We start from the raw sequence: 72,089 nt of genomic DNA, 5'->3' as shown, positions 1-72,089 counted from the left end.
TATTTTGATCGGTACAATGTGTAGATTAACAATATGACATCCATTATTCATACAAGTAAATGATACATAATTATCTTTTCACAATCTTCTTGCCCTTCTTTCTCGCGGTTGAATAATTTAGCCCCGGAACTCCTAGACTTCTTCTCTTGAATGGACGGCCTTTAGGTAGGGTGGTCCCGCTTCTTCTTGTTGTGTATGGTTCTTCATCATCGTCGTCGTCATCTTCCATCTTCGGATCGCCGTATCTGGTCAAAGTCTAGCTCGTTGGCGGCTCCATCCATTCCGATGATGCTCCTTTTGCCTCTCCTCACGACAACACGGCTGGGCTTTTGCGGGTCGGTAATGAAGAAGCATTGGTCCACTTGGGAAGCTAGTACCCATGGCTCATATTTCGCGGTGACCTTTGCGCCCGCTGTCTTGGATTTGGCTTCGGGTATAACCATGGTGGTGAAATGCCGGTCTTCTTTTATGACGTTCTTGGCCCACCTGACATGGAACATCGCCACATTCTCTCCGGCGTAGCTCAGCTCCCGCATCTCCTCGATCTTTCCGTAGTATCTCTCGCTTGACGTCACCGGTGTAGGACTCCATCGTTACCCCGGAGTTCCGATAATCGCTCTTCATGTCCTTTTCCTCGGTGTAGAATGTGTAGCCGTTGATATCGTACGCCCGAAATGTCATCAGGTTGTGTTCGGCGCCCGTGACAAGGCGAATATGAGTTTTTCTTCCGCGAAGAATCCTCGTCTATAGGGTACGTCAGCATCTTGTCCTTGAACCACCGCGTGAAGGTTGAGTTGTGCTCTTTGATTATATCTCCGTCCGTCCTCCGTTGGCCCCGATCACCGTACGTCTTTGCGATGAAGGTTTTGTGCTCTACCACCCAAGGATCGACCACGTCTATGTGTTGTAGCGCGACTAGGTTTGCTCTTTCAAAGTCGGCGATTCGACCCTTGAAGTCGACATGCATTTCGCGGCTACCGTCGCGGTGACCCCATCCAGCCGAGCTTCCCGAGATGCCCGTTTACTGGCAGAGCCAACGGGGTTCTCGATTTCTAGATAACTCGTGCAGTAAGGAGATGCACTCTTCGGTCGAAAGCCCTTGGCTATGCTTCCGTCTGGACGTGCCCTGTTGCGAACGTACCCTTTGATGACACCATTCATCCTTTCGAACGGCATCATGTCCGTGCAGGGAACGTCGGCCCTGGCTTGGATGATATCCTCCACGATATGTACCGACAGATGCACCATAACGTCGAAGAAAGCGGGCGGGAAGTACATCTCAAGCTCGCACGAGCATCACCACGATCTCTTCCTCGTAGCCTTCTAAGTTGCCTCACGCCAACGGACTTCCGAGAGATGACGTCGAAAAAGTTGCATAGGCCAAAAGCGTTTCACGGACGTGCGCGTCCATGATCCCACGGATTGCAACCGAAGTATCTGCGTCATCAGCACGTGACGCCGTGAGACTTCATCCCGCTGAACCTCTCGCTTCGCTTTGTCTAGGTACCTCGCTTATCTTCCCCGCGTAACCGTAGGGAAGTTTTACTCCTAGGAGACAACGAAAAACTGCTCGATCTCCTTCTCGACTTAGAGTGAAGCACGCGGGGGGCAGTAATATTCAATCTTTTTGGCATTTTTTCCCTTGCGACGACTTTGCGTGTCCTCCGCCTCATCATCGTCATCGTCATCATCATCATTAGGGCGTCCCGCGTGAAGCTCCTCCCCGATCCCAATTGATTGCAAGTCGTACCTTGCTTTCGGCCCATCTTTGGTCTTCTCGGCATGTTCAGGAGGGGACCAAGCAGACTCTCGCACACGTTCTTCGTGATGTGCATGACATCAAGGCTGTGAGGCACACGGAGGATCTTCCAAGACGGCAAGTCCCGCAAAACAGACCTCGTCTTCCATACCTTAAGCAGCGGCCCGGCACCTTTCGCTTCTTTCCCGGCGGTGGGCACTCTTTCCAATTTTTCAATAGCTCGTCTATTTGCTCGCCGCTTCCGTACGTGGCCGTCTTCGGGGTTCGTCTTCACCATCGAACGGATCCTTGCGTTTCCTCCATGGGTCGTCCTCTCGAAGCCACCTTCGATGTCCCATGAACACCGTTTTCGAGGACCCGGGATCTCTATCTAGCCAGGCGGTACGTTGTGTCGTCCATGCACCTTACGCATGCATTGAATCCGTGGACCACCTGCCCCGCGACATATCCGTAACCGAGAAAGTCGTGCACCGTCGTGAGCAAGTGCGGCTCTCATAGGGAAATATTCTTCCGCGGCGGCGTCCCACGTATTGGCAGTGCGTGTCCCATAGCGTGGCTAGCTCCTCTTTCGAAGCCCCATATACGCATTGATGTCGTTCCTCGGTTGTTTCGGCCCTTCAATTAGCATACTCATTTGAATGTACTTCCTCTTCATGCACAACCAGGGGGAGGTTGTACATCCACACAAACACGGGCCGGTGCTATGCGTGCTGCTCGGCTACCAAACGGATTGACTCCATCGGTGCTCACGCCCAGCCTTATGTTCCTAGGATCGTCCCCAAATTCTGGGTACTCGAGGTCCAACGCATTCCACCGGCTAGCATCCGAAGGGTGTCTCAACATCCCGTCCTTTTTCTTTTTCTTCGGATCATCTCGCGTCATCTTCTCCCTTCCTCATCTCCGCGTGCCGCCGCATTAGCTTTGCTTGCTTAGGATCCGCGAAATACCGCCGCGTACGAGGAGTGATTGGAAAGTACCACACCACCTTCCGAGGAGCTTTCTTCCCCTTCTTGTACCGACCGACGCCGCACTCCGGACATATGGTACACTCTGCGTGCTCGTTCCGATAAATGATGCAATCGTTCAAGCACACATGGTATTTCACATGCGGTAAATCCAGAGGACACACGATTTTCTTGGCCTCCTCGATACTAGTCGGACACGTGTTACCTTTGGGAAGACGTTCCTCGCCGTAATGACATGTTGTCGTTGAAGGATGTGTCGGTCATTTTGTGCTTTACCTTCATCTCCGTAGCCATGAGCGTTACTTTCAGGCGGGTATCCTCCGGCCCGCATCCTTCATACAATGGAGTAACAAGCGTCTACCTCCAGCTTGATCCATCTTGGCTTTCCTCAGGCGGCGCTTCTTAGCATTACTCGTCCGCTTGAGAAGCAGCTCTTGAAGATAAGGGTCCTGCACCCACTCCATCGACGATGGTCCATCGTCTTCATCTTCATGATCGTCATGATGACCTCCATCTTGATCTTCCTCATCATCAGGTCCAGGATCTCCTACATTGTGGTCATCATCATCTCCGGGATCTTCTACATCCTGATCATGCCCGAGATCTTCTACATCCCGATCACCTCGGCCTTCCTTACTTCTTGTTGAATTCCCATGGACAAATTCATAATCATCTTCGTCGCCTTCCCACCGATAGCCATCCATGAAACCACGCATGAGAAGGTGGTCCCGCACCATATCGGCTTTAGGGTCCATAAGGCTCGTTAGCTTGCATCTTCGACACGGACATCTTATCTCCTTTTGGTTATTTCTAATCATCTCGGCTGTCGCGGCTTTCAAAAACCTAGCCACAACGCCTTCGCTCATCATGCGGACCATGGTCGCCTCGCGGATATAGAGAAAATGGATATCTTAGCATACCAAAAGAAAATTTTGGCATGACCTTCCCTAAAAATAGGACATGTATATGCGTAGTATGCCCAACATTCGCCGAAACGGAAATGAATCAACGTTTCGGCAAAATATTGGCAACTCCATCGCATTTCAAATCCCCGCAAACAAAAACACATGCAACACATGTGTGGAGGCTTCGCATATACAACACACATGTGGATCCGGAGGCTTCGCATACAACACACATGCACGTGACGCTTTTCGCGCATGCGCACGTACACATGATATCATCGAGCTTCGCACATAACATATGTGCATGACGTGTGTGCAAGACGATCGGAACCGTTCACACACAAAGCATAAAACCAACAAAGTTACCGATACGGCGAGACCTAGAGTGTTGGATGAGGTAAAAAGTTGAGATTGAGTAGGTATTGAGCTAAGAAAGCTTCACCATTAGTTACCTATGAAGAAAATTAAGTTTACCAACTTAATTTTGGTGAATGAAGAGGTGAAAATGAGGTGGGAAGGAGGGGCAACACGACCAGATCCAGATTTGGTGGGAGGTGGTGGTGGAAGAGTGTTTGGGGAAAGTGGGTGGCACATGTGAGTGGAGGGTGAAAAGCAGTGAAATGGTCCCGAGGTTAGCAGTGGCGCACCACCTAGCCGTGCGCCACCGCTAGGTGACATAGCAATGGCGCATCGCTAAGTGGTGCGCCACCGCTCACCTGTTACCTGTAAACCCACGCCCTGCCCAACTTAGCAATGGCGCACCATGTCGGCGGTGCGCCATAGCAGTAGTGGCGCACCAGCGATGGCGCCATTGCTAAAGCCCTCATCTCTAAAGGGCCCCGGCCACCTCCTAGCAAGTGGCGCACCACAAAGACATGCGCTATAAGTAAGCCATGTAGCGGTGGCGCACCATGGAGACGTGCGCCACTATTAGTTTTGGGTGGGAGCCGGCCTCCGCCAGGAATTAGTAATGGCGCACCACAAACAAGGTGCGCCACTACTACATTTGTAACAGTGGCCCACCATTTTGTGGTGCGCCACTGCTAAGTAGTAGTGGCGCACGGCCATCATGGTGCGCCACTGAAGTCAACCTTACGGCTAGGCCTTTTCCTAGTAGTGCGATGCCCAGGAAAGCCTCACATAAGGTGATAAAAATAGCAAGATAAAGGATCGAGTTGGGAATTAACTGCCACAATTGGATCTCATACACATGAAGGAGACGCCGGAGGAATTCATGAGCACGAAGAGAAAGTCTGCGATATAGGAAAGACAAGAACATCATAGTAAAACCGGCAGGAGGATTGGGGCGTGAAGCCGCACCTGGGAGAATACGTTTCCTTCGTCGGTTGAAATTATGCCAAGGCTCCGATCTCTCTTCTCGTCGCGCTTGGTTATTGTGGAAGCTGGCCAATAACCAGGTGCAGGTCCAGCCACGGAAACCTCCGCGCGGGCGGCGCGGGAGCAGGAGCAGAAATCCCTGATGCGCTCTTTTTCGGCGCACTGGATGTAGCCTTAGCAACGGCGTCGCTGGTCCCAGCGCTGGCTGCGAGGGTGAGGTTCCTCTTCTTCACCATTGTCGAAGAAATCGGAGAAGAGATCTGAAGAACAGCAACGTCGGCGCAATAGTTTTGAGGAAGAAGGAGAGGCGAGGAAGAAGAATCATGAAAAGAGAGAATGGAAGGGATAAATTTTGTCCTCTGCTGTTATAAATTAAAGGAGACTTGGAATTAAGCAACCATGTGTCATTATCTCTATTTTACCAAGGAATCTTTTTCACCACTATGCGCGGAAATCAAGGAGGCATCTTGGTTACTGCACAAGCGTTGGTCATTTCCCAAACTGACCGTGCAGAAGTAGGGTGGGCCCGTCAGGTCATGTCCTATCAGTAATATCGGCTCTGCATCGATGATGTCATAAGTAATATTGGCTCTGCATAGAGAACCCGAAGGAAATTGAAAACATTCGAGTGGTATGATCTGAGTCTACGCACGATTGCAAGCATCCGCGCCTAGACTCGGGGGCTACTCCCATCGGGAGCGCTGAACGTGCACCCGATAAAAGTTATGGACTCGAAGATTTTGCGCGGCCCAGAATCATGACCGGGGACTTAATTCTGAGTAGGTTAACATTGTTTTGCCATCGGCAATTAACCAGCATCAATTTATCGAGTAAAGCTGAGCACGTTATCCAATATCCTTTACGTTCTACCAACAAGCATAACCTTATTTGAAGGAATTGAAGACCTGATACAGGAGGATGTATCGGATGACCATGAAGGTTTGCAGAGAACATTGGCAGAAGAAAAACATTCGAGTAGTACAACTTGAGTCTACACACGGTTGCAAGGATTCATGCCTAGACTCGGGGGTTACTTCCATCGGAAGCGCTGAACGCGCACCCTATATAGAAGGCCTTGCAGTTACAAAGGAGTCAAGACTTTTCGGGTGTCGAAAACATTCGACGGAAGATAGTTTTAGTTCCTGCCCGAAGTTTCTTCGGCCAGTCACTCGGGGGCTACTGATGTGGGCATTACCCTTCGGGTAACTAGTCTTGTGCTACCTCTTACGGCCCGACCAGAGGCCCATGAAGGATATCCATCGAGCAAGGTGGGCTGATACATTAATTCCAAGAAAGGAGTCTTGGAGAGCAAGGCAAGAAGACGAAGAAAACAAGAAAAGATTAGACATAGGACTCTTTGTAACCTAGTCGTACTCAAACAGGCCTCTCGAGACATGGCTCCCAATATAAGGGCCAGGAGAGGGCCTGTCGAGGGACATAAGTATAGTAGCCATAACCACCGTAAGTCTAGAGCTAGGACATCGCAGAATAGCCTCTCGACGAGATCACAGCCGAAACCTTCGGCACCCCATTGTAACCCGATATTTTCAGTAATCAAGATCAGACAGGCAGGACGTAAGGGTTTTACCTCATCGAGGGCCCCGAACCTGGGTAAATCGCCCTCCCCGCTTGTTTGATAACCGATGTCTCGTGTCAGCCTACAGTATTCCATCTACCCTAAGTCCCAAACGGAGGGCATTGCCAGGAAGTACCCTCGACATCCGATGAAAGGATCTACAGGAAAAAGTGGGACGCTGATTGCGATGATTCCCGCTCATTTTCATCAGTAAACGCACTATAGAGTACATGAAATAGACCACCGATGATCCGTTTTAAAATATTATATGACGACTTTGCGCTGTACCGGCCACTGTAGTGTACAAATGAGCACATAAAGTGATTAATTTGAATGGTTCGATGCTCGTGCGACCGCACTTATTTGCATGTGGTAATAGTGGATAAACGGTGCTGGTTTCGATGATGCACTGTGAGAGATGCTTGAGTCTCTTCTTTATAAGTGCAACATGTGTTGTTAATGTACGCAGTCTCTTCTTTATAAGGATGAGTGTGTTTCGTTTGCGCGTACTCATTCACTCAATCTCTCACGCTCAGATCTCTCGCTCTCAACTCACTCGTTCTCAACTCACTCACATCTTATTTAGTGTATGATGCAGAAGCTGATGTAGTTGTAGAGAAGATAGATCAAGATAAGTGTAGCATGTATATTGTACTTTAGTTATTTATAATTGTTGTAATTAGATCTGGAATGTCATTAACGCTTGTTCTCTCTCATTTGTACATTTGACATGAGTAGTTTATTAGAGAACATTCTAGAGCAGTATATTATGGTCATATATTTGATTTTGAGTTAGACAGATTGTACGTCAAAAAATTATATTTTGTCGATGTAACTTTTCTCAGCAGATTGATAGTAGGTTGTATTGCATGTGCTTCTAGATAAGTAGTTGTACAAATTTGTACCAATATGTCAGAAATAATTAGGGACACATGCAAATATTTCTAAATATATTTGTTGAATGTGCATTTTAGGCGTAATAGAAGTGGAGCGCTTCTGCTGTTGATGATTGGCATTACTTGGGAATTTTGTGGCGCATAATTATAAATGATGTCGTTTTATATTTGGTGTTAGAATATTTATCTGATGGATGGAATTTTTTCTCCAGAGTTATTGTATAATTTGTAGATATCGTATTCGTAAAAAAAGTTCTTATGGAATTAATAATTGTAAATTCTTAAGTGCATGTTATAATTGATATAATAAATTATGAAAATAGTAATATGAGTTAAGCTGCGACTTTACTAATATTATTTTAAAAATATGGTTGTGGGTAGGTACGATGGAAACTGTGTTAGTGTTTTATGAAGATGTCGTATGCGACGAATTTTCCGGTGTCGATGTGTCGCAGTGGGACTCGATGAAACTTGTAGTGACAGACATAGTGGATAGAGGATTTGTGGATGTTAGAAAATGCATCCGAGCAAAGTTTGATCCTGACATGTGTGGGAAGAAGATGATCGGCGTGTAGGGCGGCATGGCCCGCCATAGCTAACGGTCCCGAACGGCGCTGGTCGATGACAAACATGCAGCCAGAGCACGGGACGGCAAGCCCCTGCCACCGCTGCCTATGGTGGCATGCCCCACGTGTCGCCTAGGCGCTGCCGCCACTCAGAAGGTGGTCTTTTTTAATTCGATTCGCAGATGGTCCTTTTAGAGTAATATACACAGGAGGTACCACAACTTGCACACTAGGTGCAGTTTAGTCCCAGAACTTGAAAAGTGGGAAGCCGGGGTACCATGGTGGTTTGTGAGCCCAATTAATCCGAATTGAGCCACCGTGGCATGGTCATGAGTTGCTTTTTTTGCATCTAGGTCCTTCTGAGAAGCAAATGGCCATCGTGATCCTTCCGCATATTTGGGAAAGCAATATTGACAGAATTATTCCCAGGGTCTCACCAAATCAGATTGATTCCCTTGCCTTTCTTCGTCTCGTCCACCTCGAGCACGCGCAGAGGGCGGTTTCTGTTTTCCTCGACCACGCCGCCGATCACCTCGAGCTCGTCCGTGAAGTCGATTACAGGATGGCACCAGACTTGCACTACCGGGACTGGAAGGAAGATCCACCGGACTATGGTAAGCCCAAACTTTTCTCCCCTGCCCTTCTCCATCCACCACTTTCGCCGTCCCTCTAGGCTCCAGTGAGCGATTGTTCACACATCACTGCGGTCCCCTTCCGTCCATTGCGCTCCTCTTGGGGCCATTTTCCAATAATCTTGTATCAGCTTGTCCCATTGCATTGTACGCAAGGAATCAGACCAAGTTGTACACTTCAGATGCATGTTCTGTCATCATCTAATCTAAAAGAAGAAAATGAGATCATCAGATAACCGGCAGCATTAGGAGGTTACTAGCATTGTGGCATCATAAAGTGGGAAAATTATATGTGGAATATCTTAGGTGAGTAAATACATGTATAGGCTTTGTTTCACTCGTAAGTAATATCTGGAACTATGCTCTATTTATAGAAGAACACACCATTTACTATTGGTTGCAATTCACATCTACCTTTCTCTGGTGCTACAATGTGTCTCCCTAAAATCTGTCTTTTGGTCATAGCAACTAATCCTGAATTTTTGCATGTTCATCTCCAAAAATTTGCCCCATCTATGCAACTAATTTATCTGACTAAATATTTGCTACAGTGCTCAATGCAGGTGAGAATTGTGATCTTTTCTCGGTTGAAGTGTGCCACAATGGGTTTTTTTGCGGATTAAGACGGAATCTGGAATATGTTTGTGCATCTACTGCATTTTTTGACAATTGTTGTGCTCAAACTTGGTCTACTGAATGTATTGATGAGATTCTAAGATATCTGGGTTGTGAGAGGGATGGGAAAGTTCATGTATACTGGTGTTTGCCCGAGAAAGACATTGTTGACGGCTTGGTTCCAATTGATAGCAATGCACGCTTTGCTGAAATGGTTACAGCTAGCAAGACACATAAGACCCTTGTCTTATTCATAGATCATACTAACTTTCTTGGCACATTGAGAGCTGATGTGATCGTCAATGAAGGGCCTAGCTTGCCTCCTGTCATCGGTCCTAGAAAAATTCCAGCAGCATATAAATCAGATACAACAGAAGCTTCTAGTTCTGCTATTGTGGAAGCACGAGAGAAGGAATGTGACGAGTTTGTTTCAGAACTAGTGCAGTCAGATGATAGTGACATTGACTTTGATTGTGATATCTATGATAGTGACTGCAATGCTGAAGATGGGGATGATGATCTATTTGCTGACAATGTAGACACCGAAGTAAATGATCACAATTCTAAAGAAATTATAGAGGAACATGAAGATGAGGACGCACTTGAGGATGAAGATCTGAATCTTATTGGAGGACAAAGAGACAAGCTGAAGCACATGTTTAGAGCATTCAATCCGGAAGTAGACATGGATAATCCGGTTTTCAAGGTAGGGATGGTGTTTAGTGATGTTGAGGAGGCAAGGAAAGCTTTGGCATCATATACTATCAGAAACAGAGTAAAGATCGTAAAGACAAAGAATGATAGGAGAAGATTGGAAGCTCGTTTGTGATACTCGGATGTCCTTGGTTATTCAAATCATCAAAGCATAGTAGGTATGGTGGATTTGCAATCACTGCATATGAAGGAAAACACATATGTGAGAAAGGGTTTGAACCGAGAGCAATCACTGCGAAAATTTTGACCGGGAAATTTATGCATGAATTTAGAGATAATCAAAAGCTTAGTCTGCAAGGTTTTGCTGCAAAGGTGACAAGAGAATTCAATATGTGCCCAGATAGGTGGAAGTTGAGCAGAGCAAGGAAATCAGCATTATTGCAAATACATGGAGACGAGGGGGAGCAGTTCAGGCAGCTTCTAGATTATGGGCAAGAGCTCAGGAGGAGTAATCCTGGCTCTAAGTTCTTCTTGTCAAAAAATTCTGTCAATGATCCGGGAAGTGCAGAACATAAGGAACATTTGGCTACTGTGTACTGGAGTTATGATGCTTGCAAAAGAGGCTTTTTAGCAAGTTGCAGGCCAATCATATGTATTGATGGTTGCCACATTAAAACTAGGTACAAAGGATGCCTACTAACAGCTGTTGGGATTGACCCGAATGATTGCATTTATCCCATTGCGTTCGGTTTAGTTGAAGTGGAATGTACAAGCTCATGGGAGTGGTTCCTCTCTAATCTTAAGGATGATTTGAACGTTGATACGCGTGAAGCACACGTCCGTTGGGAACCCCAAGAGGAAGGTGTGATGCGTACATCAGCAAGTTTTCCCTCAGTAAGAAACCAAGGTTATCGAACCAGTAGGAGTCAAGGAACACGTGAAGGTTGTTGGTGGCGGAGTGTGTAGTGCGGCGCAACACCAGGGATTCCGGCGCCAACGTGGAACCTGCACAACACAATCAAAGTACTTTGCCCCAACGTAATGCAGTGAGATTGTCAATCTCACCGGCTTGCCGTAAACAAAGGATTAAATGTATAGTGTGGAAGATGATGTTTGTTTGCTAAGAACAGTAAAGAACAATGTTTGCAGTAGATTGTATTCAGATGTAAAGAATGGAACGGGGTCCACAGTTCACTAGTGGTGTCTCTCCAATAAGAAATAGCATGTTGGGTGAACAAATTACAGTTGGGCAATTGACAAATAGAGAGGGCATAACAATGCACATACATATTACGATGACTATTATGAGATTTAATCAGGGCATTACGACAAAGTACATAGACCGCTATCCAGCATGCATCTATGCCTAAAAAGTCCACCTTCAGAGTTATCGTCCGAACCCCTTCCAGCATTAAGTTGCAAACAACAGACAATTGCATTAAGTATGGTGCGTAATGTAATCAACACAAATATCCTTAGACAAAGCATTGATGTTTTATCCCTAGTGGCAACAAAGACATCCACAACCTTAGAACTTTTTGTCACTGTCCCAGATTTAATGGAGGCATGAAACCCACTATCGAGCATAAATACTCCCTCTTGGAGTCACAAGTATCAACTTGGCCAGAGCCTCTACTAGCAACAGAGAGCATGCAAGAACATAAACAACACATATATGATAGATTGATAATCAACTTGACATAGTATTCCATATTCATCGGATCCCAACAAACACAACATGTAGCATTACAAATAGATGATCTTGATCATGATAGGCAGCTCACAAGATCTAACATGATAGCACAATGAGGAGAAGACAACCATCTAGCTACCGCTATGGACCCATAGTCCAGGGGTGAACTACTCACACATCAATCCGGAGGCGATCATGGTGATGAAGAGTCCTCCGGGAGATGATTCCCCTCTCCGGCAGGGTGCCGGAGGCGATCTCCCGAATCCCCCGAGATGGGATTGGCGGCGGCGGCGTCTCTGGAAGTTTTTCCGTATCGTGGCTCTCGGTACAGGGGTTTTCGCGACGAAGACTATAAGTAGGCGGAAGGGCAGAGTCGGAGGGCTGACGAGGGGCCCACACCATAGGGCGGCGCGGGCCCCACCTAGGCCGCGTGGCCCTGTGGTGTCGGCGCCTCGTCGCCCCACTTCGTAACCCCTTCGGTCTTCTGGAAGCTTCGTGGAAAAATAAGACCCTGGGCGTTGATTTCGTCCAATTCCGAGAATATTTCCTTTGTAGGATTTCTGAAACCAAAAACAGCAGAAAACAAAGAATCGGCTCTTCGGCATCTCGTCAATAGGTTAGTGCCGGAAAATGCATAATAATAACATAAAGTGTGTATAAAACATGTGAGTATTATCATAAAAGTAGCATGGAACATAAGAAATTATAGATACGTTTGAGACGTATCAAGCATCCCCAAGCTTAGTTCCTACTCGCCCTCGAGTAGGTAAACGATAACAAGGATAATTTCTGAAGTGACATGCTATCATAATCTTGATCAATACTATTGTAAAGCATATGAGATGAATGCAAGTGATTCGAAGCAATGGTAAAGACAATGAATAAACAACCGAATCATATAGCAAAGACTTTTCATGAATAGTACTTTCAAGACAAGCATCAATAAGACTTGCATAAGAGTTAAATCATAAAGCAATAGATTCTTAGTAGAAAGCTTTGAAGCAACACAAAGGAAGATATAAGTTTCAGCAGTTGCTTTCAACTTCAACATGTTTATCTCATGGATATATCTCATGGATAATTGTCAATACAAAGTAATATAACAAGTGCAATAGGTAAACATGTAAGAATCAATGCACACAGTTCACACAAGTGTTTGCTTCTAAGATAGAAAGAAGTAGGTAAACTGACTCAACATAAAGTAGAAGAATGGCCCTTCGCAGAGGGAAGCATGGATTACTATTTTTGTGCTAGAGCTTTTCATTTAGAAAACATAGAAACAATTTTGTCGACGGTAGTAATAAATCATATGTGTTATGCATAAGACATCTTATAAGTTGCAAGCCTCATGCATAGATTACCAATAGTGCTCGCACCTTGTCCTAATTAGCTTGGATTTACATGGATTATCATTGCATAACATATGTTTCAACCAAGTGTCACAAAGGGGTACCTCTATGTCGCCCTGTACAAAGGTCCAAGGAGATAGATCGCATTTGATTTCTCGTTTTTGATAGATCTCAACTTAGACATCCATACCGGGACAACGATAGACAACAGGTAATGGACTCCTCTTTAATGCATAAGCATTCAACAACAGATAATATTCTCATAAGAGATTGAGGATTGATGTCCAAACTGAAACTTCCACCATGGATCATGGCTTTAGTTTTTTTGAAAGGAATACGGTAGGGGAAACCCCTACAGTGATTTTGTTTTTTAAATAATAAGAACCCAAATTCGCGTCCCTGGGGACTTGAACCTGTGTGGTTGGGTTGTACATCCACTTCCCTAACCAAATGAGGTAGGCTCACTTCTTGATCATGGCTTTAGTTAGCGGTCCAATGTTCTTCTCTAACAATATGCATACTCAAACCGTTTGATCATCATAAATCACCCTTACTTCAGACAAGACGAACATGCATAGCAACTCACATGATATTCAACAAAGGTGTAATAATTGGTGGCGTCCCTAGAAACATGGTTACCGCTCAACAAGCAACTTATAATAAATAAGACACATAAGCTACATATTCTTTACCACAATAGTTTTTAAGGCTATTTTCCCATGAGCTATATATTGCAAAGACAAATAATGGAATTTTAAAGGTAGCACTCAAGTAATTTACTTTGGAGTGGCAGAGAAATACCATGTAGTAGGTAGGTATGGTGAACACAAATGGCATAGTTTTTGGCTCAAGGATTTGGATGCACGAGAAGAATTCCTCTCAATACAAGGCTTAGGCTAGCAAGGTTGTTTGAAGCAAACTCAATTATAAACCGGTACAGCGAAACTTACATAAGAACATATTGCAAGCACTATAAGACTCTACACTGTCTTCCTTGCTGTTCAAACACCTTCACCAGAAAATATCTAGACTCTAGAGAGACCAGTCATGCAAACCAAATTTTAACAAGCTCTATGTAGTTCTTCATTAATAGGTACAAAGTACATGATGCAAGAGCTTAAACATGATCTATATGAGCACAACAATTGCCAAGTATCAAATTATTCAAGATATTATACCAATTACCACATGAAGCATTTTCTGTTTCCAACCATATAACAATGAACGAAGCAGTTTCAACCTTCGCCATGAACATTAAAAGTAAAGCTAAGAACACATGTGTTCATATGCAACAGCGGAGCGTGTCTCTCTCCCAAACAAGGAATGCTAGGATCCAATTTTATTCAAATAAAAACAAAAATAAAAGCATATAGACGTTCCAAGTAAAGCACATAAGATGTGACGGAATAAAAATATAGTTTCACTAGAGGTGACCTGATAAGTTGTCGATGAAGAAGGGATGCCTTGGGAATCCCCAAGCTTAGATGCTTGAGTCTTCTTAAAATATGCAGGGATGAACCACGGGGGCATCCCCAAGCTTAGACTTTTCACTCTTCTTGATCATATTGTATCATCCTCCTCTCTTGATCCTTGAAAACTTCCTCCACACCAAACTCAAAACAAACTCATTAGAGGGTTAGTGCATAATTGAAAATTCACTTATTCAGAGGTGACATAATCATTCTTAACACTTCTGGACATTGCACAAAGCTACTGAAAGTTAATGGAACAACGAAATCCATCAAACATAGCAAAACAGGCAATGCGAAATAAAAGGCAGAACCGTCAAAACAGTAACAATCCGTAAAGACGAATTTTTCCGGGACACTTAACTTGCTCGGATTGCTCAAATTGAATGAAAGTTGCGTACATATCCGAGGATCACGAATGTAAATTGGCAGATTTTTCTCGGGTTACCTACGTACGGGGCTGCTCAATTTCGTGACAAGAAGAAATCTGTTTCTCGCGAGAATCCAAATCTAGTATCATCTTTACTATCAAAGGCTTTACTTGGCACAACAATGCAATAAAATAAAGATAAGGAGATGTTGCTACAGTAGTAACAACTTCCAAGACTCAAATATAAAACAAAGTGCAGAAGTAAAATAATGGGTTGTCTCCCATAAGCGCTTTTCTTTAACGCCTTTCAGCTAGGCGCAGAAATTATGAATCAAGTATTATCGAGAGATGAAGCATCAACATCATTAGGTATCTTAGATGCTCCATTATCTATATTTCCCATAGTGGTGCTAAGAGTTTTATCAATTTTATGCTTATAATAATTCTTTGGCTTAGGCACCTTAGAGACATACATGAACTTTTGCTCCTTACCCACATAAGCTTTCTCCTTAAACTTAAGAGAAGAAAAAGTTGAACCCAAGGTTCCCATAGCTTCTTCAAGTTCACTAATCCTATGGGTTCGATTATCAAGAGTAGCACAAGTTTCTAAAACGGCAATTCTCTCATTGATTCCACTTAGAGTTTTATCAAGTTTATCAGTGTTATTAAGTAATATTCCCAATTTAGTCTCAACACTTGGAAGATTTTTCTCTATGGCTTCCAACTTTTTCATGAGATCTTCAGGAGAGATTTCAATTTTAGCTTCATTAACAGGTGGTATTCCAACTAGACTCTCAATGATGCAACTAGCTTCTAAAGCAGGAGTGCCTAGGAAATTACCTCCCACAAGAGTATCAAGAACATACCTATTCCAGCTAGAGATACCAACATAAAAGTTTCTAAGTAATATAATAGTGGAGTGTTTCTTAGTGCACCTATGATGAGCATCACTAATTCTATACCAAGCATCTTTAAAACTTTCTCCCCCTTGTTGCTTAAACGAACGGAATTCAACTTCAGGATTACTCATTTTTAGCAGTAGTAAATAAAGAAAACTAAATAAAGTAAATGCAAGTAACTATTTTTTTGTGTTTTAATATGGAGAACGCAAACAAGACAGTAAATAAAGTAAAACTAGTAACTAATTTTTTTGTATTTTTGATATAGAGAACAAACAAAGCAGTAAATAAAATAAAGTAAAGCAAGACAAAAACAAAGTAAAGAGATTGGATGTGGGAGACTCCCTTGCAACAGCGTGTCTTGATCTCCCGAGCAACGGCGCCGTAAAAAGAGCCGCCGGCGTGCGCTGACGTGGGAGTTAGAAATCTCGGTGGTGTAATTTTCCTTCACGTCCCCGGCAACGGCGCCAGAAAATATGCTTGATACGCGTGAAGCACACGTCCGTTGGGAACCCCAAGAGGAAGGTGTGATGCGTACAGCAGCAAGTTTTTCCTCAGTAAGAAACCAAGGTTATCGAACCAGTAGGAGTCAAGGAACACGTGAAGGTTGTTGGTGGCAGAGTGTAGTGCGGCGCAACACCAGGGATTCCGACGCCAACGTGGAATCTGCACAACACAATCAAAGTACTTTGCCCCGACGTAACGAAGTGAGGTTGTTAATCTCACCGGCTTGCCGTAAACAAAGGATTAAATGTATAGTGTGGAAGATGATGTTTGTTTGCTAAGAACAAGAAAGAACAATGTTTGCGTAGATTGTATTCGGATGTAAAGAATGGACCGGGGTCCACAGTTCACTAGTGGTGTCTCTCCAATAAGAAATAGCATGTTGGGTGAACAAATTACAGTTGGGCAATTGACAAATAGAGAGGGCATAACAATGCACATACATATCACGATGACTATTATGAGATTTAATCAGGGCATTACGACAAAGTACATAGACCGCTATCCAGCATGCATCTATGTCTAAAAAGTCCACCTTCAGGTTATCGTCCGAACCCCTTCCAGTATTAAGTTGCAAACAACAGACAATTGCATTAAGTATGGTGTGTAATGTAATCAACACAAATATCATTGATGTTTTATCCCTAGTGGCAACAGCACATCCACAACCTTATAACTTTCTGTCACTGACCCAGATTTAATGGAGGCATGAAACACACTATCGAGCATAAATACTCCCTCTTGGAGTCACAAGTATCAACTTGGCCAGAGCCTCTACTAGCAACGGAGAGCATGCAAGAACATAAACAACACATATATGATAGATTGATAATCAACTTGACATAGTATTCCATATTCATCGGATCCCAACAAACACAACATGTAGCATTACAAATAGATGATCTTGATCATGATAGGCAGCTCACAAGATCTAACATGATAGCACAATGAGGAGAAGACAACCATCTAGCTACCGCTATGGACCCATAGTCCAGGGGTGAACTACTCACACATCAATCCGGAGGCGATCATGGTGATGAAGAGTCCTCCGGGAGATGATTCCCCTCTCCGGCAGGGTGCCGGAGGCGATCTCCTGAATCCCCCGAGATGGGATTGGCGGCGGCGGTGTCTCTGGAAGTTTTTCCGTATCGTGGCTCTTGGTACAGGGGTTTTCGCGATGAAGACTATAAGTAGGCGGAAGGACAGAGTCGGAGGGCTGACGAGGGGCCCACACCATAGGGAGGCACGGGCCCCACCCAGGCCGCGCGGCCCTGTGGTGTCGGCGCCTCGTCGCCCCACTATAATGAGCGACAAACAGAAGGTATGCCTTGTACATATTCTAAAAATTAGTACAACAATTAGTTATAGCTTTTCCACGATCTGTAGTGCACATAAAAATCAGTAGCACAATTTTTTACCTGCAACTTTTGCATGAATGCAGTGACTCATAAATGCTGTTACGAAAGTGTGGCCAGATGCAGCACATAGATTTTGTGTGAGGCATTTGCTCCAGAACTTCCAAAAGGCTGGGCATAAAGGTGAAACTTTAAAGAATGACTTGTGGGCCATTTCTAGGTCGACAAGTATTCCAAAGTGGGAGAAAAACATGGAAAAAAAATTGACCGTCCTGAAGCTTATGAGTGGATTGAGAAGTTGGTGCCTAACACATGGATAAAGGCCTTTTTCCAAGAATTTCCCAAGTGCGACATGTTGCTGAATAATCATTCGGAGGTGTTTAATAGGTACTTCTTTATTCTTACCCATTCTTATTATTTCGTGCATTTAGCTATTTAGCAGTTTCACACAACATGATTTGTTTGTGCCACAGCTACATCAATGAAGCCAGGGAGCTACCGTTCTTGTCTATGCTAGAAATACTCTTTTATAAGATTCTGCAAAGAATGCACAGAAAAGAGAAAGATGCAAAGAAATGGACAGGAAGGATTTGTCCTAAAATTAAGAAAAAATTGGACAAATTCATTGAGTGGAGTAATGAATGCCAAGTCATATCTGCAGGTAACTACCTATATGCTGTCAGCTCACATGAGTTTGAGAAACATTACAGTGTGGACTTCAAAACTAAAACATGTGATTGTAAGAGGTGGCAACTTACTGGGATTCCATGCCATCATGCAATAGCCTGCTGTAAGAATGATAGAATCAACCCAGAATCCCTAGTCCATAGCTGCTACACTATTGATACATACATGAAAGCTTATCAGTATAAGTTGGCTCCGCTGAGAGGTAGAGCATTTTGGAAAAAAAATGAATGGAGTGGTCATTCATCCACCTTTGTTCACCAAAGTCATGGGTAGGCCAAAGAAAAATCGAAAAAAAGCACCCGAGGAGAAAATCAAGAAAGGTGTGACAGTGCTTACTAAAGCTAGAGTGACAATGCATTGTTCAATGTGTGGGAAACCAGATCACAACAAAAAGGCCACCAAAAATATGTTGAAAGACAGCTACAGGAGCAGAGAGAGAATATTTTACATGAAGATGAAGAAGTAGATATCCCTTATATACTTGAGGTAACTTTCCTCTGGATGTGCTTCTGTTTGTTGCCTTTCTTGTGATATTATTTGATTACATTGCTCTTGTATTTAATACTATGTGTAGCATGTCATCCCACACACTCCAAACCCTAGTATGGATCCTACACATCTTGAGGAAAGCATGGTCTACAGGATGGGACAAGAGGTTACAAACTCTTTCCTATTGCGCATAATTTCCCACTATTTTAGCACAAATTAATGATTTTGTAATATTGTTGCAGGAGAGAGACAATGTCCAACTAAATAGGGCACTTGGCCCTTTGCCAGAAAATGCCTTTGTGGCAGCTGCTAGAGATATAATTCCCGAGGCAAGTGTGAGGGTCACAACAACATCAGCCAGAGGAAATTTGAGGGGGAGAGGCAGAGGAAGAGGTGCAGCAACTAGGGAAAAAACAAGAGGTAGAGCACCAGCACAGGAACAAAGCAATAGTAGAGGCAGAGGAAAGGGGAGGAAGAGAGTTGATACTAGTGCAAGTGCAGAAGCTGCAGATGCTACTCATACCGAGGAAGTTGAGGCTGCTGATAGTGCAAGAGCAGCAAAAAGAGGCTTTAACACAGGCCATGGGAGTATTTACTACATGTTGTTTGGTGATGAACAATGGACAAGTGAAATCCCAGATTTGAATGCTGAAGTATTTCCTGGTCTCAATGTGCAAGAATTTCCTATCAGTCAGAATGCACCAAGTGCTGATGATACCTAAGTGTCATTTTGGTTAAAATTTGTTGTGTACTGAAGAACTTGCTATCTTTCCTTTTGTGCACGTACTGAAGATTAATGCTCTTATGTAAACTCAGTTTCTACCTTTTGGTCATGTACTGAAGAACATGCTCTTATGTCAAACTTATATGCACTCAGTTTCTTCCTTTTATTCATGTATAATGTCAGTGAGATTCTGTGAGTTAAGTTGCTCACTAGAGCTATATAAATTTAGTTGGTCTTTCGAAGTAACCGTAAATTGATTTCTGATTATTTCAGTTGCACAAGTTATGTGCTGATTAATTCAGCTTATTTACATTTTGCTTGTGATTTAATTCAGTTGCACAAGTAAACTGTGAGTTAAAAGTGTGTATATATGCGAATATATTCAAGTTCTATAGAAGTAAATTGTTATTTAATTCAGTTGCACAAGTTAACTGTGAGTTCAAAGTGTCTATTATAAGTTCCTTTACAAGTTGACTGTGAATAAATTCAGTTGCACTCTGAATATTGTTCTCGGATAGAAGCTCATTTCTTTGTCAAATTATTGTACTGCGACATCAGTTCACCAAGCCCAAGCTATCATGCAATTCACAGTAGAGCATTTGACAAGGAACACAACCGAGAAATAGTATTAAATGCTAGAGAAGAGATAGAAGAGCAAGAAGCTAGCTTGGTTGGTGGTTGCCGCTCGCACCTGTACAGGCGTATAGTCTGAAGCAGCCATCTCCGGCTGTACGTCCTCGTCGTCAGGATACAACCCGGCACCGATGCCGGTGCATGCTGCTGCTTCTTGGACTAGGAGATCTCCAGCTCGAGCTTGAGCTTTTCCTCTTCCTCCACCTCCCCGTCGTCAGCGCTGCCGTTTCCGCTGCTCACGACATCTGCGAGCTCGCAGTGCTGGCCATCGAATCTGCGAATCGAACCCATCTTGCTCTGCCGCGCTCGCCCCCAATCTCCTCACTCGCCGGACACCGTCAATCTTGCCGCTCACAGTCGCCTCCGCTCGTGTGGATTTCAGGTTGGGGAACCGGAACTCGATTTTGCTTGTACGGTTGACCAGTGACCTCTATAATCAACATTAGTAGAAATAGGGGGTTTTTTGCGAAATATAGAGGCACCAGCGTGTGTCAACTGCCACCACGGCGGACACGTGTCCGCGCTGCAGCCCATGTCAACCTAAACCAACCCGATATGCAAGTTATGGTACCCGGCTTCCCACTTTTCAAGTTCTGGGACTAAACTGCACGTAGCGTGTAAGTTGTGGTACCACCGGTGTATATAGCTCTTTTATCAATGAATTGGGCATCATGGTCTCTTTTGCCATAAAGTCCAGCTCACGGGCATCATGTACTCATAAGTAGCAGTAAAGAGCCATATGAACAGCTTACCTTTCTCATTTTGCTACTGTTCTTTGACAGCCGGCGATTTTTCGTTTCATCAAAATTCCTTTTTCTCTTTGCCTCTACGCCCTACGCTGTGAGCACCCATTGTGATTTGTGAACACCCATTACGACTGAAACAAAAGTTGAGTTACAAGTTACAACGCATTCAAAATCAGTTGACTGCCAAATCGACCCTTTACCTTTTTGTTCCTCTCGTTATTTCACATATCCAAATGGACTAAATTTAGGTCAACCCGCCTTAAATACTGTCTGCGGAGTGTGTGCTGGGTTGCAAGCTTCCATACTTGCTTGGTTTGTTTTTACATGGCTGCATGTATGGTTGATACTGTATCACCTGGGCGTGTTGCATGCACAAGTTGAGAAATACTAACCATGTCATTATTACAACCTGCTAGTAACACATATACTTGTATTGGTTATAGCAGCGTCGATCTTAGGGTGTAGAACTTACGATTCACTCAAAATACACTAGCACTTAAATAGACAGTAAAAATATGAGCATAGAAGAAGGTTGTTGCATGCTAGTAATTCCTTCGACAATAATTTCACAATTTATTTTTGCAAAACATAGTACATAACCCTTTTAAAATACATACATACACTTACTAATGTGACCACACCTTATCTAGTACTCATCATTGCCATACCAGGTTCTATCCAACCCGAGACCCATGAAGCCTAAGGAAGAAAGCATCATACGCAAGGAGCATGAAGCCCAAGTGTTGGATGTATCGACCAAGGAAAGTTCAAAGATGGAATAGACTAATCTGTATACGACTCGAACAATGTGGTACCGAGACCTGATTTCCTATATAAAGGCCAGGAGAGGCCTTTGAAAAAGGATAAGCAATCCAGAAACTCATACACATCATTCACCAAACCCTAGCCACGCTAGGCCATAGCCATCTTGACAACTTTGTAATCTCAAAACATCAAGACAAACAAAAAGAAGCACACAGGGTTTCTCCTTTGAAAGCCTAAAGCTGGGTAAAACCTCCTTGTCCCCTATGTCTTGCACTTGTACACCGCCGAAATCAACATCATGCCTCTCAATTCCATCACGTATGGGCATTGTCGTGGTCACCCCACGTCAATTACCCCTTTAAATGTACACATGCACATTCTATCCTTATAAGCACCTTTGAGATACCGAGTCTAAGAAATTAATCCAGCGAATCTTTATATTGATGAAGTTACCATAGGTGTCTCGTTTATCGACAAAAACATCGTCTCCAGCTAAAAATATTCCGCATTCATGACACACCAAATCAGCAAGTGGATACGTGCACGATCTTACTAAAGAAGGCTACCAATTGATCATACCGTAGGCCTAGAATATTTTTATTTTCAGAACAAAAAATATAGCACGTCAAGAAGGAAGCTCTTAGACATAGTTACTTCAGTCATTAGGTTATCTCCAACAGCCCCGTATTTTGAATCACCAAACTGTCCATTTAATCTGGGCCAGTGGCCTACATCCGTGGGCCAGCCCCAGCAGTGCACCATATTTTGTGGGGCCAGCTGTACGCGTTGCAGCATAAACAACGGCTAATATATGCCGCTGCTGCTTAAAAGAGGTTAATGACGGTGCCACCGCTTCCTGCCGAGCACTCCCATGTGTGCGCCGTTTCCTGCCCCATGCCCCATTTCATCGTTGTTTCCTGCAGTGTTCTCCCATTCGGCCACACATCTTCCCACACATACCACAGTGCGTATAAATTGTGGCAGTTGAGGACTCATCCATGCCACGCAACTGTAGCCATGTCTGACCGTCCACCTACCTCTTGGGCCCAAATTAGCGAGGCCGCGCTGGAGAGTTATCCTCCTAGCCCAACGGCGAGCGGCGAGGATGTCTAGGGAGACGATGCTGATGGCAAGGATGACTCGCACACCGACCACCGCGGAGTAGCGTGTCCTCCTCGAGTCCTTCCAGAGCGCGTGACAGCGAGTGTTGGAAGCCTCGTCTAACTCCATCGAATTGAGCATCGTCGAGTTATCCCACTAGATAGCCACCTTGGAGGAGCGTGGCTGCTAGTTCATGGCGACAATATGCCATGCCTTGGCACAGCTGGACTCCCACCGGGCGGAGGAAGAGATCGCCGAGCGAGCGGCGCTAGAGGCCACACGCCAGCAAGGCGCCCTCCTCGCCACGATGGAGGCGAAAGAGGCGGCCCACAGGCAAGCTACCTTTGTCGCCATGCAAGTGGCGTCGGTGTGGCTCCGAGAGGATACAACGGCGGAGCAGCACTGTGAGGGCCGCCGGAATTGAGGTGACGTGGAAGCGGTGGTGATCACGGCCGCTCACGAGGCAGCGCTGCTGCGCCGCGCCAACGAAGCCATGCGCCCTTGAAGCAACCAAGGGGCGACGGGGCCAGGAAGCTCCGGTGGTGAGGCCGGAGGAGCGGCGTCTAGCAAGCGACAAGGGAGGGAGGGGCAGGCGAGCTAAGCCGATGCTGGACAGGGCTCAATGTAGATTAATTTACTTTAATTATGTTCAAATGTAATGGAAACATGTAGCCACTCAAAAAAAAATGGCAACTGTTTCCGCTGACATGCGGGCCACGGGAGGATTCGCGACCCATCCGCGCGACCATAAACCCACCCCCAAATTTGGATCGGAAAGCGGCAGAACGAGGTTCTCTGCGGGGCGTGGTTAGTTTGCAGGACACCATTGGACCTTGCTTTCGGTCCTCGCGGACAGCGACGGACATAATATGTTCGTTTGCGGTGGCCATTGGAGGTGGCCTTAGACATACTTGTAGCCATTAGATGGAGTTGTTCTCACTCCCTGCATTTGCACATACCTGATAGCTCAGTGCTTAGATCAGATGATTCTTAGCATTACTCGAAACGGTTGTTTCGCCTAGAAAACAGTAAAACCATCGAATCGACTTGCACATCGTAGAAGTGCCGTCTCTTCGCGTTATTGTAACGTGCGTATTACACATCGTAGGAGTAGAATAGACTTCCAAGCTTCAAGAAAGGATCAAGTATAATTTTCGTAGAGGCAAAGGATATCTAGACTTTGGAGTGATTCGCATTCTCGAAGCTGCGCTTACGAAAAGAAACTCTTCTTTAATTTATTCTAATCCAGCGTCGCCATCCAGTATTGAAGATGTGAGGTATACGCTCTAGTTTCACCTGCACCGCTACATGGAATACAAATCTGCATCCCGGCCGCGCGCGCCATCGAATCGACGCCGCAGCTTTCGTCAGGCCAGAGTGCCAGACGAAAACGATGACCAGCTCGCCGCCACCCCCAGCGAAGGAGGAGGTGTTTCGAGACTGGGCAGGTCGCACACAGGTTGCTGTCAATCGAGCTCTTTCATTGAGGACATGAATATGCCTGGGATTTCAGTTCTGATACTCCCGCGTTTGTTTATCTATTTTACAACGGAATTAAGAGAGGGTCTCTCCTGGCTTCTGCCCCCCTCGAAGCATCAATCGATGCACACACGATTTTGGGAACCCATTTTTATCACTGGATTAGAATCGACAGATAAATAACTCGGCGATTTTGGATCAACTCTAAACCCTAATGTTCCGCCGGGCCAGAAGGCCGTGTTTATTGAGCAAACCGTAATGCTTACACTTTAACCAAACGTTGCTCTGAAAATAGAGCACTGCATTTGGATTCTGTTCGCGACATCGATTCTTATCTGAAAGCGATCCGCTATATATATACGTCTTATTTTTCCCACTTCATGTAAATCTGTAGACTGCAGTTATGGAATAGTTAATTCTGGTATCAATGAGACATGCGCTAATTTGCGTCAAAAAAAAAAGACATGCGCTAATGCTAATGCATGTGCACACTCCACACATGTCTAGGCCTAGCTAGCTTTCCACCTCGCCTTTCTCCAGCAGAACAGGGCGAGCTTTGCAGCTGGAATTGCATTTGGAGGACACACCGGAAAGCTTAAGATGGAATCGAAGATTCGAAGCCTTTCCCAACTAGAGTCGTCCAGAGATTTTCTCCTAGATTGATGCCTACGCAGCCACAACAAAGACAGTAGCTTTAAGGCATTGATTAATGATTACACAGAATATGACCAAACTATGGAGAAGAGAAAGGAAAAGATGCTTAAAATGTATGGCCTAACATGATCTGTGTTGAGAATCGTCAACAAACGCGTATGTACATTTGCTACATTCCATGAGCGTGTTTTCGATCAGAGCGAGAGCATGCTGTGCGTTCTAGTTTCGCTGAAAAAAGCAACCAATAAACCTTACATGTTAAGAAATCATCGAGTCTGAAATTCTCATCTGTGGATAGTTCGAATTAACAAGCCTCTTCAAGACATATATTGGCCATGGTGACCTAGTGATGACCAATACAAGCAGATCACAAAACATTTCACAGTGAAGTACTACAGCGAAGGCACATAAGACAACCTCAGCTGCTACCAGCGCACAGAAAATTGCACAACATATATTTAATTCGTCGAAGCCTGGACTCTGAAAAAAGGTTCCACTCACAAGTAAATTAAAAGGATACTGATCAACTAGGATGATGGTTTCATTGGAATTTGGAGGAGGGGAAGTGGCAAAGGCACCCACTCCATAGGACAATCTGCCTGCCATAAGCAAAGTATGTTATCAAGATAACCACGGCGTGACGAGTTACAAAGATAGTCGGCCAAAAGTTCAATACCCTGTTATGATGCTGATGCAACAGAGGTCGCTGTTATGTTCGCAAACAGTTTTTATGTGTTGGTGTTGGCTAATGTTACGTCGTTACCTTAGTCTTATCTAGACATATACATCCGAATGAGACGAGACAACTTCTAGAAAGGGTGGGAGGCCACTACCAGGAGAAAGTAATTTTCATCTTCGTCACGGAGTATCCACGAGGAAATTTCAAATTCGGATCGTTCGACAACTATTATATGACTAATCCAAAGTAGTTTCTTTGTCAATTCTTGACGTCGCTAACTCACTATCGAAGATTTGACTTCCTTACTTGTGTAAGTAGCTTTTAGGGTGGAAAAGCAATTTCTTGTTCCATCAAAAAATTAAGTCAACAGAAGTTACAGAAAAAACACGAGTGTGCTGACATTATTAAGACGGTACGACAAAAAATGCCGACCGCTAACCTAGATTGCCTCGAAAAATGCTTTCTCATATATTTCATACTTATTTGGTATGCATCATATTGCCTCTCGTTGCGAGAGTGGACTTTCAGAGCAGGTGCTTGGTGAGCACCCGTATCCACACCGTCTGTGCTGCATCAAGATTCGTACAAATTCATTTTATTCCCCTCTCAAACAATTTCTTATTTTTGTATCTCTCACACCACACATTGTTTGAACTAAAAAAATTGCAGATCACTTAAACATAACAATTGGAATGTGGGAAAAATATTTTGGATTTTTTATGTCATTATCTATATACGTATTTCAATAATTTATTTTGAATTTTAAATAATTTAAATTTGCATGAAAAAAATCCGAACTATTTTTCGTCCATTCTATTTGTTATTTTCGAGTGACTTGCAAAAAAAATATAATCAAAATATTATACTCCCTCCGTTCCTTTCTGTAGTGCCTATAGATTTTTAGCATTTGTTTCACAATATAAGGCTGTAGCTTGGCTTTTTTTAATTACCCCCTCCACCGGTCAACACCCACACGACATGCATGAAAAAAAATTCATACAAAATAGAAAACAATTAATTAAGATTCCTAATGCATGGCCCAAGGATTGCTTAGATTTAGGAAGCAATCTTTTTCTTTCCTTAATTAAACCTGGCTGCACATATATGGAGAGTTAACCAGACAGATTTGTGGGATTTGTTACGGTAAGTTTGGAAGTTATCGATTTCCCTAATTTTAGTCTGATCCCAAATCGTTCAGCCAAGGCGTCTTGTGTAAAAAATACTCTTACGCTAATTTCCGTGCCAAAAATCTATAGGCACTATAGAAAGGAACGGAGGGAGTATAATTTAAGAGATAAAAAAAGAAAAAGTCAAAAATTGAGAAGGTGCGTGGAGCGCACCTGCTCCACCACACTTTTCCCATTGCCTCTCCGCTGCAACATAGAACTATCCATTGCATCGCGTGATTTAGAGCTCCACATTGCTAACTGTCATCGGGCCCCTAAGAGCAAGTACAATAGAGTCCAGTCAGCTGACTATAAGACATTAAATAATATATTTTAGATGAGTTGGAGGAGAGAGAAGAGGAGAGAGAAGGGAGGTGTGCTACTATGCAATAGCCAGCTCTTGCACGTGCTCCTAGGCACCTTGTGAGAGTGAAAGGTGGGCCATATATTAGTAAAGTAGTACTACATTCTTATAGCCAACTATTGTACATGTTAGCTATATGATGACTACAAATGATATGATATCTTGTTATAGCCAACAGTTGGCTATACTATTGGAATTGCTCTAAGCTGCAACCACATCACGACTAGCTTTATGTGTGTGAGAGAGGAAGGGTAATCCCAGGAAATGTGCATAACAGTTGAAGAAGAAGGTTACTACATCCACTTAAAAATACATGCATTTAGGGCTCCACGTTGCTAACTATAAATAGGGCATTCAGGGCCCCTAAGCTGCAACCACATCACTGACAAGTAATTTTAGCATGTTATATACCTACAGACAATAGTAATAAGGCTGTGAGATATCTTCACTATAATGCATTTTTTTTCCTTTGTCCAATTTTTTTAGGGATGATCTGTGAGATATCTTCACTATGATGTACGAAACTGTCTCAGTTGGTGAGATCTTGTGAACTTCCCAAGCACTTCAAGCATTTTTGAAGAGGTCAAATGACTAAATGTAGCCAGTTCTTCAATGCAGTCGAAATCGCAGTCAGTGGTCAGGATGTTTGATGCCACTGGCCAACTTATCTGAATTCTCATGCTCTTTTTTTTTTTTTTTTTTTTTGAGAAACACAGTACAAACGCAGACGCTCACATACACGCGCATACACTCACCCCTATGAACGCACACACGCACACCCTACCCCTATGAGCACCTCCGGAAGACTGGGCCGGCAGATTGGATCTTGAAATTGACGAAGTCACCACAGGCGCCTCGCTGTCGACGGGAACGTCGCTCCCACCGAATGAATATTCCGCCTTTATGAGACACGCGGATGTCAAACGCAGGGTTTGAACTCCAGTGGTACGTGACAATCCACGCCTCCTAACCACCCAACCTCAGATTGGTTCTCCATGCTCTTTTTCTTTGGTACTGGAGATAATTTGTTCTCATACTTACTGCAGCCTGAATATTTCTGTACTCACATCCCTCTCGTGGAGTACTACTAGGGTATTGTAAAAATCCTCCGTTTTTATCGGGTTCTTTGGATTTTTCAGTTTTGCAGACCAACGTTTTGCTACTTCCGTATTCCCTGGCAAAAGGGATTGGGAAACAAATGACGCTGGGCTCCTCTGGGAGGCAAGTACTTCAGTGCGAATCAAACGAATTCTTTTTCTTTTTTTGTTGAAAATTCAAACTCTACTAAAAGCAGACGAAAGTACAGAGGTACACCAAGCTCGAAATTCAGGCCCGATTTCGGCGATCCAATTAAGGTAAATACAAGAACAAACTACACAGGTATTAAGATAGCAAGAAAATCTGATAAACTAACCAAAAATATCCCTCGGTGGTACCGAGACGAAGAGGTGAACTGGCGAGCATTCTAACACGAGATGTGACGATCACTGCATATGATGTGTTTGACATCGCCATAGATTATGAGAACGTCGTTTGTCATTTGACTGGCACATTTTACGTTTGATTTTTTATAGTACTTCCTTCGTCTCGTAAAACTTATCTGAAATTTATTTAAAGTTAGATGCACATATGTACTACATGGTGTCTACGTACATCTAAACTTCTATAGATCTAAGAAAATTCTCATGAGACGGAGAGCGTGGAGTTTTACAACTGCAGACTAGACTGTTACTAGACTGTTTTCTCGCGGAGCTGCAAACTGATTTTTTATTTCTTTACGGCCAAGCAGGCGAAACCCTAGGTCTGCCGCCGCCGCTCCTCCCTCCGCCCCCACCCTCCTCGTCGCTCCCAGCGACGCCACCGGCCAAGCTCGCGGCGCTGGTGAAGGGGGCGGCGGGGATCTGAGCTCTCGGCTCCCCGCGTGGTGTCTAGATGGAGGACCTTCGCGCCAGGCTCGCCGCGGCCGAGTTTGCTCCTCCAAGGGATCCCTGCTCCGATGGCTGGCCTCTGCTCAGCCTTAGGAAAGGGTGGCCTCCTCTGGTAGTCCCTCAATGGGGGCTCTTCCGAGCGACAAGGCAGCGGCCTCGTACGGTGAGGCGATGTTGACGGCACGGCCGGTGACGCTCGCAGTTGCTGCTGACCGGTGCTCTGGTCGTGCTGACGGCGGGGCAACGGCGGGTGCGAGCTGTGCGTGGGTGGCTTCATATGCTCGTGTCAGATCTCGAAGGTCAGATCTCCTCCTTCCTTTGGCTCTCTCCTCCCCGCGGATCTTGGCTATCAGCGGTTCCGGTGCCGACGCAGATGCTGGCTGGGGAGCCGGTGGGGTGCACAGGGGCCGGGAGAAATCCTTGGTCGTGGACCACAGTGGTGGCGACGCCGTGGGCGCAGTTAACCTTCCTAGAGGCGCCTCTGAGGCCCTACCTCCCCACCCCTACCCCCGTCTCGGGTGGAAGCTCAAAATCCGTCCGATTGGACGGCAGCGGCGCCATGGCGTCGTACCCTCCCTGGAGGCGTCGTCTGGGTCAGTGGTAGCTGGTGAGTGTTGCCTTGCTTGGAGGGATCTGTGGGCTGTTGCTGTAGCTGGTAGGGCTGCTGGGTCGGGGGCGCCTACCGTCCTCGCTCGGCTCCCCTGCATCTTCGTGGTCTGTGGCTGCCCCCAAGCTTTCTCTTTTCGTCTAGGGTATCCCTGTTAAAGTTGGTAGCTGCAGTTGTGTGCTCGTCGCTGCGAGAAGGGGTACGGGATCGTGCCTCATGTGATTGTCTCTTGGTCATCAACTCTCCTTGTTCAAGGGTGAACAACTTCTCATCTGACGGTGCGGCACCCTTAGATCCAGGGCGAGAGGGCAGGGGGCCTCTTCAGCGAGGGAGGAGACTGATGCTTTGCCGAAGTATCCCTGGTGCTGATCTTGTGGTGTTGTGATCAAGATCGACTGGCTGGTCTACTGCTGATGTTTGTCTCCATCTAGGCATCGAGCGAGACGGCCTTCGTCTGTTTCAAGCTGGGATTGTTTCATATTTGTTTACGCTTGTGACGTGTGTGGTGTTGAAAGTTGTTATCAACATCCTTGTATATGTGGCCGTATAGCTTTATTAATTTAAAGCTATGCATTTATGCCTTCTGTTTAAAAAAATGCATTGGACATTAGTCATCGGTCAAAGGTCATCGGTCAAAGGTCATCGGTAAAAAAAAATGCAGAGCTTGGTGTCTGTCAAATTCTCTGAATCGATGAGCAGCATGGCAGCATCTAGGATTCTAGTGGTGGTATGGTTTTAAATAGCCGGCTATAGCCTAGCTATAGCCCGGCTATAGCCTTTCAGGAGACCTGCCGCTGCGGCTATGCCCCTTGTAGGCTAAATGAGAAAAAACCGCCAATAGCTGGCTAGCCTCATTTAGCCCCTATTTAGCCTCTAATTTAGCCGCTAAACCTCCTGTATTTTGAATTTACCTTTTCTTTAATTTTTTATTTCTTGTTTTCCGAATTTGCATTCAGTATAATTAGATAAAACTTGTGAGTTGAATATCTGAATACTTGTTTGACTTGAATAGTTAAATAAGTTGTATCATAAATCGTATTTGAGTCATAGTTTTCCTCTTCTTTTGGTAAGATATGACAAAAATATTTCAATTTAAAAAAAAAAACTAAATGGAATAGCCCGCTATAATCCGGCTATAGCCTTTTATAGCCTCTAAAAAAATCCGGCTAAATAAGATAGCCCGCTATTTTAAACTATGAGTGATGCTGCTGTGATGCCACCGCACACTTTTCGTGATGCTCTCGTGGCAGCGCAGCTTTTCATCGTCAGGACCGTGCCCTACCATGGGTGACGATGATCGATGGACACAGGTGCACGGCGGATCATGCCGTTGGGATTTGGGAGGTGAATGTGCCGCTGCAGAAGCCCAGACGCGCCATGACCTGACGCGTCATGGATGCTGCACACACGACACGAGCAGCAGTCTGATGCCGCTGCGTCCTGCGTGCGTAGCATCTCCCTGTGAAACTATGAAAGCCACACACACACACATACATGGGACGTATGTGCGATTTTTGACAATCGGGGCCACAAACAAAGAAATAACTGCCTAGTGAACCTACAAAATAACTAAACGTCTTATAAAATTGTACAGAGGGAGGCTGGCTTGCAGGCCATGAATTGAGCTGAAAGAGGCCACATCCTAGGCTCGCGCAAACTTTGAAGCCGTTTCCATTAGGACAGGCCACGTCATGTGCAAAGAGAGGAACGGCATGCACTGGAAGATAGTGGGAGGCGAAAGCGGTTTGGTACAAAATGTAGCAACAACTCCTTTTAGTTGGTCACCACCAGCGAAAGAATAAATTCATTCTCATTTCTCCTCTAGAACGGTGGCGACAGCGGCTGCTCCGACTTTGTAGATCTCTAGTGCCGATTTTGTTCCTCTCTTCTTTTAGATCTGTGGCACATGCTTGTCCTCTTTGTCTCCGTCACCTCTTGTCCCCATTGTCTCTAGCTCCAGCAGGTCATCGTCATCATCAACAATGCATGCAAGCACCTATAACCCCCCCCCCCCACCACACACACACACACACCACCACCTCCCGCAACCACCGTTAGCTCATTAATTTCAGCTTATGGTTGACATTGATTTAATTTAATTAGGACAAACATATGGAGCTTATCATTCGCGCAGCTTCCCTTGTAGCTGTGATTCGGGCCTAGACGCTTTTGATCCACCAAAGAGCTCGTCGCAATTGTAGGCCCACGGTCACATACGCTCCATAATTGAACACGAGAGAGTGATAAATCTGAACTACATCTACAACAACAAAAACGATGTAGAGGCCATCAACATGCTTCGGGTGAGAAGAGCCCCTTTTAGCTACCATGTGAACTTATTTAGGGTTAGTTGGTTGCTTTAAGATAGCATACACACCTATATCAAATATCAAGTAGAAATGTTACTTCATGTTGTTGGACATGACGAGAGATTTCGAGTGATTCACAACACATGGAAGACATGTATGTTACTAGAGAGCTCAGATGAGAGATGAGCAAGTCACCATCTACTCAAACTCCTACAAAGATACAATAAAGCTACCTACGGTTTCCATATTTAAAGGTGAGAAGGTCTATCTTGTAGTTCATGCCATGATTGTATTGCACTCAAGCCTACAAGGTCGAGATGTATTGGGAAAATTTATGGTACTCATGTGACCGCTAGAGTGCCCGGAATCCAGGATCATGCATACATGGGGAGAAAGTACTACACCAACCAAAATGTGGTTGTCATTGTTGATTTTGATCTGAAGTTCATATATGTGTTAGCTAGATGGGAAGGATCGGACCATGATGCAAGCAATATTTCTAACAACTTGGCTCCACCTAATGGGCTCAAAATCCCGGAAGGTAGGTTCTACCTAGGAGATGTTGAATTTGCTTGCCACCCTTGTATTCTTACACCCATCAGGTCAACAAGCTATCATCTCAATAGTTCTCTGCAACAAGGAACTATCTAGGGGTATCCAAGAACTTTTCAATATCAGACACTCTTGCCTTTTATAGTCGTGATTGAGAGGGCAATGTTGTTCCGAGGAATAGATTTAAGGTCATTTATCATAACCCATTGCATTCACCCTCTAACCAAATTAAGTTTGTTATGGACTCCATAACCGGATCTTAGGCTATGGCGTTGATGAGTTTTTCCCATAGGAGAGTGAGGTGACACCTAACGACATTGATGTTGGCCATGGTGTGCCTCTACATAATAATCTTGCTTGGAAGAACAAGATGCGACGGTGGGATGACAAAATATGGGCTAACAGAGGACATACCAGGAACAAAGAAGAAGATCGTGATGCCATCTTCTTCTATGAACTACCCTTATTTCCGTCTATGACTGTTTTTTATTAGTAGCTATGTAATATCTTGGTGAACTATTATTTGCTAGTAGCTAGGTAACATCGGGATGAACTGCTATTTGCTAGTAGCTAGAGCTAAAACGACTTTAATTTGTTGTTGCACGTTGGTTTAATATGTTGCTTGTTAGTTTCATATGATGTATGTTAGCTCGGAGTAGTCAGTGGTAAGGTCACCACTCGTGAGAAGAGGTGACCACAACAAGCTGAATTTGTATCCTCTCAACGTAATCCACTTTGTTGGCAACCAAATAAAGTGCACAAATAAGCGTTCGAACCAAACAAAATGCAGAACATGACTCTAAACTTGGCCAGTAAATCAGTGTTGTGTGGAACTAATCTCTCTAGATGCCTAAAAAAGTTGCGAGCAACCAAACACGCCCATTGTGTTTGTGTGGGAAGTTGGCTTGTAATCGGCAACAATTCCTCGCGAATAAAGTATTCAATGTAATATTTGTAATTATTTTTACAAGTTTTTTTGGCAATTGTGTAACCAAAGTGTTGATAATCATCCACATTGATCCATGGATTTTTAGATTACCCGAAGGGAAGAGGTTTCATCCTGCGTCTTCATGTTTCAATTGGACCATTTCATTAATTTCTTGTATTTTTTGAAAATCAAGGATTTGCAATATTATGTATGGTAGAAACTTAGATGTTTCCAACTATTATGTAGTTTATATGAAGTTTAGCAAAAAAAAATGATATAATCACAAAGAAAGAAGGACACATGAACATCATCGCCAAGTTAAGCATCCATTCCTTATCACCCATACAAATTATGCAAACATCTTCCTTGTACTCGTGATTTTTTAAGAGAAATCTGCTAGAGGGAGTGTTAATCCTGGAAAAGGCCTCCGAGGACAAAACCACGAGTATGGCGACCAGCTGATACTGCCGTCCTCCTCCCGAGGCCGAGGGTACGAGATCTCCTCCACAATGTCCGTCTTCAGATCGTATACCAACCCCATCACAGTGTCATCAAGGCAGTGTGCGCCATGTAGTAGATGCGATTCCCCTTGATCGCGGGGAGCCCCTTGGCGGGTAGCGCGAAGACGTCGCCGTGGCCGAGGAAGAGCGACCAGCCAGCGAGGTCCGTCACCCTGTCGCCGATCTCGAACAGCTCTCGGGGCTTCCTAAACGGCCTATAGAGCTCAATGCGACTCAATGCGAGATGGGCGGCGGCTGCCGAAGCCGAAGACGAGCACGATCAGGATCTGTCCGCCGCAGGCCACGACGCGCACGGAGTGGATCAGCTTGTCGAAAGCCGAGGACCCGAACACCCCCAACGACACGTGTGAGCTCTGGACGAACGCAGGACCGGACGTCGTGCCGAGCTTTAGGTCGTAGATGACGACGTTGGACGCCTCGGTGATGCAGTACATGCACCCCGCGTAGAACTCCACGCTGTGGATTGCAGAGGTAAGTACCAGCGTCACCGGTCCGGCATCCCTGTGGATGCCGTGCTTGCTCAGCTCGCCCCAGGCAGCGTCGCCGGGCCGCCAGAAGAGAACGTACGTGTCCGCGCCTCTGGGCTGGCTCGCGACGGCCATCCAGTGCGGCTACGCGAGCGGGTCGCCGGAGAGGAAGACCTGGGTGACGGGGCACAGGCGCGGGAGCGGGATCTCGGCGCCCGAGAGGGGCTCCCACAACACGAGCCGCGTGGGGGACCCGAGATCATCCGATAGGATGAGCCAGCCACGGACCGCGCCGCGGCAGTAGGGGAGACCAGGCGGCGGGGCGGCGGCCATGTCAACGCGGCGGGCGCCGGGAAGGAGGCGGAGGGAGTACTCGGCGAGCGGGTCCCATCCGTAGGCCTCCCGGCGGCCTGCGAGGATCCCGGCGGCCGGCGGTAGGTTGACAGACGAGCAGTGGAGGCTCGCCAGTGGGCGCATACCTGGCGGACGTGGAGGTGGTCAGCGTCGTAAGCCAGGCGAGCCGATACCTCTTTCAGAAGATCGGCGGGGAGGGAGGACCAGCCGCCGGCCATCGCGAGGGGAAGTTTCTTTTCGTTTGGATTTGGGCAAGGTGATCGCTTCTGACGAGTTCTTCTTCTTAATTTCGGCTGATGGGCTTTTATCTGAGAGCTTCCAACATTTCGCTGTACATGGCAAGCCCATAACCGTAGGCCTAAATAGGCCGTGCCAACTAGATACGAGCCCACCATGCCACTCCTGCAGCGCGGCGGTGGTCGGACCTGACCTGCGGGTCTTCGCCTCCCCTGACGCTCCCCGCGCGCCATGGACGGACAGCAAGGGCGGCAGCGGCCGGAGTCCGGCAAGAACCTCATAAAGATCCCGTCCTACCAAGAGGTCTTCGGTACTACCTCCTCCTCCTCCTCCTCCTCGGCGCCTACCTCCTACAACCCTCCACTCCCCGCCACCGCCGGCGCCGCCGCCTCTTCGTCGTCCTTTTCCGAGGCCTTCTCCTTCCTCAAGTCCTCCGAGTTCTACTCCCCGCCCGCGCCGCCGCCGCCGCAACCCTCCACCGCCCCGAGGTACCATCTCCCTCGCCCTCTTCTCGGATTCTCCCAGTCTCAGCGACGCCCCCCTCACCTCTCTCACTGAGGTTCGCTTTCTTTCAACAGGCCGCCTGTGGCTGGTCCCTCCGCGGCGGCGGCCCAGAGCAAGAATGCCATTCTCGTGAGCAATAGGCAGGTAATTGATATTTTTCTTCTTATTACTGATGTTTCCCCACTTCCTTTCTGAGCCTTTGTTCGTTTCTTGCTTGGCAGAAAGGGAACCCATTACTGAAGCACATCAGGAACGCGAGGTGGACGTTTGCTGACATCGTACCGGACTACGTGATCGGGCAGTCTTCGTGCGCACTGTACATAAGGTTCCAGCTCTTACCATTCTATCTGGTGGTTTCAAACTTTCAATGGGCCAATGATTACAGATACATTTTCTTGTGAGATGTAATAATTAAACGCTCAATTTCAAACCATAATTCATTTTTTTGCACTAGTTTGATCTTTCGATTTGCGGGTGATGAAAGGATTTGAACTAGAGTCTATACTTGCTGCCAATTTTCACGGCTTCATATTGGAACCACTTCTTTTAGCACCCTGGCATTTTGTCTAGTGCACTACTTGTACTACCAGTCTATTAGACAACATGTTCGTACTGTGATCTTAGTGTTTTCCGTCGTCTGTTGTTACTAATTTTATCGTCTTGTGTGTACTGTGAGGTAGCTGCATGATTCTTACCTTGTAATTTTGGTGGATGCAGTCTCCGGTACCATCTTCTTCACCCCGACTACTTGTACTATCGGATAAGAGAGCTCCAAAAGAATTTCAAACTCCGTGTCATCCTGTGCCACATAGATATTGTGAGTTTGAATCGTTTGACTCGCATATTTTGCGTTCCCTGGAAAATGAAGTTCAAGATGTCTCGAGGGGTAATTTGGTAATCCGTGTTCATGTACTTGCTGATCAGGAAGATGTAGTAAAACCTTTACACGAAGTTACAAGGACATCACTGCTACATGACTGCACCCTTCTGTGTGGCTGGAGGTATTATTTCATAACACTCTAATGTGCTGGTATTATGTAATACCCATGTTTCATTCTGTCTCATTTGTTCAGCATGTTTCTAGTTCTGCGCTATTATTGCATTGGTTCTCTGCAAGCATAATTGTTGTAATTATAACATGATCTTGTTTATGTTCCGTTGCCTATGAATAGAACTGGGACTAGTAGAGTGTGACTCCCATCATTACATTTGCTAATGTGTGTTGAGCATTTTGCATACGAAAATTAGATTGGCAGAAATGCTAATGGCTCTCCATCATGCAAACTGGGATTTTTTCAGTAATAACATGATACTGATTTGGTAGCAAAGGTTTACAAATAGAGTGTATTACAAATATGTTCTCTGACCAAACTATTTTCTCTTGTAGTCTGGAGGAATGTGGCCGGTACTTGGAGACTATTAAAGTGTTTGAAAACAAGCCAGCTGACAGCATTCGTGAGCACACGGATAATGACTATTTGTCTCGGGTATGCACCCTTACAAGTACAACATGGTTTGATCTGTCTATATGATTGGCTGCTCTAGGACAAGTAATACATTGAGTAATTGTGATTTACGAGTAAAAAGTTCCGCAAATTTATCAACTGCATTGATATTCATTGGCTTGTTCCAAGCATTGCAAGTGGTTTCAATAGAAAAGTTTTATCGTCCTTTTTGGTTGCCTATTAGAAATTCAGTCATTTCTTCATGTTCCAAGTATCCATTGTGTTAATAGCGCTCGTTGGTTGGTATACTACTCATCCATACTTTGGTTGTGGTTTTGGCAGTTCACTCATGCTCTTACATCCATCCGGCGTGTTAACAAAACAGACGTTATCACACTTGGTTCATCTTTTGGAGTAAGTTGAAATAAGAACTGGGATTATTACAATGTCTTCCATAATGTACTGGATACTTGTTTCATAGCGAATTCTGTTTTCTTACTGTAAAAAGTAGTACCATTTCACATGATGGGTTCATCCATCAAAGAATGCACAATCTAACTAAATGCATGGGTCTGAAATTTGCAGTCACTTTCTCGAATAATGGATGCTTCCATGGAAGAACTAGCTCGTTGTCCAGGAATTGGTGAGCGGAAGGTACTAAGTTTAACTTCCATTTTGTCTTATCGTGGTTCATAGGCTACCCAGCTGCGCCACTTGTTTGCATTGTTCTACTTCTACTGTTGTGGTTGGTAACATGTAGGGCTATGTTTTGCTCCATTAATTAATATGTATAGTTTGTCAAATTCTTGTAGGTAAAACGCCTTTATGATACTTTTCATGAGCCATTCAAACGAGTTACGCCCCGCCCAAACCTTGTTGTACCTGATACTCCCGACAGAGAGAAAGCGTCTGGTGGCACACCAGATGCAGCAGAAAAGCCAGGCGCATCGAAGAACAAGAAAGGCTCTGATGTTAAATCGGCCCTTACTGCTGCCTTCGCGAAGTACTCAGAAAAGATCCGCAACCAGGGCCGTGATGCAGCACATGAGGCTGGTGAAGGTACTAGCAGTTCAACCATGGAAGATGATAAGACAAACCAATTAGATTAGCGATAGGAAGTGCCAAGCTCAAATGTCCTGATGTTGTTGCAGTTGTAATATTAGCCACCTCCGTTTACTGCTCGACAAGGGTGGATTTTGAAATGAACTTGTAAGTTAGGCCTTCCCTTTTATTAACATTGTAGTGTAGACCTTCCCTTTTCTCAACATAACTTGCTGTTTTTCTTTCTTCTTTCTATGAATACTTTTTTTTCTCTGTCTGAGAACTCTTTGAGCCACCCAAGAGGGCACAGGAAATTGTAATCTCAATTTGACAAAACAGTGCGATTCTTCACTGCTCTTTTTCATCAACTGAAGCGGCAATTAACAGAAAGCTTTATTTGCTTTGATCTTTAAGTATTGAAGGTGTGGTCAGGTCTGTTTGCCTATTTTTATTAGCATATATGTTTTGCTTTTATTTTTTATGAGCTTATTATGTTCCGCACTTCTATTTTCATCAGCTCATGTTTCGTACTCTTGCTACAGCAGCAGATCAACACGGCTTGCTGTCTTTGCCGAGGACCAGAACACCCCTACCCGATTGGATTGGTTGCATTGAATCAGGACCTTGCCCATTTTTCAGAATTCAGATCCACGATTTTGTGAATTTTGCACAGCCTAAACACCAAGTCTTTCGTATTACTTTTTTGCACAGTGATAGCGTACATCATTCTCTACCTTTAGAATTTTCGTTCATAAATTTTGAAGCTATAAATACCACTTTTGACTTTTTGAAAAAAAGGAGCTACATGTAGCCTGAGCTCCAAAACATCACACCATACCTTACAACCAGGAGTATCTAACTTGGATGTTAAAAGTGAACATGAAGCTATGATTCAGCAAAAGTCCTCGCATGAAGCATTAAATCAGATTGACCATAAATCAGTCTCAGTACACCCTCAGGTCATCATTGGTGTACTCTACTATTTGTTCAATGTTCACTAATGACACTAATCTATTTATTTCCTAGTTTCTCCGCTGCAATTCAATTGGTGTACCAGAACCCAGATGATAATTTTTTCAACAACAAAATTACACATGCCACTGCTGGATAAGATACTACTACAGTTTATTCTGCAATCTTCTGCATGGTGTTGGAACCAACGGGCACCCTACAACCTACGGAATAATCACAAATGTTTCAATGATAGGCATGGCCATAACAGGGGAATACACATGACCGCAATATTTATGACCACTAAAACCCATTGAAAATATTAAACCGGAAAAGAAGCTAAATGAAAACTAATATACACACTGATGGCAACAAGCCAAAGGGCATGTCAACCTTCAAAGAACTTTTTTTTTTTGCTTTCTTCTGAGAGCACTTGCTTGGCGATAGTTTATACGAACATTCTCTTTTACAGAACTCATCATCAGGGGCAATTAGCCAAATCTTGATGCGACAGCCAAGAGCAGGTACTCATATCAGTTGAACATTTTGGTTGTTATGTTTTTTTTTCAGTTCTCCTTTTGAAGAAAGTTGTTATGTCTCTATGATGTCCTCATCCCTAATGTCTTCTATTTCTTCTCTGCAGTACAACGCGTTTAGCTCTTGCTGCAACTGAAAACGATGCAGCAAAAAACATCATGAATAAATGAAAGGCAGTACAAATGACAGCTAATAAATTACTAATGTAGCCACCAACATTAGTACACGTGCCAAACTAAAAGAAATATTGGTACCAACCTGAACATGCTTTAGCTTGGCTGAAATCAGTTCATCAGTCAAAGTAATCATTCTGCAGAAGAAAGGGCAATTATTAATTTTGCTCATTCAGTGATCCAAAGCCAGAAACTGCGTCGCTTAAAAAACTATCCTCTGCAGTGTATGCATAGGTTCAGAATAAAAATAATAGAGGATCTAGATAAGAAAATAAGATTAATTCTATCTGACGACAACCGCCGAATCAGCATCTCCAAGATTAGATATGACAGAACCCATAATACCACACTATGTACCAGATGAAAACATGCAAGGGTGTGTTAGGTTTGGTTCCCCGAATATCCCTGCCAAAAAAAAATCCAACAGGTTTTGGTCATTGTTTGGTTTGTAGCCAAAACTTTGGCTGCCAATGGATGTCCACACCCCTCTCACTCACAGGTTCTTGCCAAATAGTTGGCCAAATATGGGCGGATGATTCCTTGACCGAAAAATTGGCAAACCAGCTCTTGCCAAATATTTGGTAGGGTTACGGTGGGCACCAACCAAACACACCCTAAATATGCCAGAGCTGTTGCCGAAATGTGTTGGTGGATTATTTGTGACATCATTTGCAGGGTAGTGTGCTTACCTAGATTGGAGTTCTGAAATTTTAACAAGTAATGAGCGCTCTTTCTCAGTATTAGCTGTTTCAACCTGCCAAACAATAGGAAGATTGTCTCAATGATAACAAGCTATCTTGGGAGAACCGCTATTTATCAGGTAAGGGTAACCTTATCCATACAACAAATCATACACCAGATTACTGCTTACCACTGTCTCACTCTCCATAGTTTGGACTTGTGATGACATTCCAGACTGTGCACCTGAAGAAAAACATGAGATTTATAGATATAACCAAAGATGTAAGGAGAACTCAATAGCGAGAAGGGAAAACAAAAATACCGTCAGCTTTCTCATTCTGTTGCATGCTACTTAGTAGATTAACTATCAGATCCTGAGGTAAGGAAATAGAAAATTGGTTAATGTCTTCTTATATAATTGTCATGTACATTCGTATGCATGTTAAAGCTTCCTCCATACTTGCTGAAGCGTAGTCTGTTGCACGAGGTTCTCAAGGTGGGGAATGAGAATCGACGATGATACCGAGCTATTGCAGAGTTCCTTTAGATGATGACTGTTAGACTGTAGCATTCATGCATCAAGAAAATCTGATCAGCTATAACAGAAGTTGCAAAAGGGAAGGAAATGCTATACAGGTATCTCTAAGGTTCATTTCCATTTGGAAAGATAAATACAGTGTGCCTATAAGGTGCATAGTATTCATTTATCGGCTAAAAGGAAAATATTTTCTCAGGGTTTCGTTAAGAAATTGAAACTGAGCAAATAAACCTGAGATAGAAGAACTATACCATTGGTTTGGCGTTCACAATCCAATCACCAACACTTGCAGATTTTCTTAGCTGTATACCCTAACAAAGAAAGGTATTTAATCACGAATATACGACTGTCATGTAGTACTATTAAATATTCTAGACTGCAGCTATGATCTGAATATAGCCTGCTCATACTAATGTTCATAACAATCTTACATGAGGTGATTTGCGTGAGATGCTACTCAATGGAATTTCCTGAACCTGTAGAGTAAGGATTTAATATAAAAAACAAAGTAACTCTACTCAGTAATATCACCTTAAGTAATCCCCCAAATTCGCTTACCTTTGCAAGATCGACGTTCTCAGATGTCACAGAAAAGCGGCCTTTAATATGCACCACGTTACGTTTAGATTTATCTCCCAATGAATCTACATATCCTACAATGGTTAAAAGAAACTCCTTAAGTACTATTCATCCAAAAATCACACAACCCAACGCAAAATCAATGTTCGAAGGCCGCACTTACAGGAGAACTAAATAAGCACTCATATAATCTTACACTAATGCTAGTTCAAAAAATTGACATCTACAGGGAGGTCGTCTATGGAATTGTACCTCCTGAAGATCGAATGGGAGCGGAGAGACTGTTTGCAGAGGCACGAGTTGGCAATGATAATGGACCACTAAGATTTGCAGCTCTTCTAGTATCACTTCCATGTTTCTCAGATAATGCTGGAGCAGTTGCATCCCTGTCATACCAATGAAGAGCAAAATTAACCTCAAAGGTAAGCTGTCAGAATCTCATTACGGGGCCTAAATCTTACGATCTGACAACCCTAAATTTTGAATCCATCCAAATCTAGATGGTACAATCTTTACATTTAGGAAGGATCATACTCGCATTTCTTCATTTAGGTACAATCAGCAGGATTCACATTCTACTGATCCTAGTAAGCAACATTGTAACTATAAGAAACTACTTGAACATGTCCTATTTGTGAAGCTTCAGCAGGACTATAGACTACTAATTGGAATGCAACCTTGTAAAGTAAATCCCTCTAAAAATATAATAAAAAATGTATCATCCTTATTGCAAACTAAAGAACATCAAGTAAAATACAACAGATGAGCTCATCAAAACTGTCAAGTAGATGTAGGCCTCTAAAAACTGTGATTCTAGTTAGTCATTGAGCTGTTATGCACGCCTGGATCAATGACGGAAACGATGAAGTGTTCTTCAAACAACAACAAAAAAATCAGAATAAGGGTGCTGAGGAAAGATGTTTAACATATAACAGACCTTTCAAAACCGTGGCTCCTTTCAGTCGTCGAGCTATTAACAGCACTTTCCATTGGACCACTATAACTCTGTTGTTTCTGTCCAACATTACTTCTCCAATATTTTGACTCTGGATCCTTCTTTGATGTAGATGGCAATGAATCATTTTCTAATCTAGAATTTTCATATCCATTTGGGATCCTTCTACAATCAGAACCGCTCATAGCAAACTTGATAACTGGATATGATACAATGCCCATCGCATCTGAGATTGTTGTACATGTCAATTCACTGAAATATAACAGAAGACGTTACATTCCACCATCAATGATGTGCAGAAACTCAAGAGATTGACATCATTAAGGTTTCCTAGCAAAGATAAACGTCATTACTGTCCCTTCTATCCACTTTGATTAACTGAATTGTATCAATCAACCAGTACACATTTCTAAATACATTTATCACCAGAATAATTTGCTGCAGTCAGAAGTTATTTACATTTACAGCTGATGGATAATATCAAGAAACAGTTTGAAATAAACTTAACAACGTATAGCAATTCTTTTGCTTAACCTGCGGTAATTTTCAATTGCAGACGATGATACAATGCCCATCGCATCTGAGATTGTTGTACATGTCAATTCACTGAAATATAACAGAAGACGTTACATTCCATCATCAATGATGTGCAGAAACTCAAGAGATTGACATCATTAAGGTTTCCTAGCAAAGATAAATGTCGTTACTGCCCCTTCTATCCACTTTGATTAACTGAATTGTATCAATCAACCAGTACACATTTCTAAATACATTTATCACCAGAATAATTTGCTGCAGTCAGAAGTTATTTACATTTACAGCTGATGGATAATATCAAGAAACAGTTTGAAATAAACTCAACAACGTATAGCAATTCTTTTGCTTAACCTGCGGTAATTTTCAATTGCAGACGATGACTGTCCCAAAGGGTTCCGAGAATATGAATCCTGCTGGCAGAACAAAAAAGAACTGTTACAACAGAAAATCAAATAGTATTTGTTTTTCTTCATATAGTAAAATTAGCAAGTTAGAAAAATAAAACTATGTTGCACCTAGGTAGCACAAGGTGCATTTCTTATATTTGCTAGCAGCAGATCTGTCTAGATACACGCAGAAAGATGCTGAAGGATAAATGGGGAATCAAGTAAAGATGTTAACATGGTATTAAGTCTTGGTTTTCCTCTCCAATTTGGCAAAACAGACACAACTCACGGCGAGATAACAATTTTCAGGGACATCCCAAATTTCTTTGCAACAGTTTGATCGTGGGCGGCAACACTTATCACAAAGAGTGTGGCACAAATTGAGATGGTTATGTTTGGACAGAAAGAAAATAAAGGAGGGTGATATGAAGATTTAAGCTATTGCAGAGTTCTACTGAATGACGGACAATATGCAAAATTTATAACATTCTGCATACTTGGAAAGCAACTTTGAAGCTTTCCAAAGAAAGGATTGTCAAATGACTCTTGCGTGAAGAAAATATAGTAAAGAATCTAAAATACCTTTTCAACATCAATGGTTCTTGGAGCATCATTTTCTTTTATTTCAGATGGTTCATCATCATAAATCTGAAAACTTAGGCAGCTTAATAATAAGGCAATTAAGGAGTGAAAAAGTAAGCTACAAGGAAACAACGAACAAGTGAACTTTACCAGTGATGCTTGAGCCTTGAGGTCTTCAATATCGAAGTGCCACGCACTAACACCTCGTTGGTATTCGCTCTGTTGGAAACCAATAGAGCATGAAAATAGTTAAGTTGATTGAAGGATGATTTGACAACCATGGTTATTGAAAAGGACAGTAATGGCAGTTCACGGTGTACATGATATTTCTCTCAAACAGATTCTCTATTACTTATTTTCATGAACCTTGTAATCAAAAAAATGTTGACTAATCATAGGGAATAATAAATGTGATCTCCCACAGAATTTTACAGCGAGAGAAAATACATTTGTTGCAGATACACATGAGAATTTATGGAACAGTTGTATGAGGTACACAAGTGAAGGTGCGGAAGATCTGCAGAGCATAAAAGACTAAAAGTTCTCTATGTTCTAGGGTCCTGACTCCCCTAGTGCCAGAAGCCTATTTTACAGTTGTTCTCAGTTTTCAACACAAAATGTCCTGTTCTGGACTTTATTATTGTTACAGTAAACACTGCAGCTGTTCTTTTACAAACAGGTCTTATTATAAGATAGTAGCATTTGATTCGGCATACATAAACATGGTATTATACCTTGCTCAGTTCATAGGTAGTACTACACACTGATTAATCATGAGTTCTATGCAATGTGCGCCATATGACACATAGAACATGCATTATAGTAGACCTCACTTTCGAAGGAAGCACTGATGAAAAATCGTTACTAAATATAATTCTAGCAACGATGCAGTAGGTACTACGCCTTGCTCAGTTGATAAATAAACAAGTTGATCTAGTATGTTCTACAGCAAGTCAATGGGAAATCATGGAATAACTGGAATCTGTAACAGGAAGTAGATTTCAAACATACATGGACCAAACAGAGACGGTAAACAAATATGAAGGGTTTATATAACAAACCAGGGAAAGTGCCTCCTGCTCAGAAGAAGGCATTTTCTTCAAAGCCAATTGCGCTGCATCTTTAAGCTGGAAATAAGAAAGGTCGCAGATGAAATAAAATGTTTCGATTACTAAGACAAAAAAGCAGAAGGAATATAAGTACCTGGAGTGCTTTTACACGGTCCCATAGAGGAGGCAGATCAGTTAAGATGCCTTTCATTGTCAATTCTGGAGGTTTTGCACTTTTGAAAAATGAATGCTTGAGCAACTTTTCAGCCGTCGGCCTCTTTGTTTGATCTTTCACCAGGCACATTGCAACCATCTCTTTAAATGCCTGATCACAGATGAAAATGCTTCATTAAAAGGTAAACTAGTTTTGTAACCACATAAATGGTCCAAACTCCAAAGCCAAAAATTAGTGGAAAGGATCAAACCTACCTTCGAAAATCTTCTGTCTCGGTCATAGTCAAGCCCAGGTGGCGCATTCTGGAGAGTCATGAGAAGAACCTATAGTGTTTAAGGAAACAATTTTGATAAACATGAGGATATGCATGGATCCCTTGTCAAGTATAAAGTTATAAAGTGGAGCCACCAGATGGTCTGACATGGACAATGTAAATCAAATACATATAAATGTGCAGAGTATATTTTTATGGACAATGTATGAGGACTGCAATAAGCCACTGGCCCATAATTATGGATAATTTAGTCATTATACAAACTCATAAACTACCACAATTATCCAAAACAGAAAATTCACATGAATGATTAATTATGTTATTTCGCACAAGATGAAACTAAACCATTACTTTCATAGGGGGGTACTTCGAAAATGGAGCATGGCCATGCGCTAGTTCAAGTGCAGTGATTCCAAACGACCATATGTCAGCTCTGCACAAATGATGGAGATTATTATTAGTCCATCTCAGTTATTAAATAACATACCAAAAAAGCATTAGGGTGCTGAATATTGACAGCCATTTAAGTCAATATGAAATATAAGTTTCACAGGAAATGGCTTTACGAAGTTTTCCTTTCTTGGGGTACCAAAAGCAAGCAAGACATTGTTCTGAAATATGACACAAAAGCCCAAATCCCAGGAAGTGCTGGCTGACTAAAATGAGATTAAAAAAAAGTGTTGACATGTAGTAGATACATTATCTTCATTATATTATGGATTTGTAATTCCTAGTGGGAAGGGTAACCACATCCTGTGCTATAAGAAGCGTGATAAAGGAGTTTTAAAAGTTAAGGATCCCTATGAGAGAAAGTACCAATGTCAGGTTATTATCACTTTCAGAAATGCAATTGTAGCGAACTTCATTTTTTGCTTCAATGGTGATTATTGCTAATGTGAATAATGGCAGTGGATCCATAGAGAAAAAGAATAAGTACCCAAAGGTACAATGTGTAGGAGTCCAAGGTGAATACAATGGTGGTCTTTTTTTACATCAAATCAAACAGTGAACGTGGTTCCTAAAATGCATTTGTTACCAAAAGGGGTCAAAACATTCTTGAAGGTGAATACATATATGTGCACAATTAGCTAACATACTTGAAGTTGTATCCAGTGCCTGGCTGGAGCACTTCTGGAGCCATCCTAAGAGATAAAAATAGATACAAAAAAGGGGTCAAAACACTCTCATGTCTATAGTATTAATTTGATCCGTAGCATCAAAATACAAGAATGCACTTACCAGCATGGTGTTCCAACAAATGTGTTCCTAGATCTTTGCCTATCACCTCTATCAAACATGCAAGCAGAAACTCCAAAGTCCCCAAGCTTCACTATACCAGCACTATCAATAAGGATGTTACCGGCCTACATGGTGTCATATTGAGCAAAATTAAAGAATGGGGACAAATAACATCAAATTGCTATAAGATTGACAGAAATCTTCTATTGAAGCTAACCTTGACGTCACGATGGATTTGTCCTTGCCTGTGAAGATACTCCAGAGCCTTAAGTGTTTCTTTTAGAATTGATGCAATAACAGGCTCCTCAAAGCCCTCAGGATATGCAATCTTCATCAGGTGTAAACATGAACCTTCTGTCATGAACGGCATTATCACCCAAAGACTGTGCTCCACGACAAACGAGCAGTAAGCTCTGATGACATTCGGATGATCTATCAAACTCATTATTTGAGCCTCCCTTTGTACTTCATCCTGCAAGTGATAAACATTTGTGAGGTGTGAATTCATTTTATAGATTTACGACAAGAAAAGGTGAAAGTAATAACATTTCACATAAGTAAAAAAATTCTCGCAGTAATATCATGTTCCACTTTCTTAAAATAGCACCCCAAAAAAGAAAGTACTAGAACGGAAGGTTGCGTCATAAATATAAGAGGTGACGATTGAGCTTTGGGTACCCTAATACTTGAGTTTGTTGCCATAATTGTACCGTGATGGTTACTATCATGTAGAGATGTCTAATAAAGAAATCCTCCAAATCCTCCCAAAATGAGCAATACCAAATATACTGCAGCAGTAGGAAAATCCGATACTCGCGTCTATCTATGAGTCCGAGTCCCCGTCGGAGCAGCCCCGCGTGCAATTTTAAGCATCTACCTCTCCCCAGGAGATATCTGCCAGTGACGTTGCGATGACCCATACTCACCTTGCAAGCCACCAGATTCATACATTGGCAAAATAAAAGCGCTCAAAGCTTGCTGTTACAGACTCCAATTTCTTTTAGCCACTGTACAGCCGCTCTAAGAACTAAAATGCTTGCATATACAGGACTAATCATTTCAGCACGCCTTAGCAACAACGAGATGCTAAATAATCACGAGTGGGCATTGCGTAAACGAAAATCCTACATCATGTGCGCCCAACAGGACGTTCGACAGGCCAAATACTAGCGCGATCTCCGAAGCTACCGAATCAAGAGGATCCGCTCCAATCAAGCAACGGATCTCTCGCTGGATCATACAGCGGAGGACGCACCCAGCAGCGGAGCCCTAGGAGAGCAGGGAGGTACGAGGGGGGACGAAACGGATGCTCACGATGTTATTGTTGAGCTGGTCGAGATCCAGGCACTTGACGGCAATGGTCGCGTTGCTGGGGAGGAAGACCGCGCGGAACACGACGGCGTGCGCGCCGTACCCGACTTCCTCCATGAGGCGGTAGTCGCTGGGGTTCACCGTGAACGCCGGGGGCGCCGCGGCAGCCGCCGGGCGCTTGAAGCTCCCGTTCCTGCCCATGGCCCCACCCTGGCGAGTCGCTGCCTGCCGGCGGCAGCACCCGCTCGTTCTGCTGTCCTCGCGATCGCCGGAGCTCCCTCCCGACGCCCCGCCGCCGCCGAATCGGTGTTTGACCAGTGCCTCCCGTGCCGAGCCGGGAGGAGAGAGAGAGAGAGCCGACGCTGGAGAGAGAGGTGCTGGAGGAAGAGGAAGAGGAGATAGCGAACGGAAGGACGCTTAACAAACGAGGTCGTAAAGGGCTGGAAAATAATGATTTCGGCGGTGACGTGGAGGGGCTGGGCGGCGCCGTGGGGGCGACCTGCCGGTAATAGGAGTCAATGACCAGTGGGGCCGAGTCTGAGTGGGGACTGGGTGTCAGTCGGTGAGGTAGGGAGTGGCGGTGAGGGAGAAGCGTGCGGCCGACTGCCTGTTAGATCTCCGCCTCCCAATGCTGTTCTTCCGAGCGGATCGTCTGCGGGAAGGACTAGTGTGTACGGATTTTAACAACAAATCCATAAATAACTAAGAAGGATAAGGAAAAGGGGCATGCTAAGCGTCCTCCGCCATGGAACCCGAAATCATCCCCCGTCGGTTAGGGCGCGCGAAACCGTTGGATCAAAAGGGGGAACATCCCGACTAAAACGGCACTTGTATGTCCTCTTACCCTAGAAAATGTCACCTTCCTTCAAAGCTCCAGCGAGACTTCGCTGACTAGCACCATCGACGATGACCGCTCGCCGTAGCACCGCCATCCATCACTTGTAGCTTCCACACGATCGGAGGCAACCACCGACTCTAGAGAGTGGCATCGCCGTCCATGGTTGGCATCAGCGTCCCAACTTCGGCTAGTAGCACCACAACCCAAAGCTTCCACCACCGTCAACCGTTGCTAGCAGCACCACCGACCGCTGGAACTAGCATCGCCGCCCTTCCATTGAAGCACCTCGGCTCCAGCTGGTAGCACCGCCGCCACCACTTGCAGCATTGGTGACCACCACTAGTAGCATCGTGGAGGACGTTGCCGGCGAGATGGGAAGAAGAAAGGTTGGGAAGTAGCGAAATGCCGCATCGTACGAGATGCCGCATCGTACGAGAGAGGAGTGGCGGACGCACTTGGCTGGCAAAGGAACAGCGACGTCGGATAAGAGAGGAGTGTTAGAGGCGCGTGAAGAGAGCAGCGAGAGGCGTTGGAGAGATACAAAGGTAGAAGAAGACCATGTGGGACAAAATGAGTGTACGGGAGGAGGCGATGTGAATAGATAACATAGGAAGTGGGCCTGCCTCTTTTCCTTCTGCCATGACGAGGGGCACGTGGCGCGCGGCTAGCATCGAGGATGCGAAGGTGTCATCCCCGATGGACTAGTAGAATTTCTCTAAGAGAAATAAAATGCTAATGCAAGTAACCTAGGAATACCTTGAGTGATCGGTCAATGCTTTCCTTTGCTGACTTCATTTTTTATGTTTCATGTTACAATTTCTTATGTTGTGTTTGGAGGAAGTGAATTAACCCTGGAATTGAATTGGAATGGGAATTCTAAATCCAAGATGGAAAGGAACTGGCTTTCAATTCAAATTATGTTGTTTTGGTGTGCTTGAAATTTGTTGTTGGAATCAAAGGGTTGCACCCATTTCCAATCTTGTTTAGATCTACAAACCACGAAATTGGATGTCCTATGGTCCTTTAATCAAAGAGAGTGTAGTCTTTTTACATTCCATATAACTTACACTCTATGTTCATTTGTGTTCATGAGTAGAAGAAAAATCATGACCTTCTATTTAAAATTACCTTAAGGATTTTCCTCATTTGTTTCATTGTCAATAAATTTGATTAAACTTTGATTACTTTTATCCAACTTTCTGATGCTCATCATTAAGTTGTTATCAAACTAATGATATCTCGATGACAAACATATGCACGCATACACACAATTGTGTAATTTTATGCATATATCACATTTCATCTCTAAGGCCACATAGAATGGAGGTGAGCAAGATGAGGTTAGCTCGATTCACATATGGCATGCATCTATCTAATGTATTTTTTTGCATGAAACGGCCTCAGGAGGCTTAGAAGCTGCAATTAAAAACGGCAGGTACACAATTACATGGAGGCCCTTTGGCATCTACTGCATTGGAACCTAAAATTTGAAGATAAGGCCTCCAACTTTACATACAGGACCCTAGCATGACGAAAAAGGCAATTAGGTGCCTAGGAACCTTCTCCGCCGCTCGTCGGCGACCTCAAGGTGCAGGGAACACCGAGGACGGAGATAAAGATGCTCGTGATGATCTCGTTGCCGACGCATAACCGAAGCCGCCATCCACCTTGACGCCTCTGGGGACAAACCACTTGGGGGCAAAGCGATGTTGAGCTCCAGCGCTTGGTTCCAGAGAGGGCCTCCGCAGTAGAGGTTGAAGACGGGGCACCATTTCTGCCAAGGATCACGGTGGCTAACCAGGAGACCATGTGTTTCGCACAAAGAAAACTGACCAATGCAACTCCAAGATTAATGAAAGGGGGGCAAAGGAAGTAATGGCGCACGACTCAAACCATCACCATGGATCTGGAAGAGGAGCGAGGGCATAAGTGCCGCCACCCTTGTTCTCACACCCTCTTGCCTCGTCGTCATCACCATGATCCTGAGGGAGAGAAGGGAAGGAGAAACTATAGGAGGAGCCAGATCCACACTCTTATTTGTTTGCCATGGGGGAGAAAAACCTACCAGCTACGAGAAAAAAACAAAGCCAAAGCCCCCACCCACCCATCGTCGGTCACCATGCCCACCACGCGACAAGGGGGAGAGGGGCCGACGAGAAGATCTGGAGGGAGGAGCAAGAACGAGATCCACTAGGGGCAAGTCTCCACCAGGCCGGTAGCCGCTCCATCTAATGTATTCAAGTGTTGCATTCCCAAATGAGGGAGTTGATAATTTTTTAAAGGAAAACACTTCACTTCATCTAGATGATTCATCCTTCGTACCTCCGCCTCCCGCGGTTGCCACGTGTCCCACATACCATGTTAGACGTATGCGTGGTCCCGTACACAAGGGCCTTATTTCCTCCCATCCACACATTATCTCTGCCCATCTCATTCTCCGCCTCTCGTGCTTCTCCCCACAAACACGTCGCTGCAATGTAGATTCAGAACTCACGCCGCCGCAACCAACTCCCTCGCCATGCGCCACCACACCCCAACCACACATCGTCGACCCAAATTCTTTCCACACCTTCTCTCTCTATGTTCTCATCCGCCTCCCTTGTGCCGAGTCGATGAAATCCCAAAGTTCTCGATCTCTTGTGTTTCTTCCCACAAACACGATTCAGAACTCGCTTCGCCGCAACCAACTCCTTCCCCATGTACCGCCAATTTCCCAGCCAAGCGCCATCACGCCCCAGCCACACATCGTTGGCCCAAATCCCTTCCACCCCTTCTTTCTCCCTCTCTTCGTTCTCATCCGCCTCCCTTGCGCCTAGGCGATGGAATCCCAAAGTGGTTCTGCCCTACTCCTCTTGCCGGCTCCCGAAGATGCAATCGAGAGATGTCGTTGGTGCTAGAGCTGCAAGGGAGGCCAACCGATGCTGCAAGGTGGCGCCTCCCGCCGGCGCCGATGCTGCAAGTGGTAAGCGGAGTTGGCAATAGCCAGGGTGCTGCAACGAATCACGGTGGTGCTGTTGGAGGGGCAGTGGGGGAGGGGAGGGGTCGATCCCCCTTGGTATGGTCCATTTTTTTTGAAGTGTGTATAAATAGGCCATGCCACACGTAGACGCTGTGCAGCCATGAGGCACAGAGGATCCCCGCCCCAGTTCCGGGCCAGCGGCCGCGTGTTGTGCCTGGCAAGCGGCTACCAAAGATAGCCGCGGCCAGGACGCCAGGTACCACGGTCCAGGACGTAGGCCGTCACAACTGCAAACGGCAAAAAAACAACACGAAACGTGGTGGCACTCGTGCTCGCTCTCGCTCGGCGCGGCGCGATCTTGGGCAGGCTCTGCCGCTGTGGCTATAGCGGTAGGGCGCGGCCGCGAGCGGGGGCGGTGTGGGGTCGCGTGACGGGCGGGCGGCCGCCCTGGTTGTCTGCTTGTCCCCGTGGACGGGGAGCGGCGCCATGTGCGGTATGCGGTATGCGGTGGGGCTTTCTTTGGCGTGGGTGCGCGCGGGGGCAGCAGAATTATTGCGTAGACCTGCCTCCCTGCCTGATTATAGTTTGCGTGGTGGGATGGTTTGGTGGGATTGATTAGTGACCCCGTTGACAAGGAGTGAGCATTTCTTTGATTTGATCTTACGGAGGCACTGCTAGCAAACTGTGACATTATTGATTTCTTGCTGCTGCTGATGGAATCATGGCGTGCATCATGTGCAGTCCCTCGATTGCTGCTTCTCAGCGTAGAGGGGCATTCTTTTTTAAGAGTTTGTCCTCAAAACTTTACATATGAAAGGGATAAAATATTACTGAGGCACCACACTAGCGTGTTCCAAAGAAAAGAAACACCGCCACGGTTGTAAGCAGCGAGGCACACCACCTTCGGGCTAGCATCCTCCCTCCATAGCATCCATCTCGCTTTAGCCTCCGGCGCCATCGTGGATAACGATGACGCCAACGACATACCGCGAAACTGATTCCACCAGATCTGAAGAGTGATGAGAAGATCGAGATCTGAAGCACCAGCAAGCACACTGTGCCATTGCCACCGTGAAGATCGTCGCCGGTGCGGCAGTGGAATTAAGGCAGATTTATTCGTCCGAGCGCCGTTCCCACCACCCAAAAAGCGCACCACAACGGGCAAACTCTAACCATAACTACTAGGACAAAAGGAAGGAAGAACGAGGCCCCCTGCCTCCTGTCGCCGAAATGGCAAGCGGGTGGAGAGAGGACCTAGCGAAGCGCAACAGGTGCGAGGGAGGAGCTTCGGTATTTTCTCAAACACGCACACAAGTACTTCCTTGTTCCGCAAATAAGTGGTTTGAATTTGTATACGTTTGTAAATAGATAAATTTGGGGTGTGACTATTTCTCAGTCGACTGAGAACTAACTTCGTCCTCGTCAGATGATGTCATCAAATCTCAGTTGCAACTCATTGTACAATTTATTACTAGAACGAATCACGATGTAAATCAAATGATGTAAAACTTGACTTAGCACGAAGTTAGTTCTCGGCTAGCTGAGAACTAGCCAATCCCATAAATTTGTGTCACCTATTTTCCGGATGCGGGAGTGGAATTAAGACAAATTTATTCACTCGAGCATCGTTTCCACAACCAAAAGACACCGCAACACACAAACCGTAATCGTAGCTACTAGACAAGAAGTAAGAACGAGGCCCCCTCCCTCTTGCCACCGGAATGGCAAGCCGAGGAAGAGAGGGCCAATGTCCTAGCCCGTGGGGATCGGGAGGGAGTTGGGTCGTTGCCCTTGTCACATGCATGTGAGACGAGGAAAACGCAAGGACGGTTCAAACTAGCGAAGCAGCATGTGTGAGAGAGGGGCTTCGGTATTTTCTCAAACACGCACGTACGTACTTCCTCATTCTGCAAATAAATGATTTAAATTTGTATGGGTTTGTATATAGATAAATTTATGTCACCTACTTTCGAACGGGATCCAGTACGTGGAATCTCTTTGATTTTTGACATTCTATATCGCATATTTAGAACGAGTTTGGGGGAATGCATGTGCTTGCTCCCTTTCACAAGGAGGACCATCGGCTGGTCAACCGATGGACGGCCGCAACCATTTGCGCCGCAAAGTTTGACCATAATGTGCACAGTGTGGGAAAAGGGAATATTACTAAATTACTAACAACGGTTTACATATATCTGCAGATATATATACAGCGCTACAGCAAGATCATCGTTGCTTCTAGTGTTCTTTCCGATGAAATATAGCAGGTGGGCGGTGCGCTGATAGCAAGGATCGATCAAGACGACGTCCCCTTCTTCGTCCAGGCGTGCACGCTGTCGTCCTCGTCCATGCCACACTTGGCAACTGGCACTATGCATGCGCCGCTGCCAAGGGAAACGAAAGACCTGACGCACGCACGCACGTCGATGCGTTATCTGCCCTGGATAGAGCCGCAGCCCAGTTGAGCATTTCAAACTATCATCATTATCATATATCATATATATAGTCGTAATAATCCAGTTATAGTTGAGCGGCGGCTAGGTAGCTAGCACCCCTCGTGCATGAGTTGTAACCATGTCGTGCTGGCCGATACAAACCGTCGCCGTCGCTTCCATGATCATGAGATAAGCGTATGCCTATCCTCGTTTGCGTAGTACAGAAGACTACCGGATTCTCCCCCTTCCCCTCTCTCTGCCCGCTACAGTAACCAGAGGCACACTCACGAGATCTGGCCCGATCCCGAGCCCCTCCGGCGGTGATGCCGGCCGGAGGTGGCGGAGGTGAGGCCCCAGAGTTAGTTTCCTAGGTTAGGAGTAGTTTTCCGGCGTTTTGCCGGTTAGGTTTGGAGTAGGAGCTCTGGTTTGGGGCCATATCCAGAGCGGGCCGAGTGCTGGCGGCGTCCCTCTTTGCTCCGGCCGCCGGAGTCCAGGGAGCCCCTCCTTGACCGATCTTAGCAATAAGGCCGGCGTCATCTTTTTTGAGCTTCTCTTGGCGCCTCTTCTTCTGCTCCTGGCCGGCCTTGGTGGTGAGGGGGAGCGGTCGGAGTGGTAGTCAAAGGCTTGATCTGGAGGTGGCAGGGGCTGAGTGCCTCTCTGGTGCTCTGGCGCGGCACCAGGTGGCCCGTCGCCGGTGTGGTGACCCGGCATACCACTGCATGGTGTAGTATGCAAGTCTGACATAACACCAATGAAACACCGTTCCACTAGTATTACATCGCTCAGAGTGGTACAACAGAAACATATGCGGGTCTAAGGCATGTCTATAGAATTACATACGAGACTCTTTACATAAGATCATCACGACCTCCTACTTTACAATGAGGTAAAACTGCAAATAAACTCCAGAAGAACGACTCGTGGTCTAATCCTAACACGAACTCTACTTGTAGAGTATTTAACTAGCTACAGAGGCTATGAGTAGATTCTAACTAAATAGGAGCTAGGTTTAGGAAACTAGTTCCTTTCTATTGCTAAGCTAAGTTTATACTTGTTGAATGTGGTGTTTGACTTTTCTGACAGGTTCCTGTCCCTTGAAGTAGTTGTCGACTCCTCGGTCTTCGAGTTGCACTGTAGATCCTCCTCCGATGCCTCCTTATCTAAGCAGGGGATTTAAGAGTGGGATGAGTACGAGCGTACTCAACAAGTTCATTATAGGAAAGAGGTGTTTAATGCACTAGCTACGACATTAGACCGAAAGTCTAATACCAATGCATGTTTTCATAATCATTTCTTCAAGAGGTTGCTTTTATTCGGAAGAACTATGTCCGTCGGCCTTCACCGGTTTACTAGAACTTCATGGAGCTCCTTTCCGGCAGCGTTCGCAGTTCCATATCCCGGAACAGGGAGTGACAGGTCACGGTTCTTTACACTCTGCAGAGGTGTGTTGCTTTACCCATAAGAGATCTTAACTTTGGTGCCAACCGGGCATATGTTCCCGTCCACACTTCCTTTGGTGTGAGGCCCGGTATAAGGTCTAGCCAATCATGTTCCTCCGCTACCTCGAACACCCACCCTTTGTTGCATGCGCCGACCCTGGGTCCACGTCGGTCCCATTATTCCCGTATTTCAGGGTGGACCCCGACCACGACAACAGTGCTGGGCTCTACCATACACTCCTACGCCGGTGGCTGCAACCCATCATAGACCGCAATACCGTGGGGACTTAAGGCTTCCCCAACCTACCGCTTGTTCTTCGAACGACAAGTGTCTACGGACTATGCCGTGGGGACTTAAGGCTTCCCAGCCTACCGCTTGCCGCCGACAGATACAAGTGTCTACGGTAAAACGCATCCGTTGATGAACGAGAGGTGGAAACACTTTTGACTACTCCGTCCCACTCCGGATCTTATGGTTAACACGGGTATTACGGCACAAGAATCACTGGCGACATTTGTTGTTTAATCCTAGATGGATATAAGCCCGTGCAATGGAACCTCCACCATATCAACACAATCCATGGTTCCATTGCCCACCACATAGTCATATTCATAGTTATGAAAATAGTGGTTTTGTTTTTCATGCAATAGTGATAAATATAGTACTTTGCAAGTAATTTGGTAAAAATACTCAAATGACATGAGCAAGTGATGAACTTGCCTTTCTTGATCGCAAGATTATGCGAGACAAGGTCTTCGATGCGTAATAACTCCAAATTCTGAAATAGCATCATCGTCCGGTAAGGACGATGTTTAAAAGATTGGCAAGGATGCAATAATGCATAAGTATGAGATGCAATCGTTCTAAGCGTGACCTAACCCCGATGATTTAGGATCAGTGAGTGGTAATGATTAGTTTAGGGTGTGTTGCACTTTTAGAGTGATTCACAAACAAGGTTCTTATTCAGGTGTGATTTACTTGGTATCAAAAACAGGTAGATAATAAAGCATAGTAATCAATTGAGCACTCAAGGGATGATAATTGGTATAATATTATCATGTAAAGAACAGTTGTCAGTTTTAGTACTATATGGCATGGTTAATGATTAATTATCATATATTTCAAAAGAATAACTTTTGAAGAACATGTTCTTTGATAAAGAACAAGTATGATAATTAGGGTTGTGGAGTTCTATGGTTTTCTACGGTTCTAATTGGTTTCTGGAGTAAGTAGTAGATGGATCACAACATAATTGGATTCATCAGCAACTAGGGCTTGTAAGGTTGAGATAAGCCTAGGCATCCTAAGCAAGTATTTATACATGGTTGTTATCAAGGTTGATTCATCTGGCTGGTGATTGCTAGCTAGGGTTTATAGGTTCTTATAAGCAGGGTTGAAGATGATTCCTTATTTTCTTCAAAAGAATAACTTTTGAAGAACATACTTCTTAAGTAATAAGAAGTGTATCAATTAGGGTTGAGGTTACTCACTATTTTCTTCAAAAGAATAACTTTTGAAGATCATACTTCTTAAATAATAAGAAGTATAATAATTAGGTTGGGGTTGTTTAGGTTTGCTATTGAATTTCCTAAGTAAAGATTGGTTGGTTCCTAAACAGGATGTTTGGCAATTATCCAACATTAGTAGGGTTTAGTGGATATGTGATAGGATGTCAATATTAGCATGGTTGCTAATGGAGTTTAATCACAATGATGTGATGCTTAATAGGAGTAAATAATGATGATGGCTTTGGTAATAGGATCTAGGGTTTGCACCTGGTTAACCCTACTTAATTATCTAGGTCTGTTGAAGATGAACACATGGGATGCTAATTAGTAGTGATAGGGTTCCCATATCATATGTGGAGTTGAACTAGTATTTAATTGCTAGATATGAATCTATGATTACAAATGAAGTAACATGATCACCAGTTCTATCCTAGGGTTTAGGTTAGAAGCAAACTAGGATTCATATGAATTAATGGAGCTAGGGTTTGGTGCATAGTTGAATTAGGGTTTTAGGGTTCCACATAAAATTATGAGGTTAACACTTTGTTTTATAATGGAACTAGGGTTTCCTAATTACTCTATAATTCTTGTATTAATAACTTCATTAATAATGTTGAAGTTATTAATAACTTTGGAATACTAATATTGGATTTGTCCTTTTATTATTTTTAAAGAATTAATAATTAAAGTAATTATTAATTAGGATTTAAATCCTCCTATTAAGGATTTAATAAATTATAAGCAAAGGAAAATTAGTTTTATTATTTTCCAGATTTGCTTATTGGTTTTTATTAACTTTAGAAGTTTTTGTTAATTATTGAATTTTAATTAAATTTGGAATTAAAGTTAAAGGTTTAAATAACAAGTGTTAAATAATTAAATTTTTATTGAAAAATAAAAATTTCATATTATATTTTTATTGGATAGGGTTTTCTTTTCTAAGAATTTTAATATCACATTTATATTTTTCTGACCTTTTATGAATTTTCTACAATTGTTTGAAGTTGCAGGTATTTTAAGATTTAATTGAAACGAGAAATAACTAAACCTACTCAGCTAGCTTACCCACACAGCAACTGACAGGTGGGGCTAGCTCCACGTCAGGTGCCATGTGGAATTTGACCGAAGTCAAAATCGATGAGGGGCTTGGTGGCTTACTGCCGGCGGGATGTCGGCGACGGCGCCGCCGTTCCCGGGCTCGCGCGGCCAAACTAAACACCCTACTCGATTCAGCGCATCAACGTGAGCATCTAGGTACCAGCGCCGCCCGCTAATGACCACCGGAGTGTGGCCGGCAACGAGGTATCGCGGCGGCGAACAGAGGTCGACGGTGGCAAGGCGCTATGGTACGATCCAGGGCTCAATAGGATGCTTATGGGATGCGAAACCTCACCCTGATGCTTTCTAGCTGGTCGATGAGGTCGATCGAGGACGGTAGCGATGAGGCGGTCGCCATTTCCCTCGCAGTACTGCGAAAGGGAACGGCTTAATTCTCCCCCCTCCGAGCTTCCCTCGGCGTGCGGCTACACCAGATGAAGGAGGACTTCGCGGTGCTCCTCCTGAGCTCATCGGCGGTCTCCAAGGTGGTCGGGAACGGTGGTTTGCTAGGGCTGCCGACGGCTAGGGTTTCGGCCATGGCGACGAAAAGAAGAAGAGAGAGGCTCTGGGGTTCCTCCCCGTATTTATACGATGCCTAACGGTCGACGTCGTGAGTGTGGTCAACAACGGCGGCCGGGACGTGGCTCTCCTCGTCGCGCTGGCGCTCACCTGCACGTCGTCGCTTGCGAAGACGAAGACGATGACCTCGTCTTCGATCTTATCCAGGCGAAAAGGTATGTGGGCTGGGCTGGGTCGTCTTAGTGGGCTGCTCCTGGGTTGGTTCGGACGGCATGGACGAGCTGCTGCTGGGCTCTGGTGTTGGGCTTGGCAGCTGGGCTACTGCGACCAGGTAAGTCCAGGTAGGTTTTTCTTCTTTTTCCCTTTTTCTGTTTATTTATTTTCTGTTTTCTATTTCATTGATTCAAATTCTGTTGGAATTCATTCATGTTTTGTACATTTTTATTGTTTGAATCCTTGTGTAATTCAATCAATATTCTATAAAACTTATTGTTGTGTATTATACACTTTAATATGGGCATGAAAACATTGGTCTATTAGTTACTATTTGACTTTGAATTAAATATCCATATGGCATGAATTTGAATATCATCATGGAAGGACTCAGAGTAGTTTCCAAATGATATTGTACTTATTTGATGATATGTTGGGTTTTATTGAGTATTAATTTGTAAGAAACAAGTCACTAAGTAAGGCTTGTTTATGGAGTTCTATTAAGTAAGTGACTAAGTGGCATAATTTCATGTGCTAAAATATTTCTAAGGACTTGATCTCTCATTTGAGAATGTTGGTCACTCACACATGGATTTAATTATGAGTTTAAGTACTAGATGTTTCTTGGGTTTAATTAGTGAAGCATATAATTTAGCTAATGAGCAATTCTAGGGTTCTAATTATATTCACCTAATGATACTTGGTTCAATCTAAATTATGGTTTGGTTTTATAATTGTAATCACCCAAGTGATATACAAACTAGGTTAAGTTACAACTCTAGGTTGTAGATATGGAATGACACCATTTTGTATGTGCTAGGTTTTAATCCCCCCTAACCATGATAAGGTGGTTACTTGCTTAATATTTCATGTGCTTCTCTAATTACTAAGGTTTTGAGAATGGACTCTATCTTATTCCATTGGACTTCTATTAGAATCCTTAGTCAATTAAGGAAGTAATTAAAATGGTTATGGTTCTTTTTATAGTTAACTTTGGTCTTATGAATGGATGATTTCTCACCATATTAATTATGGAGTTTTTACTCTAAGGTTTGCTTAGGTTCTTTAATTTATGAAATATAGATATGGTAGGATTCTACTGATGATCACTAAGTGATTCATAAGTTAAGATTGAGATATAAGCCTGTATTTGATTAATAGTGATCTCCCTATAATTTCATGTGTAAATGGGATACACTTATTCTATTAGGGTTTAACTTATCCTCACATACCTCAAGAGCATGATCAGGGATTAGGCATTATCAACTTGTTCTTAATCTCTCTACCTCAAGTTCTTAGGGTTTATGATCATCACTCAATTTATAATGATCAAGGTTTGGCTTCCTAAGGTATCTCTCATTAATTAGGTTTCTCAGTTCCATGATCAAGTATTGTATTGATGAGTTAAGGTATAACACTTCTATTTTATTTTCTAAGATGAGCTATTATGGTGGCCTCTATAGTTTATATCCCAGGAGATTGCCTGAGATAATTCTTAGGGTTCTTTCCAGGGAATGATGATATAATCATCTGGGTATATGGATGGTTCTCTTTCCCAAGTCCAAGTGTTGCCTCATTAACTTGAGTGTAACACCATAACTTGATTTCTCTCATATAGGAATAGTTATTCTAGGGTTTATGGTGTATTCACCATATCTCAATAAATATCAAGTCTAATATTCCACCTGACTATCTTAGTTGGATTAGTCTCCTCCCTATTTCATCAACTCATGGGTATGGTATTATTCCATGTGGTATTAGATTATCTCACCACTCCAAGGGAAATGGTTTACAACCTAATACTTTAGTTCAAAGGTTGTCTTATATTCTTAAATAGATAAAGCTAGGATTAGTATGAATGTCTCTCTCATTTGGAATTGTCTTGAATAATATCTTAGGGTTCCTCTTAAAGATGATTATTTGATTACATGGATGTATATCCAAGTTTTAGCTTAAGGTTTATCTTTGCTTCTCTAACAAATAACATAAAACTCTCACCTCTCTAGATTTGATGGATAATAATATGGAATGGAGAAGGATCTATATTTATAGAGTTTAACTCCTTGTCTTGTTTCCATGAATGAAGTGAAATGGATACCATGAGGTTCATGGTAAGATCAAGGATTAGTTTAGGACATGAAAGGGATAAGTCATTAATGTTTTCTCCATTTTTTTGTTACTTGATTTCCAAAACAGATGTATGTTCATATGTTATGGTAAGGATTACCTTATTATGATCTGTTATGAGAGCAAGCAATTGATCATTGATTCAAGTATTGTTGTGTTAATTATTAGTTCCATTTGATCTAACCCCTTAGATCAAATCATCTCTATCCAAAATAAGGTTTTAACAAAGTCACATTGAGGTTTATAGCGCTTGACTTGATGAGCTACTTCAATTCCATCAAGGTCAAGTGAAACTTCGACTCATCGTGATCTGTTTTACTTTAAAGCGCGAAAATTCCCCAGATTTTCTATGCATGAATGCAATGCACACTTCTGTTTTCCTCTATTTTTGTAACCCCATTACCTGGGATATTACAGCCGGCGACCTCCCTCCAGATCCATGGTGGATCCTTGACTGGAGCTCGTCGACGGCTACGCTCCTCGATAAGGTGCCTAGGAGTCGTCAGCTGGCGAGAAGATTGACCCTTGCCTCCTTGGCCGGCCATGGTGGCGGGGGAGGTGGGCACAGGGGTGGGCTGCCTGGTCTCTTACGGCCTAGCCGGCCGTGGAGGCGAGGAGGCGGGAGGTGCCACGCAGCTGTGCTTCTCCTTCTTGCTGATGGCGCAGTAATAGTTGCGGCCGGCTTTCCTCTCGCTTGTTCAAGCACCATGGTGGTGGCTTGCTTGTGGGAGTTGCTTGACGGCGGTGGCGGCTATGTAGAGGAGCTCCTCTCCGATGTTGTTTGGCGTCGGACTGAATGACAGTAGGGATGTCGCTCCGCTGCTGCTCTGCTCCGACCAAAGGGTTCTCATGTGCTTCGTCTCCAAGTGGTGTGTCCCCGGAGATGTTGTCGCAGTCCGTCGGTCGAGCTCGATCTGGAGAAGGAAGATGGAGGACTTGATTGCGTTTCTGTTTTTCCTTTAGGGTCCTCTTTGTATATCTTTGACCCCTATGTAATTCTTGGTATCCCTTTGGGTCTCTTTGTACTCCAGTTATTATTAGCAGCTTTCTCGGGTTTCCACCCGAATGAATTTCAAAAAAAAAATCCCCGTTTGCGTCGCTGGCAGGGCGATAGGCGAAAACGGTGTTAGAGCACCTCCAACGGTCTCTCCGATAAGGCCTCTAAAACCATTTTTTTCATCCGGATGGCGAAAAATGGCTTAGTCGCGTTCCCGGCTCCTCGTTTTCGCAAAGATTTGATCTTTCATCCATCCGGCGAGCCCATGTCAACCACGTCCCCCCACCCCCGGGACGCACTCGAGGAGTCCGGAGGAAACAAAAGTGCGAGAATCGCCGAGGAAAGTTCATGCGCGCCTGGTGGCCCCGACTTGTCGGTGAGAAAGGCCGATCGTCGTCCTCATCGCATCATCTTCCGCGCGCTGTAAAAGTCTACCGCCGATCATTCGTCGCCGCGACGCGTAACTTCCACGCGGCGAATCTGCCCGTTGGAACGATTTCAGCGGCAGTGCCGGCCCTGAGACGGCGGCAGTGCCGGTCCGTGACATAAGGTCACAGCTAGTCGACAAAGCTGGCCGGCAGTGCCGGGGTGCAACCACCGGCAGTGCCGGGGTGCATCCACCGGCAGTGCCGACCACTAGAAGAATTCAGCAACTTTCTTTTCTCCTTTTTGAGGGGATCGAGAATATCAGGTGTTGTACCTTTTCTTTATCTGCCACTTACTTAGCACACAGTTAGATTGTCACCGGTGTTGCTAACAAACACGCAAAATCCTAGAGATCATGAAATGCTCTTTCATTTGCGCACGCTACCACTAACTTCGTACCTATCACGTGTGGCCAGATTCAGCCGCTGTTGGAAATTTCTTGTCATGTGCACAGGTGGTCCCTACTTACTAGCTGCGTGTCGGAGCGTGCAACACGCTGCCATTACTGGTTTAGTAGTCGCGTGCCTGATTTCCACACGCTGCTAAAAATATCTGCCGCGTGCAGAGTTCGGGGCCCGCTTCCATTAGTGGTGCACATATAGCCTTTTTCCTACTAGTGTTGATACCCACACATGTTTCTATTTAAGAAACTTATGCATCTCAAGATGCTTACTAGCGAGATAAATTCTACTTTACGTAATGGAATTTAGGAGGTCACTAATCATTCTTATAGGTACAAACATATGCGTTATAAACAATGGATGTTTAAGAAAAACTTTAGATCGGATGGTACTTTTGGAGTACAAGACACGACTTATGACCGAGGGTTATATATCCAAAAAAAAAAGGGAAAATTTCTTTGATACATACTTATATATAGCTCGACTAACTGATAACCCATAAGTATAGGGGATCACAACAGTCTTCGAGGGAAGTAAAACCCAATTTATTGATTCGACACAAGGGAAGGTAAAAAATACTTATAAGCCTTAACAACTGAGTTGTCAATTCAGCTGCACCTGGAAAAGCACTAGTAACAGGGGTGATGTGAAAGGAGAGCAGTAGTAACGAGAATACGTAGCCAGCAGTAGCAGTAATATGAGAGCAATGGCACCAGAAAATAGTTGATACTACTTCCAATGTCATATAGGAACGAGTTTATGATGATGAGAGATGGACCGGGGTTCCCAGCTATCTACACTAGTGGTAACTCTCCAATAACAAGTGTTGGGTGAACAAATTACAGTTGGGCAATTGATAGGATTGAAATAACATTAAGACAGAACATCAAGATTATTAATCATGTAGGCATGTTTCCCATATATAGTCATACGTGCTTGCAATGAGAAACTTGTACAACATCTTTTGTCCTACCAAACTGGTGGCAGCTGGGCCTCTAGGGAATCTACTGGAAATTAAGGTACTCCTTTTAATAGAGCACCGGAGCAAAGCATTAACACTCCGTGAAAACATGTGATCCTCATATCTAAGCCTTCCCCTCCAGCTTGTCCAAATTTCGTCACTTTGGGGCCTTTGGTTCCGGACATAGACATGTGCATACAACTTGTAGATACAATCTAAGCAATAAGTATAGAGCTTAAATCTAAGATAATGCCACTCAGGCCCTAGTGACAAGCATTAAACACAACAAGATTGCAGCAACAATAACTTCATAAACTTTATAGATAGACTAATCATAATGTAACAATTCATCGGATCCCGACAAACACAACACCGATTACATCAGATGAATCTCAATCATGTAAGGCAGCTCATGAGATCATTGTATTGAAGTACATGGGGGAGAGAGTACGAACTAGCTACAGCTAGAACCCGTAGTCCATGGGGGAACTACTCACGGAGCATGATGGAGGCGGTGGCGTTGATGGAGATGGCTTCCGGGGGCACTTCCCCGTCCCGGCAGGGTGCCAGAACAGAGACTTCTGTCCCCCGAAATGGAGTTTCGCGATGGTGGCGGTGCCCCTGGAGTCTTTCTGGAGTTTCGTCAATTGGTCTCGATGTTTTAGGTCTCCATGGCTTAAATAGGCGAAGAGTCGGAGTCGGAGGGGCCACGGGGCCTCCTCACACTAGGGGGGCGCGCCCCCCCTTGGGCCGCGCCGCCACCACGTGTGGGGCCCCCAGGGCACCCCTCTCGGTCCCCCTTCGACTTTCTGGAAGGTTCCGGGAAAAATAAGATGTTGGGTCTTCGTTTCGTCGAATTCCGAGAATATTGCCCGAACAGCCTTTATGGAACCAAAAACAACGTAAAACAACGAATCGGCCCTTCGGCATCTCGTTAATAGGTTAGTTCCGGAAAATGCATAAAAACATTATAAAGTGCAAGCAAAACATGTAAGTATTGTCATAAAACAAGCATGGAACATCAGAAATTATAGGTACGTTGGAGACGTATCACTGACCACTATTCAAGTCCTACTTTTGTTTGTTGTCTCACATGGGGTGTTAATATAGCTTTCTTAAATGGAGAACTCAACTGACTGCATGTACATATTTCTAAGCGCTTGCGTCTTTACTATGTTTCGCTAAAAAAGGAGCTCGATAAGGAAATTTATATGGAGCAACTAATGTACTACGTATTTGTAGTAGATGGTCAAGAAGGAAAGATTTGTAAGTACTGAAGTCTTTGTTTGGTCTTAAGCAAGCACCTAAGCAGTGGCACGCAAAATTCGAAAGAACTTTAACCGCTGAAGACTTCGTTGTAAACGAAGCTGACAAATGTGTATACTATTGTCACGGACAAGCAATGTCTCGAACAATGATGACAAGTCCGAGAAATCGGAATCGACCGCTGACAATCCCGACGAAATCGGAACTTTGAGACAATACGATCCTTCTTTCTCAACACGGAAGTAGAACCTTCCGAACGTCATCTCCATAGGCTCCTCCAGATACGCATATGCATCCAAACGGGAGGGCGGGTGAGGAACAAAATCGACGAGATCAGTTTCGATCTGTTTACCTCTATCCATCGCGTTGCTTGCTACCGAAGAAGTCGACGATCTTGAACGTGCCATCGAGATCAGGTCCTTGTCGCCTCTAATTCCCACGGTCGGCGCCAATTGACAAGGGATAACTTGTCAATGCCTACAAGTTGTAGACTAGGGTTTCGTTTGAAGTAGAGGGCAAGTAGATCTCGAGGGTTTCAGCCGGAAAAGTACTCGACTGCTTATGAAAACTAGGGTTGTGTTGACAATGATTCGATCCACTCTTTGTCCCTCGACTCCCCCTTATATAGGAGGTGGAGCCGAGGGTTTCGTATTACACAAGTTTACAGATTCAGGAAGACTCTCTGAGTTCAACTCGTAATGTTACAAATCTCTACATTCCTAATACAACTCTATCTTTCCTTAACAACTAATTGGGCTTCTGAACTTCATATTCTTCGACTTGTGGGCCTTTAGTAAACCCCGGGTACCATCTTCGGCAGGCCTATTGGGGATGCCTATGTCAACAAGGGAGTCATCCTTTATCTATATATTGATATTTGGGACCAATCTTACAAGAAGTAGAATTTGGCCTTGAGCCTTAGCCAAGAGTATAAATTCTGAAATTCTCTTTGACCCATTCATCTATGGAAAGGGGTGAGATTAAATTTTAGTCACACATTGCTAGTTGAGAGAGATGTGGAGTGGTTTATAGGAGGGATGTTCTAGTCTTCCGCCGCCCACCTCGTCACGATGCGCCGTGGGTTGCGGTATCTCACAGAGCCAAGCTTATATTTTCGTTGTTCAGATTAATTGTGTTATTAATTATGAGGTATTAACGGATGCATTAATTCAACCGTTTCGTTCCTGATTTTCTGGATCACGGCTGTGCCGACTCGGATGTGGGATGCGCCCCACAACCTCTCCGAACCGCACTATTAAACTCGGATGCGAACCCTAGACTGTACACGACACATATGCGTCTGCCTCCTCCCAGAATCTTGCGTCACCACCATCGTCTTCCTCATCCCGTACTTTTACGTGCACCGAAAAACAGTAGGCCTTCAGAACCTTGCCTCTTATAGACTTGTGCGGGTGAGGGGTGATCAAGTTTTTGGAGAGCGCTTACATGCGACTACCGCCAACGCGACGCCGTCCGACGACGAGTTCCTCAACGACGACTTATTTCCGGATGTCGACGATCTCTTCGGTGACCTTAATATGGGAGTCAACACCGATGATGATGCTCCCGCCGCCGCTGCTACTCAAGCTGCACCGTATGTGACTCTATTCTCTCTTTGTTGGATCTTACTAGAGTTCTAGTTCTGGTGTTTGGAGTAGATACGATATGTTTATATTTTTCTTAGATGTTATTTGTTTATGTACTCTGCTGCGTGATTAGTTTTGTCAATTATTTGTTTGGATTAAATTATATAGCAATTGTATACATTCAACATATACTATACTATAGTCGTAATAATCCAGTTATAGTTAAGCACTAGCTAGCAACCCTCGTGCATGAGTTGTAACCATGTCGTCGTTCCTACGTGCTGGCCGATACAAACCGTCGCCGTCGCCTCCGTGATCATGCATGAGATAAGCGTATGCCTATGCTCGTTTGCGTACGTCGCTGTCAGGGCGAAAACGATCTTAGTTCTTAGGATGCCTGGATTTTCAAGAGAGATAGAGCTAGCCCATCTGGACATGATTAAATGCTCGACTAACACTTGCAGACTTGCGATCGACTACTACACGCCTGCTGTCTGCATCGTATCTAGTACGACGAACGAGCTATCCAACCATAATTCCAATCGACGGATATTTACAGGTCAAAATCGCCATCACCGTCCCTACGAGCCTGCTGCATGCGATGGCATTTTCCTCGCACGCATCATGCCGCGATGGAATATTGTCGGAAGATTTCGACGGTCTAGCTTGTTTTCAAAATGCTGGCCGATCGTCGAAAGCTGCGGCTGGCTCCGCCCGTGTCCCAACTTGCTGTGGTCTGTGGAACACGGCTCCACCGGCCTAAACCCTGTGTTCCGCTGTCGTACGTACGTACACGTACAGGCGTACAGCGACCGGTACGCGCGTGCACGTCTCCGTCGATCGGGCGCCCATAGTTAATCTGACTTTTCGTGCTTATTTTGGCCTGGTTGATGGGTACGTACGTACAGGAGCCATACAGGGGGTTCTGATGGCGGTATGCGTTACCTCTGTAACAATCGTTGAACTCGTAAATGCTGATGTAGAGGTAACCATGGCGACGGTGGCGATGGCATGAAAGCGACGATAATTGTTCGACGACGTTGAAAGCGCGCATTGACGTGCGCTGCTGCGTTTGCGTGACACTAGTTTTCTCGGCGACTTTGCTTCGCAATGTATGCGTTGACACGCAGAGTTTTTTTCTTCTTTGTAGACACTTCTTATAGAAATGGTATGAGCAAGGTACAAGGCTGTCAAGCATAAGAAACAGTGTATACAGTATATATGAGCTGTGTGCCGAAACGATCAAAGCCACGATGTCTGGGCCGCCCGAGGTAATGGCCACGCCATAGTTAGCTAGGCACAACTGAGTTCCGGAGCCACGAGGCCCGTCACGGTCATGCTCTATTGTACACATGGAACTTGCTGGACCGTGCTAGAAACCTGCATCAGTTGCAGATTAATTAATTAAACGGTACATGCAAGTCGTTGATGATCAAGATACGCATATATATCTTGGTAATATTTGAGAGATTTACATGCAAGCTCGACACTGCCCCGGCTAGTGATGGGTGATTTCAATGAGATACCATACCCTTTTGAGAAGGAGGGAGGTAACTCTAGACCTGCTCCTTTGTATGCAAGCGCCTTGATGTTCGTAGATGTTCCGCAGAATATGGAACATACGACATGTCAAATCATCGATCAATAATGATGTGCTTTGAAAATGGAGAAGAGGTAGAGAATTGGCCTGCCTTACTCCGATTTGAAGCGAAGTGGCTGAAAGAGGCCCATTTCCATCAGGTTGTTGAGCAAGCCTACGAGCGTGCCAGGGCTCGGAGTCCAACTGATAGCTTGGCAAAACTTGCGCCTGTACATGATCTTCTTCATAATAAATAGGACAGAACAGTGCTGCATAAAAACGGAGATTGTTTTTTTACTAGTGCTCAGAAGGAGATGGAAAAAATTGGTTAGTGGCCCACTTGATGATGAAACTATTCACCAACAAAGGGAAGTTACGGAAAGAAATTGAGGATTTATTAGAAAACGAGGAGATTCATTGGTCACAACGTAGTAGAGTAAATTGGCTACATCATGGTGATAAGAATACCCCATATTTTCACAAATTTGCTAGTGAAAGGCGCATGAAGAATAGAATCAGAAGGCCAAGAAATGAAAATGGTGGCTGGGTTGAAGGTTGCTCTAATCTAAACCGGCCCGCTTATATCCCAATATTTTGCAGGTCTCTTTTTCCACTGAAATTGATGAACCTGGCCTGGAGATTATTGCAAAAGTGGTGCCCAAGGTTACTGGGGTCATTAATGAGAAGCTAATGAAACCTTATGGAGCGGAGGAGGTTAAAGAAGCTCTGATGAGGGACAGTATATAAAATAAAATAAAAATAAAACATAAGTAAGATCTAGTACTAGCTTCTACACACTTTTACTATATTCTAGGTAATATGGTCCTCTAGTTATGTGTGTTGTAGTGGTTTCCAGAGTATTCTAGTATAAGTTGTAACTAGGATATTTGTAGTTCTTTCCCTAGCTTATGTAGTGTTCTCTAGAACACTCTAGTTGTAAGTAGAGCTAAGTAGTGAAGGCTCATGCAGCCTATAAATAGAGGTCCAACCTCTACCTATGTAATCAGACTATGTACCATCTACCTATCAATAAAGAGAACTTTTTGATCTTGTTTTAAGATCTTGGATTAGATCTTGTGTTGAGAGTTTGGATTGAACTCTTGACAGCCCCGCCCCTAGAGCGATATCTAGTTTACGCCCCTAGAGCGATATCTAGCGCAGCACGTTGAAGCGGTTACTTCAACATTTGTGTTGTCCACATTGTAGCAACAAGGTGGAGTTGTTCCTTCACAACTTTGTGCTGCTTCAAGCCCTCTTTTCAACTGGTGACATGAAAACACCAGGTGTGCATGGGCTACATGCAATTTTCTTCAAAAATTGGTGGAGTTTCTTGGGTGATGTGGACTTTTGGAAGCAATCAACAATAAAATTATTCCTGAAGGTTGGAACGATATAGTCATTGTTCTCATGCCAAAAGTTGAAAACCTAGAGACAATCGCTAAATATAGATCCATCAATTTATGCAACGTTCTCTATAAGGTAATATAACAAATAATGTACTTCTGGCTTATGAGAGCTTGCACACGATCAAGAATAAGAAGAAAGGTAAATGGGGATATTGTGTACTAAAACTTGACACACATAAGGCATATGACAGGGTTGAATGAAACTTCTTGGAAACCATGATGATTCGGTTAGGATTTCACGAACAATTTGTGGAATTTCTTATGTCATGTGTCAAGTATAAAATCAGATTCAACAATCAGGAGACGTTTTCGTTTATTCCTGGTAGGGCACTCAGGCAGGGAGATCCCCTATCACCATATTTGTTCTTGCTTTGTGCAGAGGGACTTTTGAGTCTACTGGCTCATAGAGAGGTCGTGGCATGTAAGGTGTCAGGGTTTGCAGAAATGCTCCATCAGTCTCACATTTTCTCTTTCCCGATGATTCCCTAATGATTATGAAATCGGGTATGACTAACACAACCTCACTGAGACAGTTACTTGATCAATAATGTGCAAGTTCGGGACAATTGGCGAGTGAAGCAAAATGTAGTATTTTCTTTGGCCCAAATGTGGACCTTGATCTATGGGTAATAGTGTGTACCGAGCTGAATATAATGATAGAGGCTCTACCCGGTAGATATATTGGTCTGCCCGCCCTCGTGGGCGTAGAAAAAAATGTTAGTTTCCTTTATCTACTGGAAATAATTATCATAAGATCGGAAGGTTGGAAACAAAAACTCTTGTCTATGGGTGGGAATGAAATTTTACTCTAGGCCATTATAAAGTCAACTCAAGTTTATGCCATGCAGGTATTTAACATTTCTAAGAAGCTCTGTCAACGATGAGATGCTATTGTAGCTTTCTGGTGGGGAGGAGAAGAAACAGATGCACTGGATGGCTTGGTGAAAACTATGCATTTTAAAGAAAATGGGTGGCATGGGTTTTCGGGACCTTCATACTTTTAATTTAGCTGTGTTGGCAAAGCAAAGCTGGAGGTTGTTGAACACTGGACATGTTTCTGGCCCAAGTGGCCCAAGCCCATAAGTGTGCTGACCTATAAAAGGAGGGAGCTGGAGGAGAGCTAACCCTAAGAGACAGAAGAAACCACACCAGCCGCCAGGGACCAAGATGAGGAGAGCTTCTGCTCCAACATGGTACCAGAGCAAGGCGGCAGTGGGGCCTGAAGGGAAGCCGGTTCAGGCAGGGAGTGGGTCTGCGTGGTGGAGAGGAGACGAGGTGGTGCTGCGTGCAAAGGGAAGGAGAAGGACATGATGGATTGTGGTTCTTATTGCTGCGTGCAGCTGCTCGTCCAGGAGTGAAGCAGGGGTGGTGGTTTCTCAAGTTGTGTGTGCCTGCTGCTGGTGAAAGGAGGTAAGCGTGCCCCGGAGCTGTTTGTTGTTTTTGCTGGGTGAAGGTGAGAGTGCAGATGGGTGAGTCCAAAGGCCTTGCGGAGGCTCTCGAGCAGTTCACGATGCTTCTCTCAAAAGGGGTGGCTCTGAGGCCATTGTTCCCCGACAAGAAGTGGTTCAGAAGATTGACCTGTCACCCACAGACATCAAGATAGAGGGGGTTACCAACTATCTGAGTTGGTCTCGGAGGGCAATGTTGGATGTGGATCAGAAAGATCTTGATGGGTATTTATTGGGGACTGTCAAAGAACCAGGAGACAAGACTAGTTCTGATGGAAAGAAGTGGAAAACCGTCAACTCTCTGCTTATTGGGTGGTTGTTGAACTCGGTGGTGCCCTCCATTGGGCGTTCCGTGGAGGGGTTGTCCACAGCTGCTGAAATATGGAAGACCTTGTCCATCCAGTACTCTGGTAAGGGCAATGTCATGCTGATTGCTCAGATTGATGGGAAGATTCGCCATCTCCGCCAGCATTGCTCAACAGAGGGGGAAGTAGCAAGATGTCAGGAGGTAGAGGTGGATACTCAGGACGTCAAACTACTATAGGTAGAGGAGGACACACCGGAAACTCCAGTGGTCAGAGTGCACACATGGCGACTGAAGTGGACAATGGGACGTCAAAGGATGCAGAAGTGGATGGTGCTGCCTATGGAAACTTTGCTAATTTGGTCTCCATGGATGAAGGTAATTCTGAAAAAGCATCCCTTGCTACTAATGAGAATGATACAGAATGGATTCTAGACTCTGGCGCATCTAAACATGTTGCGGGTAAATTCGGTGTGCTTGAGTCTTACATTAAGCATCCTCATACTCACAAAGGCACCATTCAAACTGCTGATGGTACAAAACAACCTGTTGTTGGAGAAGGCACAGTAAAGTGCACTTCAAACATCTCTTTGTCATCTGTTCTACACGTCCCAGCGTTTCCTGTTAATTTGCTCTCTCTGAGTGCTCTCATTGATGACATAGACTGTAGTGTGACTCTTAACAAG

General features: G+C 44.4%; 2 protein-coding genes and 1 pseudogene across 4 annotated transcripts; 1 reads left to right on the top strand and 2 right to left on the bottom strand.

Annotated features, from left to right (window-relative positions):
- Positions 1 to 34,080: 34,080 nt before the first annotated feature.
- LOC124647633 lies at positions 34,081 to 34,916 on the bottom strand (annotated as a pseudogene).
- Positions 34,917 to 35,127: 211 nt separating this feature from the next.
- LOC124708596 (DNA excision repair protein ERCC-1) lies at positions 35,128 to 38,341 on the top strand. Its single transcript, XM_047240279.1, has 9 exons — positions 35,128 to 35,423; positions 35,514 to 35,583; positions 35,661 to 35,764; positions 36,157 to 36,256; positions 36,364 to 36,440; positions 36,827 to 36,926; positions 37,227 to 37,298; positions 37,470 to 37,538; positions 37,697 to 38,341. The coding sequence occupies exons 1-9, from the start codon at positions 35,167 to 35,169 to the stop codon at positions 37,991 to 37,993; spliced, it is 1,146 nt and encodes a 381-aa protein (XP_047096235.1). The 5' UTR covers positions 35,128 to 35,166; the 3' UTR covers positions 37,994 to 38,341.
- Positions 38,342 to 38,970: 629 nt separating this feature from the next.
- On the bottom strand, positions 38,971 to 48,108 carry LOC124705996 (STE20/SPS1-related proline-alanine-rich protein kinase-like). 3 transcript variants are annotated; one of them, XM_047237671.1, is made up of 23 exons: positions 47,896 to 48,108; positions 46,799 to 47,053; positions 46,582 to 46,706; positions 46,440 to 46,484; positions 45,694 to 45,775; positions 45,323 to 45,391; positions 45,048 to 45,218; positions 44,906 to 44,971; positions 43,995 to 44,063; positions 43,845 to 43,910; positions 43,228 to 43,289; positions 42,874 to 42,945; positions 42,322 to 42,591; positions 41,637 to 41,770; positions 41,364 to 41,458; positions 41,237 to 41,281; positions 41,057 to 41,116; positions 40,728 to 40,829; positions 40,590 to 40,641; positions 40,458 to 40,510; positions 40,276 to 40,340; positions 39,672 to 39,723; positions 38,971 to 39,545 (listed from the first exon to the last, which is right to left on the bottom strand). In XM_047237671.1, exons 1-23 carry the CDS (start codon positions 48,091 to 48,093, stop codon positions 39,468 to 39,470), a joined length of 2,286 nt encoding a protein of 761 aa, XP_047093627.1. In that variant the 5' UTR covers positions 48,094 to 48,108; the 3' UTR covers positions 38,971 to 39,467. The 3 variants fall into 3 exon arrangements, with proteins under 3 accessions (XP_047093627.1, XP_047093629.1, XP_047093628.1); XM_047237673.1 differs by having other exon boundaries at positions 41,057 to 41,107; XM_047237672.1 differs by having other exon boundaries at positions 43,228 to 43,286.
- Between the last annotated feature and the right edge of the window lie 23,981 nt (positions 48,109 to 72,089).

This window comes from Lolium rigidum, chromosome 4, assembly GCF_022539505.1.
Source record: "Lolium rigidum isolate FL_2022 chromosome 4, APGP_CSIRO_Lrig_0.1, whole genome shotgun sequence".
NCBI lineage: Eukaryota > Viridiplantae > Streptophyta > Magnoliopsida > Poales > Poaceae > Lolium > Lolium rigidum.
This window is presented reverse-complemented; position numbering and strand designations above follow the sequence as displayed.

Bases quoted from the DNA above. Each gene is read 5' to 3' on its own strand.
- LOC124705996 (XM_047237671.1), bottom strand. From the start codon at position 48,093: ATGGGCAGGAACGGGAGCTTCAAGCGCCCGGCGGCTGCCGCGGCGCCC. The intron at 45,392-45,693 runs GTAATGGTTTAG...TAAACACTATAG, and splicing joins CGAAGTACCCCCCTATGAAA to GTTCTTCTCATGACTCTCCA. The intron at 40,642-40,727 runs GTATGGAGGAAG...TCCTTACCTCAG, and splicing joins AACAGACTACGCTTCAGCAA to GATCTGATAGTTAATCTACT.
- LOC124708596 (XM_047240279.1), top strand. From the start codon at position 35,167: ATGGACGGACAGCAAGGGCGGCAGCGGCCGGAGTCCGGCAAGAACCTC. The intron at 35,424-35,513 runs GTACCATCTCCC...TTCTTTCAACAG, and splicing joins CAACCCTCCACCGCCCCGAG to GCCGCCTGTGGCTGGTCCCT. The intron at 37,539-37,696 runs GTACTAAGTTTA...AAATTCTTGTAG, and splicing joins CAGGAATTGGTGAGCGGAAG to GTAAAACGCCTTTATGATAC.